The 72,089-nt window shown below is 34.6% G+C and overlaps 4 protein-coding genes, 2 long non-coding RNA genes and 3 other non-coding genes across 9 annotated transcripts in view; 4 read left to right on the top strand and 5 right to left on the bottom strand.

Annotated features, from left to right (window-relative positions):
* The first annotated feature begins 3,064 nt into the window (after window positions 1-3,064).
* LOC143530681 (uncharacterized) lies at window positions 3,065-4,177 on the top strand. Its single transcript, XR_013134906.1, has 3 exons — window positions 3,065-3,234; window positions 3,632-3,744; window positions 3,818-4,177. It is a non-coding gene; the product is annotated as an uncharacterized LOC143530681 (long non-coding RNA).
* Window positions 4,178-9,357: 5,180 nt separating this feature from the next.
* Window positions 9,358-10,515, bottom strand: LOC143530656 (MADS-box transcription factor 6-like). The gene is made up of 5 exons (XM_077026134.1): window positions 10,291-10,515; window positions 10,117-10,195; window positions 9,808-9,869; window positions 9,564-9,663; window positions 9,358-9,432 (listed from the first exon to the last, which is right to left on the bottom strand). The coding sequence occupies exons 1-5, from the start codon at window positions 10,470-10,472 to the stop codon at window positions 9,358-9,360; spliced, it is 498 nt and encodes a 165-aa protein (XP_076882249.1). The 5' UTR covers window positions 10,473-10,515.
* An 8,174-nt stretch (window positions 10,516-18,689) lies between these two features.
* On the top strand, window positions 18,690-24,527 carry LOC143530694 (uncharacterized). Its single transcript, XR_013134907.1, has 2 exons — window positions 18,690-20,138; window positions 24,477-24,527. It is a non-coding gene; the product is annotated as an uncharacterized LOC143530694 (long non-coding RNA).
* An 11,995-nt stretch (window positions 24,528-36,522) lies between these two features.
* Window positions 36,523-36,604, top strand: TRNAS-UGA (transfer RNA serine (anticodon UGA)). The gene has a single exon. It is a non-coding gene; the product is annotated as a tRNA-Ser (tRNA).
* Window positions 36,605-37,161: 557 nt separating this feature from the next.
* On the bottom strand, window positions 37,162-40,715 carry LOC143530696 (non-specific phospholipase C6-like). The gene is made up of 3 exons (XM_077026163.1): window positions 39,492-40,715; window positions 38,131-38,307; window positions 37,162-37,620 (listed from the first exon to the last, which is right to left on the bottom strand). The coding sequence occupies exons 1-3, from the start codon at window positions 40,630-40,632 to the stop codon at window positions 37,322-37,324; spliced, it is 1,617 nt and encodes a 538-aa protein (XP_076882278.1). The 5' UTR covers window positions 40,633-40,715; the 3' UTR covers window positions 37,162-37,321.
* Window positions 40,716-43,824: 3,109 nt separating this feature from the next.
* LOC143530693 (CBS domain-containing protein CBSCBSPB5-like) lies at window positions 43,825-49,949 on the bottom strand. Its single transcript, XM_077026161.1, has 14 exons — window positions 49,813-49,949; window positions 47,465-47,633; window positions 47,245-47,377; window positions 46,988-47,158; window positions 46,835-46,913; window positions 46,639-46,752; window positions 46,500-46,566; window positions 46,318-46,423; window positions 46,149-46,207; window positions 45,283-45,392; window positions 45,082-45,215; window positions 44,910-44,995; window positions 44,749-44,838; window positions 43,825-44,128 (listed from the first exon to the last, which is right to left on the bottom strand). Exons 1-14 carry the CDS (start codon window positions 49,947-49,949, stop codon window positions 43,940-43,942), a joined length of 1,644 nt encoding a protein of 547 aa, XP_076882276.1. The 3' UTR covers window positions 43,825-43,939.
* A 10,887-nt stretch (window positions 49,950-60,836) lies between these two features.
* TRNAS-CGA (transfer RNA serine (anticodon CGA)) lies at window positions 60,837-60,918 on the bottom strand. Its single transcript has one exon. It is a non-coding gene; the product is annotated as a tRNA-Ser (tRNA).
* A 2,662-nt stretch (window positions 60,919-63,580) lies between these two features.
* TRNAS-UGA (transfer RNA serine (anticodon UGA)) lies at window positions 63,581-63,662 on the bottom strand. Its single transcript has one exon. It is a non-coding gene; the product is annotated as a tRNA-Ser (tRNA).
* Window positions 63,663-69,405: 5,743 nt separating this feature from the next.
* LOC143530692 (protein NUCLEAR FUSION DEFECTIVE 4-like) overlaps window positions 69,406-72,089 on the top strand; it is a 3,548-nt gene continuing 864 nt past the window's right edge. Inside the window, exons 1-2 of the mRNA XM_077026160.1 lie at window positions 69,406-69,842; window positions 70,929-71,851. Coding sequence (XP_076882275.1) covers window positions 69,507-69,842; window positions 70,929-71,851 — 1,259 coding nt within the window. The 5' untranslated portion in view covers window positions 69,406-69,506. The remainder of the gene's footprint in view (window positions 69,843-70,928; window positions 71,852-72,089) is intronic.

The following is a 72,089-nucleotide window of genomic DNA, read 5'->3' as shown; positions in this document are numbered from 1 at the left end:
GAATAATCAAGTTAAAACAATCATCATAAACTCGAGTCTCTGCACTAGGTCACCTCAGCAAAACACCGCAGCGTTTATGACATAACTTAGGTACCATAAATATACACATGGCCATTCCCCACTCGGACGTAACTTAGGTTCGGCCCATCGTGGCTGGAGGTCGTGACCAAGCGTGGTGCGATGTGCCCACCGCGTTCCACATATGTAAGGATCCAGACAAACGTATACCATAGCCTGAGGGCTGGCTTATACTCTTATTTATAATGTTTTTAGAGACACGTAGCCTCATGTAAAGTTTTACACATAACACGTTTGTCTGTTTGAAAACAAGTTTGTAAAAGTGGGGCGTATTCACCTTTTCAATGGGATCGGCTTCCAACACCGTCCGTTAGTCTTTCCTTCGCTATCTCGCACCTATAGTACGAGTATAACATTCATTAGTCGGATACACGATCCGGCTTAAGACCTTTAGTCTTATCATCTCGATGAACCTTTAGTTCATTATTTCTTTTACTTAAAAACCTTTAGTTATAAAGTAATCTTTATAGACCTTTAGTTTATATTTAAAAACCCGACGTTTCTTCTTCTTTAAGAAACGTATTTATTTTATTATTTAAGCATATTCATAATACTTAAATAATATATTCTATAACAAAGAATTATTATTTACTTACATATATATACTCATATATATATATTTATTTTCTTTTCTTTCTTTTCTTTGTTATTTATTTTCTCTTTTTATATTCATCGAGTATAATTCCGACTTAGGCATTAAGCCTTTATAATATCTTAATATTATTTTGGTCGGGCATTATGCCTACCTTGCTTGGCAACACCCTAGTCAATTGGGCAGCACTTCGACGCCGCTCAATCGATACTCTTTTCTTTTCAACTCCTTCTCCTCACTTGGCACGCTTTTCGAGACACCAATGGCACGTACTTCGAGGAAATTACCGGGTCATCGGGCAACACTTCTTTCTTGTTCGGGATGTCGGGGAGTGGCACGAAAATCGAGATAACGGGCACGGAAAACGAGGTTTCGGGGCACGTTTATCGAGACGGATCGTTGGCACGAACTTCGAGGTAGTGAGAGAAAGCTAGAGAGAGAGAGTAAGTGTGTGAAACCTTGGTGTGAGTTTGGGAAGAACCCATGGCCGCTATTTATAGGGCTGATTTTGGGTCCCATCGCGGTACGCGATGGGTCCCCTGGCTTGCCCGTCTCGTACCGCGACGTAGGTATAGCCAGTCCTAGACTTGCCACGTGGCAACACGTGGCACGCGCCGAGCCACGTGGCGACACGTGGTGACACGTGGCGGCAGACGCTGCCACCGTGTGCCACGTGGCACACGTGTCACTAGGTGTCAGACACCCCATCGCGGTACGCGATGGGAGTCTTTCTTGACCTGTCGCGTAGCTCGATGGGTCAAGAAAACAGAATTTACAATTTGGTCTATGGAGTTTGGATTTTGGCAGAATTGATCCCCTGACTTTGAAAATTGACATTTTTGGCCCGAAATTTACGTGATGTTACAGTTAAGTATCAAAAGGGTTGCCCTTAAGTGAACAATTGAAAATAAAAGTGTAATTTTAAAAACTTACGGTTAAACCATAACATGATTGTCTTATATCAATATTATACTATATTGCATACAGTACACTGCAATACATTATAATTGTCAATGTATAATTGTATAGTGTAAATTGGGTATTATTTATAATTGTCTAGCTTGTTATTTGTGTGTTAGAAATGGTAATAAAAAACGCATAATGTATTACATGTTTTTCATTGTTTTGAATGGTATCAAAGTGATTAATGTTCTTCTCTGAAGCTAGGTGGAGAACTATTAGGTAGAGTACACTAATTAAAAAAATTCACCGTCTAAATAGTAAATAAGTTTACTATTATTACTATTAACGTTTTAATTATACACTTCTTTTACAAATATTCTTAAAATACAAACTGATCAATATTTTTTTTTAATATTCAATAAAATTATATACGTATATCAACTTTGAGAAAATAAAATAATATAAATACTTATCGCACTCAATTGTTTACTTATTATATTAAAATGCATGGACTAATAAGTTACAAGACTTTTGAGTTGGTACTCCAAACACCATTGCAACATTATTTCCTGGTTGTAATGTTACGTCACATCATACAAGTAAAAACTTATAATATTAAAAAGTTATAAATTGTTAATAACAACTAAATCCTTAACCTTTAATCATATTTCTTAAAATCATGTTAGGAGATGCTATATACATATGAGAGATGTTGGTCAACTTATAACTAGCTTATAAGTTGTAATAAATGCTATGTAATGTTAGGTCCATATGTATTAGACGTGTTAGCTTATATAAATGAAGTACTTTATAGTTAAATGTGTTTGAGTAGAGAAGCATGTGACATATTGGAAAGTTTTCATCCGAACAATTAAAAACATACTTGTTAGATAATCGTAAATAAAACGGACAATATGTTGACTGATACGATAAGCCGAAAGTTATAACCATTAACATGATATTTATGTGTGATGTGTCTATGTACAATCATTATACGTGGTGTAAAATTATTTGTTTTCATTTGTAAATTTTGTAAAATAGTCTCTTTTTAACTTTTATTAATCTAAACCAACTTTCCATTAATTGACATTTAAGCTTTAAACCAATCTCAATAAAAGAACTCTATTATTACCATAAATATAGACTTCCCCACCAACAATAACTTGGAAATTGGAATACTCCCGTCTCTCTCAACCACTCTTCCTATCACAATAATCCCAAAAAATCTATCCACTTGCAAAACATTATTCTTGATCAATCCCATTCTGTATATTCCAAGATCAACCCATGATGTGTTCCATGAAAACACCCTAGAGACTCACCTTCTTGGCACTTTCCTTTTAGTTTGACCACAAACGTTGACTTTGATCATCTCTATGTAAGTCCTTTATACCATCACTTTATGTTCAAATGTTCAATCACATGTTGTTTACTTTGATATCTTTTAATTCTCATGATGGGTTAGTTAAGACTAAAGGGTACAAATACAATTAGCAAGTACAATATGTCTAGTGGATTTACATGTCTAGTGGATGAGTGTGAGGCAGACCTTAGTGAGTGCAGAAAATATTACCAAAGACATAAGTTTGTGAAACTCATTCCAAGAGTCCACAAGTTTCAATTAATGGTCAAAATCTGCGGTTCTGCCAGCAATGTAGCCGGTACCACTTGTTAATATTAATATTATTTATTTCTTTATTTCCCATGTTTTTCTTCTCAATTTGCTGTTATAAATTCTAGGGTCGTTGGATTTTAATAATCTCTGCTTTGCTTTGACATATTGGCCGGGATAAATCCTAACTTAAGTGATATTTCGGAACGTCCCATCTTTAAACTTATTTTCCTCTAGCAATCTCACGCTAACTGAAAAGTAACCTTGTTAGTTTTTTGAACGTAACTTTGGTTAGTGGAATTACTGGAAAAAATACGTTTGAAGTTGGGAATGTCTGAAAACATTCCCTGAGTTGGGATTAATCCCGACAAGTAAGTCAAAGTTGGGATTGTTAAAATCCAATAATCATAATTTTTATTATTGAGTTTGTGACATATTAATCATAGGTTCCATTCGTTAGAGGAATTTGATGAGGGGAAAAGAAGTTGTAGAAAGCGGCTTGACGGGCATAACAAGAGAAGAAGAAAGCCTCGACAACATCTTTTACCTCCAAACCATGGTTTGGGTTTTATAATTTTTATGAAAGTGATTGTTTTCTTATTTTAGTGTCATCGGGTTCTTTTTTATTACAGGAAGCGATATGTTGCAGTTTGCTAGTGAACATGTGTACCCAACCACAAACCCTGTATGGAGTGGGGTTGGTGAGGGCCCGACTTGGGTGAATCACCCAAACTATGCTCCCTCTCTTCTGTCATCTTCGGTTGCACCGCCACATGCGTCTAGTTCAACACCAAATCATGTGGTGCATCCCACGTCTGATTTTGGTTCAACGAGTCAGTTGGATCATGAACCGAGTTATGGTGGTTTGGAAAATGACCGTGATGTGGATTGGGGTTGTGTGACCGATACGGATCTTGAACAAACACTTCCCTTTTATTGGCAATCTTAGTGAATGCAACTTTGTATGCAATTGTGTCTTTTGTTTGTTTAAGAACAATTGGAGTAATAGCTTATTAAAATAAGTTTTTCATTGATCTTAAATTTGGTCTTATGAGTTTAGCATGTTACTACAGTCCCATGAGTCAAGATGCAACATTGCAACCAAAACTTATAATGCAAAATTGTGTTGAAAATTTGAAATAATCAAACAAGCTAGTATGAAGCTTTATCTCAGATCACATCCCCAGTCAACATTAATTAGGACAAATTTGTAAGTTATAACTTCGCAATAGTTAAGCATTCTGCTTTTCTAATTTCCAAAAAGAAATTTGCACAAATGGTCCCTATGGTTTGACCATATTGTAAGTTTGGTCTCTAGGACTCTAGGTTTTAAAAGTTGCAAACTTAGTCTAAACATTTGTAAGATGGTTGCAGGTTTAGTCCACCATGTTAATCCAAGTTAATTTTTAATGGAGAAGTTATTTCGTGTGCGATACATGTGAAGATAATTGTGTTATTAAAAATTCGGAACTCTAAATTTGGGTTACAATTCGTACGTAAGGTATGAATGATAGCGACCCCACCACAATCGCAGACCGACATGGAAAATCAATGAAATGACATATGTTGCGTTGATCGACAAAGAGCAGGACCTATGGAAATCACCTTTTGTTGCTTACAATCTCGATCTTGCTTATAATCCCTAAAAACTAACTAGGATTAACGGTGAAGACTAAACATGCAACCCTCTCACGCAATTATGTTTTTCTAAAACTCAAAAGTAAGTTCAACCCATTACGAGCTTGTACACATACTTGAACGCCAATGAAATGATTACACAAGATTTCATTAATCGTGACATTTGAACTAAATATCTTATATCTAGCCTTCCCAAAAAAAAAGCATTGAGTTCACCACTGTACAACTCAACGATTAAGTATCTTAAACTCCAAATTTTCTTGATTCCCATACATATAATCAACTTCTTCTTTCATTTAGTCGAGCTCGTTGAGGTTTCTAGTGTATATATAAACTCATGATCTTCAAGGCATCACCCATACAAAGATAGGCCCAAATGCCTAATTTCAAGTGAATAGGTAGGAATTTCAAATATTTGACTTTTAACCCCTAACCTTTTGTCTAAATATATATTTTACATCTTCTTTTTCAATCATCATCATGTATCCTATCAGAGGATCAGTATCACATACTTCTAACCGTGATAAACTTGTTTGTTCATCAACCATAGAATATTTGATTTTATACTGTACGTTTATGTGGTCTTATGTTTTACTATTACACTTATATTATAACAATAATATATCGTACAAGAAATGAAAAAAAAAATGGAACAATGTTAACACTTAACACAAATATGATATCATCAATTCATATGTAATTAATCACAGATAATTAAATGGAAATTTCATCTTTAAACTCTTCAACAAACTCTTCAACAAACACTAATATTTTTAGTAAAATATCCAAACATATCAATAAAAAGTAATTAATTACACACCACATTACCAAAGTATTTACATCCCAAAACTTACATTACTTGATACTTAAAGCAACCCAAACCTGCATATATTCTTTTCATATATATTTTCCTTTTGTAATAAAAAAGGGATAATATGGTAATGGTAATTTAATTATACACCGGAAAACCAAAATGTATATATAATAATAATAATAATAATAATAATAATAATCAACTGCTGGGAAAACCAAGTTGGTTCATGTTGAGAGGCTGCCCCTCTGGAATAAACCTGCAAAGTTTTAACACTTTTAATTAAATCCAACAATATCATAAACTTGTTTATATAAGTAATTTAGAAACTAAGACCTACAATTAAGTTAAGTTTAAACAAAATATTAATACCTTTGGGTTACATGATCAGATGAATCCAAACCTGAGTTTTCATCGGCCTCGCTCAGTAGCTCATGCAACTTCATCTCCAGTTATATCACAAGCAGTTTAATATCTTAATACAAATTGAAACAAATATATAAAATTAATTAAAATATAAAATTCAAGAAAATGCTTACTTTTTTCTGAAGAATGTTATTTTCTTCTTGCAAAGATTTATGCTGCAACATTATATACATGCAGAAAATATATAAAAATTGCATACCAAAGATTAAAAAAAATGTAGTTTAAACACTAGACATGCATATAACAATATAGAATGTACATGTATAATTATAAGTGTTAGGATTAAACGCACACACGAAACCGAACACACACACGAAAGCAGTAAACGAACACGAGGATTTAACGTGGTTCGGTCTAAACTGACCTACGTCCACGGGTGGCAACTAGGTATATCTTTATTGAGTGACCAATATTACAAGTACATAATGTTGTTTATATAGAGACTGAACTAGGGTTAGTAAATTATTATGCAAGAAATCTAAACCGGGCCGGGCTTGGGCCCGACCGCCCACACCCGTCTCCTCTTTTGACTTCATATAATAAACCGGGCCAACAAGGCCTACGAACCCAACAATCTCCCACTCGGAGGCCTTGAGTACTCTCGTCTGCACTCCTGATTGTACTTCTGTAATCTGAACATTAAACTTCTTCTAGTTGCCACCGCCTTCTCATCAATTAACCTGAAGGCTCGTTGAAGCTCCCCGGAGCTCCAACACGTCAGTCATGGCTGAAACTGCCCCTGACCCGTTCTCTGTCCCTACCGGCTCCCACTGTAACGAACTACCGAATCCTGAGATAACCTGAGAACAAACACTCTCCATATTCAGCAAGTAATTCATTGGAGAGACTTTTACAGCTGGAATACTGGTTTTCTTAATCCACTGTCGACCTGGAACTGTAACTGAAACACGACCTGTGCTCCCACTGTCACGATGTCCCCCAACTGATTTAACCTTCCTAGCTCGTTCATCCTGAATCTTCACTTTGGCTCTGGGTTTGTTACTTGCAAAACGAACCTTCTTCTGCCCACGAGATTCTGTGAACCGGACTTTGTCTTTCACCAAAACTGGATCCACTCCTTTCGGTGACATATCGACCATATACAACGAACCCATTTTCTTGCCACGAGCAACCACGAGATTCCCTTTGACTACTTTCCACTGCCCATTCCCGAACTTAACATCGTGCCCTTGGTCATCCAACTGCTCAACTGATATCAAACGTTTCTTCAAACTTGGAATAACCCTCACGTCTTTCAAAGTCCAAGAAGTACCGGCTGAAGTTATCAAATCAATGTCTCCCATACCCGTAACCTCTAAAATATCATCATTCGCTAGTCGAACCTTTCCAAAATCCCCAAATTTAAGATTCTTCATCGTTTCACTACAGTGAGTGGCATGAAACGATGCACCAGAATCCATCACCCAAGCATCAACGCTACTCTCAACACTACAAACCAAAGCCTCATCACTACTGACCCCGTCATCTGTGTCGTCTTCTGTAACGTTCACCTCTTTCTTACCATTCGGACACTGATTCCTGAAGTGTCCTTTCTCTTTACAACCACAACATTCAATATCCTTACGAGTCTTAGACTGACTCCTCTTCCTGCTCCCACTGCCTCGCTGTTTTCCCCTACCTCTACCTTCTGTGACTAGCATATTGCCTGATGATTCACCTGAACTTCTGCGTCTTGAATCTTCTCCCAGAATCAGATCTTGAATCCCATCGAAAGTAATATTTGTAGACGAACTACAAACTGCAGTCACTGTTTGCGACCAACTGTCGGGCAAAGAGGATAATAACAAGAGGCCTTGAACTTCATCATCAAACTTAATGTCAACTGACACTAAGCGGGACAAGATCGAATTAAGATTATTGATATGAGTTGTAACTGACCCACCCTCTTTCATTCTTGTTGTCACTAGCTCTCGGATAAGATAGACCTTATTCGCTGCCGAAGGCTTCTCATACATGTTGGATAGTGCGTCCATCATACCACGGGCTGTGGTTTCTTTCATGATGTTAAACGCCACATCTTCCGACAACGACAAAGTAATACAAGCCCTAGCTTTCTTGTCTAACTTCTTCCAATCTGCTTCTGACAACTTTTCTGGTTTTTCATCCTCAAACACTACATCCAAGTCTTTCTGACAAAGTAGTGCCTCAATCTGCATCTTCCACCAACCGAACTTCTGTCCGTCAAACTTCTGTATCGAAACCTTTCCGTCTTCTGCCATGACAATGACTAAAACGAAAAACTAGATAAAACACAGACAAACACGCAATGGCACGAGCCTGAACTTAACGACTGTTCTACTGAACTCTGTTAAACAATCAACCTATTTAACGCAGCGGAATATTGAACAGAAAATCAGAAACTGAAACTTTAAACTGAAACAATAAACCTGACAAACGCGGTTGGCACTGGTTTTGGTTTCTTTAACGCTTCTTCTAATTGACAACGGTTCTTCAACTAAAACAGGATCTTGATATAACTGTTCTTGACTCGTACTTTGGATAATATGATCTCGACCCAAATATTTCGTTGGCAAACTGCCAAAGTCTTTTGTCCCACAAAATTAATTAACTAGGTCAAAAGTGCATATCTTGGTCAGAGTTGTTGTCTCTTGTGTCTTGGCCACGCCACTATTTTTCTTAACAAAAGACAAAACCTTAATATCCAAAATTTGTCTTCTTCCTTGATAACAAGCTTCTGCCCGACTAATAAGACAACTGTCGGCGCTACACGTTGGTGATGCAACAACTAATTGCTTTCAAACAGAACCCAACAACTACAACGAGCGCGACAACGGCTGTTGTAGCGGCGAGAGTCGTACGGCGACGGCGGCGGCGGAACCCTAGCGCAGTAGGGTGGCGGCGGCGGCGTATACCCTAACGACAATCGGAAAACCGTAGCAGCGGCGGAACCCTAGCGCAGTAGGGTGGCGGCGGCTGGATGATTTGGCGGCGACTCGGCTGGTTCAACGTGTTCTTCGCGTGATCCGAACCTAAGCTCTAGATACCACTTGTTAGGATTAAACGCACACACGAAAGCAGTAAACGAACACGAGGATTTAACGTGGTTCGGTCTAAACTGACCTACGTCCACGGGTGGCAACTAGGTATATCTTTATTGAGTGACCAATATTACAAGTACATAATGTTGTTTATATAGAGACTGAACTAGGGTTAGTAAATTATTATGCAAGATATCTAAATCGGGCCGGGCTTGGGCCCGACCGCCCACACCCGTCTCCTCTTTTTTCTTCATATAATAAACCGGGCCAACAAGGCCTACGAACCCAACAATAAGCTCTTAAGACTCACAATTCTCTTCAATAAACTTACGTGCTCCGATAAAAGGCGCCACTGCCCAAATTCATTTATTAAATCTTATTAGGATACTCCAATAAAAACTATTACTAGCCTTAAACATAATATAAATATATACTTAGTAAATTAATTATAGTAAAATTGGCCGGTAGAATAACAGTACATACCTTTCTAGCGCGTACACGATCGACCCCAATCCTCAGCTGGCGTTCGAGTTGTTTGAGTTCTTTCATTCCTAATGTGGAAAGATCTTCCGCAGCCAAATGTCTAAAAAACAAAAAACAAAACACTACAATTAATATTGTTATAAACTTATAATATTAACTATTTATTAATAGTGTAACAATAGTAATTACATAAGTAATCAATATAAAAAAATAATTAACTTAGTTATTGTCAAATAATTCATACTTGTGTTTTGTTTCCAGTGTCTCAATTGCTTTCTTCAACTCATCCATTTCATTCTTCCACACCTACACCAAGTCAAATTATTTTCTTTTAAAAAAATTAAAATGGATAAAATAACATTTGAACATACATATATATTATCATCCAGGACTATTTCAATCGAACCGGTTAGCCGAGAATATAACATAGTTGATCAAAATGTTAGTAAGAGCGAACCAGTTTCAGCCGGTCTGTTAATTAATTAATCAGATTTATTTCATTGTTTAGTAAACATTTAGTGTGACAAATATTAATCAAAAGTGTATATAATACCTCCATAGTTCTAACTCCATGGTTATTTATTTTTTGTAGACCCTTTTCATTTCTGTACCTCCTGATTGTTCTATCCATGCTGAAACAATATATATATGCCATCAACTAACTTTGATCATACACACACACACACATATATATAGATATAAATATATAGAGAGAGAAATAACATACTCATGGCTAGAGAACTGATAGGCTTTGCCAGAAGAAGAGAAAACAAGAAGTGCAACCTCAGCATCACAAAGAATAGAGAGTTCAATGGCTTTCTTGAAGAGACCATCTCTTCTCTTAGAGAAGGTGACTTGTCGGTTTGTAGGGTTTTCGATTCGCTTGACCTCTACTTTCCCTCTTCCCATTTTGCTTAATTTTGTCTTTCTTCAATCTTCTATATATATATATATATAACTAAATCTAAATAGTGAAGTGCAAACATCACTTGTATATATCTAGATATATAATCAGATACTTATCTAGATAATCTGATACAATGGAGAGAGAAAGATAAGATATTTGCTTACATAAAATTGTCATACGTGTTACAATTAAAACAACTAACATATGTGTAAAATTATGTATTAAACAATTAATACTTATGGCAGACCTATTGGTCTAGTGGTATGGTGTTCTCTCCTACAAATGTGAGTTTGGGGTTTAAACCCTTGCAAACAAAAGGTAAAAGTGGAATCTTGTTGTTTAAAAAAAAATTAAGCAATAATCTAAATCCTCACCGAGTATAAGGTAAAAAATTTTAGTAAACCTTAGGAACCGAGCACAACATAAATCGAAGTAATATAAGATGAAATCATAAGTTTTATCCATGTCGAAAAAATCACATATGCATGCATATCATCATCATCATATCGTACTCGGTAAACCCCACCAATAGCAAAGGTATGGTAATGTCTGAGGAGGTTAAGATGTAGACAGTCTTACCTCTATCCCGTAGGAACAGAAAAGCTGCTTCCGGTGAAACCCCCGACTCGATAGTAGTTTTGCATCAAGCCTAGGACATAAATCACATAACACTCAACCATCGGTCGATTGGTGCATGTACCATTGTTTTCCGGCTATCAACGCCACCACATGATGCCTAATTAACATTCCGCAACTTTTAACGTTATTTTCACAAGATTAGTAAAATGACGTCAAAATTAGTTCAATTTTACTTTAGTCCACCAGGAGGGTTCACACATATATACATTATATGCGCACATAGCAGCAGGGCGTAACATATACATGCATATTTTAACTTTATGAAGTTATAAATATTTTTTGATGACAAATGTTTTAAAAACTTATTGTGTCAACTTGTATAATCCAAATTTAAAATTTAGTCAGTTTGTTAAGTTACTAAAATATTATGTTATATATACCCACTTGATGTTGTAAACTTGTAATTGATTATGTAAGTTAGGAGTTAGGACAATGTTATTTATCTCAGGTTAAACATTGACATGACACCAGTGTTTCTTTTTCTTGTGCCATCCTGACATGATTTAGTTTGGCACTAGATAAGTGGTTTCAGGTGTTTCATTTTACAGAACCGTACGATTGATTCTAACCAGAATGTCTGACTTGTCATTATTGCTATATGTGTATACATGTGTTTTCATAACTTCATATTATTTGTGAATATTTATGTGATGTAATACATAAATAGGATAAGATAACATCACTTTGAAATAGGATAAGATAACAAATGAATTTCATGTAATCATATCTCGATCGTGATGCTTCATGACGTTAAGATAAATCAATGATAAATCTTATGTATTTTGAGTGCTGTGAGGGGGGGGGGGGGGGTGTTTAACCGAACTGAAACAAAATGTAACCAATAAAATTGAATTTCGATTATGCCTTGTATGAATGTTTGCTATTGAATTTGGGGCTAGCTCAAATTCATTATTTTGGGCCTAAATTCAGTTAGTAAGTATTACAAATACTTTAGGTCAGATATTTTGGTTTGTGTTTACTAATTTAGGCCCAAACATTCAAACGCAAGTATAAAACCAAAAATCCGTTGATAACCAAACCTATAGTAAAACTGCGAAACCAAAATTTCATTTTTGAATCGCTTTGAGCCTAAAACAAGTTAAACAACCCATGAATCGATCTCCTGATTTTCATGTCGCTAAAATGAATATATAAACGTACATACACAAGATACTTGATATCTCTACGGGTGGTTTGTTGTATTGATGTGTTATGGTTTCATACACAACATATAATTTGGCGAGTCAATCTTGAATCATATAATAATTTGGCGAGTCAATCTTGAATCATAATAGTTTCATTGAACACTTCCATAAGATATATCTTATTTTACTAAATTAATTAATGAAAATGTATAAATGCATATATTCTCATACCCACATATTTATTATGCTGTGCCATGCATGCATCTAAGATAATAAAATGATAATGGAAAACAAATAGATGTTAATTGTTTTGTAGTTGTATAGATTAAGGGGACATAATTGTAGTTTTATCTTGGAGCATAAGATGCTTATGTGGGCCATAAATAAATAGTAACATGACAGGTGTCATCCAAAGAGAGGTAACCTCAAACTTAACCTAGGAATATCCGAAGGAGGGTGTACAATACATCCTGCTACACAGGAACACCTCCACCCATGATCAAGAATATCTCTAGTACTAGGTTGATTTCACTCTCTTTAAATGTACAAACGCGTCCAATTTTGTCTTGTTGGGTGGGACCCTATGTCTGACACGTGTCAATCTTTTTATATGTTCTCTTTAATATTGCCAATGTATAGCAGACGTCACCATGTTTAGTAAAACACTAAAACTAGCTCCCACCCACCACGTACTATTGGCCATAAATGTTAATTGATCCAATTGGAATTTAGAGGTGATTCTATTTTTCTTTGTTTGACAAATGAGTGAATGACCACCACTACCAAGTTGTCACTCTTACCTCATATATTATGTGGTTGAACCACAATTTTAAACAGGATGTATTTATGATCACGAATATTTTCCTAAAATTATTTTTATAAGAGATTCTTGTTATTGGAATCTTGGGTTAGTTTTAGACTTTTAGTCCTTAATTATGTGATTGTTTAGATTCAGTCACAATTTAGTCACAATTATGTGATTGATCACGAATAATTATGTGATTATTATAGGTTATAAATTTCTCGTTTTCTATATTTAACTAATTGCCATTTATAAAAAAATGTACCACTACTTAAAAACACATGTACAAATGAAATTATATACATAAAAAATCATTAAACAAGTTTGTTCATGTATATCTTTATATTATAACGTATGCCAACACACTAACGGTAAAAAAGATAAATGTTATATGGTTTATAATTTCAAAATTTCATATATCTTGAAAAGAGATAAATGATTCAGAGATAAATGTGATTTGTTTTATGTATGTCTAATAAAGTGTTACATATGTCTGATAAATAAAGTGTTACTTTATCTCGTAATAAAGTGTTACATATGTCTGATAAATAAATAATTATTCACTGTCATTTGTTTTAACTTTGTGAGTCTAACCTGCTTATTTATGTTCCTTTTATTTCATCTTTCACTCATTTGTAATATATATATCTTCAACTTGCAAAACTAATGAAAATTGATTTCAGTTTGAAACAAATTAGCAGGGTCAGCGCAACGAATGTGGAAGCCTGAATCGAAATAAGATTTCATGGCACTTTCACGACAATTGTTAATAAAAATTTGTATGCTTACTACAAGTTTGGAACTCATGACCTATACTTTACTAACAACCAAGCCTACCACAACATCAATATTTTACTTTGAGTTTACTTCATCCATTATATTATATCTACAAATAATGTTTTTTGGACTAGAGGCCTTAATTACATGTGACCTAAAGCCCTAACTTGTAACAACCAACACCACCCACCCATCGTTCGCCAAACCACATGACAACGCTGCCGCACTCTATGCGTGTAGGATGCAAGGCTTCATCGTTAGAAATTACAATTGAAGTAATAATAAATTAATCCGCATTATGTATAACATAGTAATAAAATATAGGAGGAAAAAAAGTCAAAAAGGTAAGCGTAAATGCTTGTAAATAATGATAAAAACAGGGTGAAGATAAGCGGATAAAATATATTACCAAACAAGACGAAGACACGTTAAGCATAACTTTATGAAAAAAGATAAAAGAGATAGTGAAAGTGGGCCACTTATGTAAGAATAGATTACTGATTACATTAGCATGAAAGGGGCAAGTAACGTTATATCGGACATAATTAACTTAGTGGGTGGACCTTAATGCTAATGGTGGGCCTCCTGAGTTTGACGGCCCAATAGTGCCTCCATATATATTTCGTTTCTGTAGGCCGAGCTATGACTATCACCCATCTAGACATTGTTTTTTGGAAAATATTCATCACCTTTATGGATGAGATTTTTATTTCCAAAATATCGAAATTATATTCATACAGTATCGCTAACAGAGTGGCGGATCTTGAACACATAATATGGGTGGCTAAAGGATTTTGAATAATAATTTGGATGGGCTGGACTCAATGCATATAAGTTTTTATTTTTGAAAAAAATACACTATTGAACGTAGGTGGGCAACGAATCGCCTTGACCCATACTAAGATCCGCTAGTGAACCGTATCGATTTTAACATATTTGAGATTGGTATTTTTTTGGTACTTGGGTATTAAGTACCCATTAGAAAATTTTGAAAGTTTCTTGAGTGTTAGATATCGGTACTCGAATTTTATGTTCTTGTTTTTCTACAAAAACTGAGAATGCGATAAACGAACAATTGAGAAAAGAAAAAGGGAAATACAAAGGGATTAGCGAGGATTAAACTAGTTTTTAACTTTATTGTTTTTAAAACAATTTTGATGCGTTTTTTTACATATGTATGTATTAGTTTTTAAATTATGATTTATTGATTACCTATGGTTATAGATGATTTTGATATGATCAATAAGTATTAGAAAAAAAACAGTGGTATCAAAGCAGGTGTCATAACGAATACCGGCATTGATAGTGATACCATACATGTACCGAATTAATGCATTTGATACGCTATTCAATACCAAGTTTTATTCAAATTTGGTATCGGTATTTTACCGGTTGCTATCTCATTCCTCCTTTACTTAACTTTATTTATTTATTTATTTTATAATATGCTAAACAAACGATCGTATTTAATCTTCATTTTCAAATTTATCTACGTTATTTTAAATCTATTATATGTTTGTTTCTTTTATAATTTATAAATAATGCCGGGATAATGATCTATGTCTGGATATAACTTTTGTTTGATATAGATGGTAAATAAATAGTTATGCCGGGTAATTTTCAGTGACAACTGTAAATGGATAACTTGATGTGGTCTTCTAAACAAACATAAAGTTAATGTGATATGTAAGTTTGAAGTCGAGCAAAATGTTTGAAAGTTAATGTTAGAATATGTGTCGATAACTTCGTTTTTAATTAATACCTTATTACATAGAATATTACATTATTAGTTATTTAACTGCATATTAACCTATTCGAGATCCAAATACACTAATCACATATACTATATTTAATAATGTTGTTACAAATATAGTTGATATAGTTGTTACAAATCACATGTAAACCCAAAGGGTAGCTAAAAGGTTTTTAATGAATTGTTCATGGAAAAATATTATGAGGATTAACTCTTTACTTTCTTGGCAATTAAACCATACATATCAATTTGAATAATTAGACATCACCACATCATCAAGGATATTGAGTAATAGACTAATAGGGTAAGTCTATGAGACATTTTTTACAATCAAGTATGAAACTGAGATTATCAATAATCTACCATAAATGCGAAAAACTTATAACCTCATTTAATAAAACATGTAACTTCATTATTGTTTTGAACATATGAATGTCAACTTTCCATTACTAATGTCAAATTTAATATATCATACTTTATTCTTATATATCTACTAATAAATTTACTAGCGAACAATGCCTTCAAATATATAAACATATACGTTTATATGACGATTTACTAATTCCACCCTTGTGGTACACCGTACACGGGTTATTAACCTAGTTTCTTAAAATATATAATTCCTTTATTTAGTACAAGTAATTATCTAGCAGGATTACAGAAAATTGATGAAATTGTTTTGGTCCAAATGCAATAATCAAACCAGTTTACATTAATTTTTTTTCCGGTTTTACCATGTTTAATTTTCCAGCTTCAGCCCCATTCAATTTTGAAATTTCAACTAGGGCTGTAAACGAGCCGAGTCGAGTCGAGCCAGAGTGTGCTCGAGCTCGGCTCGTTTTTTTATCGAGCTGAAAAATCAAGCTCGAGCTCGTCGAGCCGGACTTCTTTAATTTTTTTAAATTTTTTTATTTTTATTTATTATTTTTTATTTTATATTTTACAAATTTTGATATATAAAATACAAAAAATATAATTTTAGCATACATATTATATAAAATTTATAAACTAGAGAATTTATAAATTTATTTGTTTTATTTTCCTTATTTTTTTATAAGGTTTTAGGTATCGAGTGACATAATATATGTATAATTATTATTTATTTATTTTTTGGTATGATATTATTATATATAGACACTAAAATTTAGGGTTTTTTCTAAACGAGCCAACGAGCCGAGCTAACGAGTCGAGCCAAGACCGAGCCACGAGCCGAGCTGACCCTGGCTCGAGCTCGGCTCGTTTAGAAATCGAGCCGAGTCGAGTCGAGCTCAATTAGAATCGAGCTTTTTCGAGCCGAGCTTTTTTCGAGCTATTTTCGAACGAGTTTCGAGCAAGCCGCGAGCTTTTTGAACAGCCCTAATTTCAACCCAATACCTAAAATAACCGAAGCCCAACAATCACGATTCTCAAATCCATAATCCTTAATATGAAATAATCTACCATTTCTGCTCATTCTAAATTCAATCAATAATATGATGCTTAAGCTGAATTTAATTCATATAAAACGAGTTTAGGCAATAGCTTGTGGTGTGTCCAATAAAACTTTTTTTACATACTTATTTCTCTTTCATTTCCCATGCCATTGCAAGTTATATAATTTATCAATTAATATTTTTAACGTAAACCCGAATCATAACTCATTAAAAACTTGGTTCTATTAATTTACTTTGAATAGAATGTGACACCCGGTAATTTCTAGTTAACACTGTTAATACAAGCTCCGTTATCTCAGACACTCATTCATGCATTTCACTTATTAGGGTTAATTAAGTGTGTCGGTTATTGAACAAACATTCACGTACCAGTAATTAGGGAATTACTAAATCACGCGGGTCTAACCCCAAACGTTGGTGAAAATATTAAAATAATATCTCGAGCATATGTTTATAATATTATCTATGTGAAATTACATGCTAAATGATTATGTGTTTAGTTCATAGCTTGTTTCATGAAATTACGATCGATTGCGCGTGATTTGTATGTTTTCACCTTTTAAATGGTAATATTTATGATAAAACAACGAGACTTTAGTTTTATGAACTTGGGTTAGAATTTTATTTGTAATGATTCGTTATAATCCAGTTGTGGTGTTATAAAGTTCGTTTAAAGCCAAAACTGATTCTGGAAGGACCATTCTTGTAAATATAATTTAATATAATATTAAAATAAATAATTCAACCCTAATACCCACCCCAAACCATCGACTCTTCCTCCCTGCTCCCTCTCATCGATCGCAACTCACAAACCATCTCCACCATTTTCAATTCAACCTTGGGTCTTCAATTCAACCTTGGGTCCTTACGTTACCTTGAACCGATGGGATGGGATCGCGGGGTTATATTGAGTAGTACTACTGGGTTTGACAAACCCCACTCGGGCTAGTCGCGCTAGCACGGCTGTGATATCGTAAAACGAGTGTTACATTTACCTAACTTTTATACGCCAGTGTTGGTGATAGACCTGGTAAGAAGGCATACATACAGTCAGCTTCGGTTCAAACGTCTAGTAGCTTATGAATGGGTTAGATACCCTGGTATATTTGAAATGGGCTAAATCTACTTACATTACTCTTTACTATAACTTATGAACTCACCAACCTTGTGTTGAACCTTGAGTATTTATACTTGCCAGGTTACTAGGTATGCTAAGGAGCACGTGCATGCATTTGTTTGGAGTTTCATTATAGCATGGATATTTACCTTACATTGTTTTACACTTGGATGGGTTGTACATGTTTGGGCATGTAACTACTTTGTTTTTAAATTGTTTACATTTACGCTTCCGAAAACGCAATTACACTGTAACTGGATTTTCTCATATTAATGAGTGATAATAAATGGTATCTTTCATATTAAATGATTGTTTAGTATAACAAGTGGCTAGATCCTGGTATGTCACGCGCCTCGCGGTAAAACCCCGTTAGTTGAAATTTGAGGGTGTGACAGACTGGTATCAGAGTCATTGGTTATAGTGAATTAGGTTTGTTTTCAAAACCAATCTATAACTGTTTTCAAATCTCAATAACTGTTTTTCAAACATGTCAGCCCAGACACACATTTCATTCATGCATGCATTGCATACGTACAAACGGAGTATTCACATAGTATTAGTTTTGCATTTGCATAGGCGTTTGTATGTGACATAAATAGGTACATGAGATAGATAGATACATACATAGCATCCAAACATTTCAACACACTGTAAGCTAGTAAACATCATCCACCCCACTTTCCTCGCGTGAGGTGTACGTTAATCTCGTTTTCACATCAGCATCTACACCCCTTTCACACCACTGGATTTGAGGAAGACACTGGTATGAATCTATTAATGGCATCGTCAGACATGATGAGCCTTTTCAGATCCTCGTTGTGGTGACCCCAAGAACTAGCATGTTCTATGCGACAATTGGTTTCGCTGAGAACGAATCCATCCTTCACCTACCAACGACAGTACCCCAATCCCAGTAGCTTTACTCCACTTCGAGCCGGAACTCGTAGGTCTCAGATGAGACACAACACGTTGAGCCTAATCCTTGGAGGCAGCTTCACAAAAATTGATTTTGCATGGAGATGCCATTAGTTCCCCGAGCCCTATACTCAAACTCCATCTTGACTCGGATCAAATGGTTCTCAACTACTCTTTCTGATTTAACTCATAATTAATCGGCATATGATCGACGACCAAACTTTTGACGATCCCTCAGTTTTGGTAACGCTCTAAACTAGACAATCCAATTTAAGGGACAGTTTGACACATGGTAAGAAGAATTAGGGTGAACATGCAAACCAAATCATTATTACGGGTGCACACGGAATAATAATTTGAGGTGCATGTGAATCCTAGTGACTCATAGCGTGTGGATAAATGGTCAAAATCTTTAATTTACAAACCTAAGTTTTCACTTTCAGTAAAAGTCCCCGTAACCTGTTTAACAACTAGTTAGTATTGTTAAATCTGTTCAACGCCGATAAGCACGACTATCCGGTTGAAGACGACTATGGACACACTGGCCATTGTTGATGAATTTTGCCACTTAACTTTAATCCTTTAAGTGTTTCACTAAACTTAAGACCTTCATCCAAATTTCATTACCAAAACCATCTTGATTCAAAACTTCTCTAGAATCTCTTGGCCGAACCTTCAACTTTGTCTTGTGCGCGGAAATTGAAGAATACCTCGTAAACTTACACCATGTCCCTCACACTTCGTCTATGAATCTCTTTTGACTATGTTATTCTGACCGGTGGTCAACTTTCCTTCTAACTTGATTTATGCCCCGCCATAACGAACTATGTAACCGGATTCTCTCACAAGATAAATATGTAGCCTCAGGGACATTAGAAAACAGTAATTCAAACCACCAAACCCCTCAACTGAACATGATGACTTACAATATTATTTGACCCCTTGTGTGGCTGGAATCATCAATCCATGAGAAATCGTTCCGGGTGAAATCTCCTTCTGAGACCTCACATTGACCAAGTTTACTTATAAATGCACCTTTCATTATCCCTCATAACATGACCCTGCAATTTTTTTTTTGCTCGTGTTAGTTGTATTTAGTTATAATTAGGGTTTTAGCCCATGTAGTTGGTTAAAGCCCATGGGCCTTTTATGGGTTGAAAGCTAGGGTTTGTTTGTGTATAAATAGATGTGGTTGTCTTTGTATTATTCACACATTCAAGTAATAAACATTACTTTCACTACAACCATCTTCTTCTTTACATGGTATCAGAGCTACGGCTCTCGATCCAAACCCTAGCCGCGATCTGACCCGAACCCGAGTCTGACCAGCCGTCACCAGCAGTCTTCAGATCTGAAACAAGCTCCTGCCTTGTTGTTCTGTCCTGTCACGAAATCCTTTTTTTCGACCGTGAAAGTAATGTTCACTGACGAGCACTGTTCACGTTGGAATCACTGTTCACGCCGGAATCACTGTTTACCGGAATACTGTTCACGCGCGGAATCACTGTTCACCGGAATACTGTTCATCGCCGGAATTACTGTTCACGCTGGAAATCACTGTTCCCGCCGGAAGTTACTGTTCAGACCGGAAATTACTGTTCACGCCGGAAGTCAATGTTCACTGCCGGAAGTTACTGTTCGTGCCGGAATTTCTGTTCACTGCCGGAAAGTTACTGTTCGCTGCCGGAATTACTGTTCGCTGCCGGGATTTACTGTTCACGACGAGTAACTGTTTACGCCGGAATCTGTTCCCGCCCTCCACCCGCACTTGTTATTGTTCACAGTCAATTTTCAGTTTCGTGTATCACTATGGGCGAAAATAAATACATGTATACATTTACTAAAGAGGAGCATGATCTTATTCAACGGTTTCTTACCTCCCAGTTGCCTCATCCTCAAACCTGCTCGGCACATTCAGGTAAACCTTCTAGCCTTGACTTATCATGGGTGTTGGATTCTGGAGCCACACATCACATGACTGGGAATCGGGGTATTTTTTCTAGTCTTCAAAATGTTTCCCATGCACCAGTACGTCTTGCCGATGGATCTTCATGTCCCGTTCTCGGCATAGGATCCATCAGTAACTCGGAAAACCTAAAACTGTCTTCTATCCTATTTGTTCCTAAATTTCCTACCAGTCTTTGTTCAGTGAGTCAGATTACCAAACAAAACAACTGTTCTGTGACCTTTACCCAACTAACTGCGTTTCTCATGAACTAGGAACAAACCGGGTAATTGGTACTGGTTTTGAATCAGGAGGTCTCTATCGTATATCCCCGTTTTGGCATCCAGTAGCAAACTTATGTGATTCCGCTGTCAGGGAGGCTCACTGTCGGTTAGGTCATCCCTCTACAGCGGTTCTGAGGCAAATGCGACCAAATTTACCACTTTCGTCTTTTAATTTTCATTGTGAGTCGTGTCAACTTGGTAAACATACCAGGCGTCCCTATCCCCCTAGGGTGCCCAATCGAGTCAGTTCTTGTTTTAAACTGTTGCATTCTGATGTATGGGGTCCTTGCCTTATCAAATCTACGTTGGGTTTTGAATATTTTATTACCTTTATTGATGACTATTCTCGCACTACTTGGGTTTATTTGTTGAAATCTCGTAGTGAGGTATTTTCCATATTTCGAGAATTTAATGCTTATGTTCAAAATCAATTTAACACCACCATTAAAACTTTACGATCTGATAATGCTAAAGAATATTTTTCCACCGACTTTTCTTCATACTTAAAAACCAACGGCATTATTCATGAATCATCGTGTGCTTATACATCTCAACAAAATGGTGTGTCCGAACGCAAAAATCGTCACATATTGGATGTTGCTCGCACAATCATGATCCAATCACGTGTTCCTCATCGTTTTTGGGGAGATGTCGTTCTCACTGCCACATATTTGATTAAGCGCATGCCCTCAACCGTTCTTCATGGTAAAACACTGTTTTCTGTACTATTTCCCAACGATGATCCATTTCCTCTCACACCTAAAGTATTTTGTTGCGTCGCCTATGTTCATGACCATCGTCCGAAAACCATCAAACTAGATCCCCGAGCCATTCGTTGTGTCTTTATTGGTTACTCACGGGTTCAAAAGGGTATCGATGCTATAGCCCATCACTTCACCAATACTTTACTAGTGCCGATGTCACTTTTCATGAGTCTCCTTACTTTCTCGAGTGTTCCGCTCCTGTTTCTGACCCGTTTCCCGACCTCGATATACCCACATCTCCCTTCCTCCCCACCATTCCTGTGTCGATTCCCTCTACCGATCCAATCTCTGCTGATTCTGACCCACCGACAGAACCTCCGCCACTTCTTTTCACATATGCTAGGCGAGGTAAGGGTCAAATATCAGAGACACTTGATTCAAATTCAGGCCACAACCCCGAAATACCCTCAGATCCTCCGCCTGCATCCGAACAATCTACACCTCTCACTGATACATCCTTACCCGATCCGACACCTTTACCAGAAGCTACCCCTAATACACCCATTTATGATCCTCCTGGTGCACCACCACCCGATATACCTATTTCTTTTCGCAAAGAACCCCGGAAATGCACTCGTTACCCAATTCAGGACTATGTTGCCTACACCCACCTATCTCCTGAATCTCATGCGTACACCACTACTCTTGATTCCTACCCGATTCCCAAAAATGTGACGAGCGCTCTCGCTCACCCAGGATGGCGAAAGGCTATGGAAGACGAAATTGGGGCTCTAAAGTCCAATCATACATGGGATCTTGAAACACTTCCTAAAGGGAAGCGTATTGTTGGTTGTCGTTGGGTGTTTACAGTTAAACTACACCCGGACGGCTCCTTACACCGCTTGAAGGCTCGGTTGGTCGCAAAAGGGTATTCTCAGGCATATGGCATTGATTATGATGAAACCTTCTCGCCAGTTGCTAAAATGCCATCTGTCCGTATTTGTATTGCTCTTGCTACCATTAATCATTGGCCGCTCCACCAGCTTGATGTCAAGAACGCCTTTCTTAATGGTGTTCTTGAGGAGGAGGTATATATGGAGCAGCCACCAGGGTTTGTTGTTGAGGAGGAGGCCTCGAAAGTTTGCAGACTACGTCGTTCTCTATATGGTCTTAAACAGTCTCCCAGGGCATGGTTTGGTCGATTCTCTAGTGTTATGGGACAGTTTGGGATGACTCGGAGTGCCTACGATCACTCTGTCTTCTTTAGACACCAGAAAGGAAAGAGGATTATCGTAGTTGTTTATGTGGATGACATTATAATCACAGGTGATAACGAGGTCGGGATCACCGAACTCAAGCAGTTTCTTCAGTCTCAGTTTCAGGTCAGCGACTTAGGTCGATTGAGGTATTTCCTTGGCATAGAAGTTTCTCGCTCTCCACAAGGAATACTTCTCTCCCAACGAAAGTATGTCCTTGATATGTTGACTGAATGTGGCTTACTGGGTTGTAAACCTGTTGATACCCCAATGCTTCCTACAAAGAAACTCCTCCCAAAGGAAGGAGATCCAATGAAAGATCCTGAGCGATACAGACGGTTGGTTGGTAAACTTAATTATTTAACCCTCACACGACCGGATATCTCCTTTACATTAGTGTTCTGAGCCAATTTATGGCTGCGCCATACCCCGGTCACTGGGATGCTGCCATTCGTTTCTTAAGATATCTTAAGACCTCACCTGGTTTGGGTATATTATACTCTGATCAGGGTCATTGTCGTGTGGGTGCCTTCACGGAAGAAGGAGATGGTCGGATATCAGGGTTCTCAGATGCAGATTGGGCAGGTTGTCCGATTTCTCGACGATCTACCACCGGATATTGTGTGTTTGTTGGAGGAAATCTTGTATCATGGAAGAGTAAGAAGCAACACACGGTTTCCCGGTCGAGTGCCGAATCGGAGTATAGAGCCATGGCAGATGTAACATCAGAGATGACATGGGTACGTCGTCTTCTCATAGAACTCGGGGTTGTTTCTAATGACTTGATGCGGTTATACTGTGATAGTCAATCAACCATTCACATAGCCAAGAATCAAGTACTTAATGAGAGGACAAAACATATTGAGGTCGACTGCCACCTTATCAGAGATCGAGTAGTAGGCACACAAACTAATCCTCTATCCATTCAACCAGTTCATGTGAAGACAAATTTTCAGCTAGCAAACATTCTAACTAAACCGCTCCGGAAAGCTCAGATAGATTTTATTTGTAACAAGTTGGGCATGATTAACATCTATGCTCCAACTTGAGGACGAGTGTTAGTTGTATTTATTTATAATTAGGTTTTTAGCCCATGTAGTTGGTTAAAGCCCATGGGCCTTTTATGGGTTGAAAGCTAGGGTTTGTTTGTGTATAAAAAGATGTAGTTGTCTTTGTATTATTCACACATTCAAGTAATAAACATTACTTTCACTACAACCATCTTCTTCTTTACAGCTCGTATGGTTATACTCTTTATTTAGGAAAATCTCTAATCATCAAAAACAACTCCATGGCTGACATGGTAACCCAACACAGATTCACCCTGGTTTGCTTTCAAACCTATTTGCTTATGTACTTGTTAACTTCCTTGTGGAGAAGATGACCTGAGTCACCTAGTTGTTGCCTATACAAGCTCAAACTCACTATTAACTTTTATTTTCTCTATTGGTAAACCTCAACTCTAAACCCCGATTGAGTTGCAAGACTGACCTAACAAGACGGATAATTGGACCCTTCCTTTCCATTAAACAACAAGAAAGGTGGTAATCGCACTCCTGAATAATCGATCAAACTTCTGTCATGACGTTACTCGTTATGAAACTTGATTTGAATGAAGCCCAAATAATTGTGTTCTTCTTGTTCCTTTTGTATCTCCCTACTCTAGACCCCTAACTCGAGAATATTTTCTCATAAGAAGCTATTTCTAAAACTCATAGCATATTTTATTGCACATCGGAGGATCAAATCTGTAATGCGAACCACCCCTGCCAGTCTACGTAAGGCTTTTTTTTCAAGGACACTTCTTTACCCAACAGACCAAATTGTAAACCTGAAACTCTCGAGGTACGACGAATTGGCCAACAAGCTGATTATTCCCATGGATACACTATGAACCATTTCAGACAGGATACCTAAACTCAAATCTTTTTGGACTAACGCTGAGAAAGAATTCGGTTATTCTTTTCTCTGTTTATCACGGTTGAATAGCAAAGTAATTGTTGCTTATGGTTGGCAACTAGAATCACAGGCGATGTGCGGTTAGTGTGGTGGGTTAGCTACAGTATCCTTATATGTAAACATTAATGGTACGTTGAAGGTGGAGATTAGAGACAAATCATTAACCAAACCTTAGCACCTTAAGCATCTACGCTTCTGCTTTGACTTTGAGGAATCGGCCCTCGCATCAAAGTGGTAGGAGACAAAGGCCACTTTACAACCCTTAATCGACCCACTGGAATTAAGTAAGAAACCTTCTTACGATGTTAGACGCGAACCCTAATTCCCGCTAGAGTGGTGGAACAGATTCATCGATTGTTTCCATATGATGATTCAATGTCTTGCTCCGTATGCCCATCCGACTTAACGACTAAACTACTAGAGTGAGTTAGTTTATACCATCCTTTGTTTCTAATACTCGGACCTTGATACGGTCAATTATGTTATTAAAACCATCCCTAGGATATGTGTTCCCTTTCTCGCTAAAAGCTACAACATTGAACCGCGCCTCTTATTCTCAGACATCGCGACTAGTTCTCAGACTAAAGTCGTATCATGCTCGCTGGGGCAAGGCGAAGTTGAATATCAAAAACTTTCTGGCTTATTTCAATGACAGGAAAATCCCGTTGGGAACGAGAGCAAACTTCCATGGACTTCATCATCAAGTATCTCGAACTATTAGCGTATGCGATACCATTTAAGTAAATCGTAGTTTAATTGACTGATTCACGCACTTTCTTGTGATCACGACGACTAATAAGAGAAAATAGATCGAACCTTGGACATATTTCATACAGTTTCAAGTACGAAAAGCCGTTGATATTTCCAGAATAAGCGACACGAAACCTGACTTGGATCTTCAATCAAGTTACTTATTAATTTACCTGACCAGTTGATTTCAATTAAAGTTTATTTCTTTTCGGAAACCTTGGGTACAATGAATTCACTCATGTCATTTGGGGGCGATGCAATTACGGATCTCTATACTTGCATCGCATATCAGCAAAATTCATGACACTCGTTTTGATTACCCTTCCCCTGATGTCACTAACTCGCGTAATCCTACAAATTGGAAGATTTAGACTCTAACAAATTACCGTGACAGCGCATTTTCATCATCCTCTCGTTATAAAAAAAACATATCCTTCGTGACCACACGCGAAACCTGAAAACACGTGTTGAATACAATTGCTTCATGAAGTTTTAATTTCTTAATGCTTAGATCATTCCAAGATAGCTAATTGTCACATTTCCATTTCATGCAAATTCGTAGTGGGTGGAATTTACCTTAGATGTGTATGGTGCAACAACCTCCCCCAACACGTTATATACGTCTGTCATGCTTCTATGATCGTAGGAACGCGGGTGGTCATGGCCTGAAAGAAAATTTAAGACTTCCAGCTTACTATTCTATTGGCCATATGTTTTTTTTAATGTTGTTCCGACTCTTGTGAGTAACACATGTGACTACCATAACCTGTTACAAGAATTCTCATGCTTGAGCTTCCATGAATTCAATTTATACTTTGGACCAAGTACAAAATGACTCGTATCGGTATTAAAATTCTAATTTCGCGGATTCATCTCGATGTACCGCATTATCATGAGCCAGAGTGGCTTAGCTCACTAGATCTTAAACGTTAATGCCAATTCAGCAACGATAACTATACTTAATTACTAGGCATGTAATGAACTCAATCTTACCCATGAAAAGAAATTGGACTATCGAGATTTAACCTCGTAGTGCTTTATTTTTTAAATTGTGCTATTTCCTTACTTGCGTTTATGCATAATGTCACAGCCAAGTGCAACAACTTTTACAAACATCGACTCGTATCTTTTACAATAAACCTCTCGGTTATGCTCTTTTAAGTCCATTTTTGAATGGATACTTGAACCTCCGGAATTCTCAAGCATAGTCAAAATCATTTATGCTAGACACTTTTCGCCTCTTTGTAACGATATATGTTATGATGCTTCTATTGTCAATAAACTATGGTTGTAGTTTCGAAATATCTTAATTAAAAATTCCGGGACGAAATTTCTTTCAACAAGGGGATGATGTGACAAACGGAAAAACTTTTTTTTTTACTTAACATTTGCAACACTGCCAAAACATTAACGACACTAGTCTATAGACGGAAAGTCTACTTAGTTCACTTTGATCATACATTTAGACACGAAGTCTACTTATTTGCTTAACAGCTGATATCAATTTTCGGGACGAAAATTCTTTCAACAAGGGGATAATGTGACACCCGGTAATTTCTAGTTAACACCGTTAATACAAGCTCCGTTATCTCAGACACTCATTCATGCATTTCACTTATTATGGTTAATTAAGTGTGTCGGTTATTGAACAAACATTCACGTACTAGTAATTAGGGAATTACTAAATCACGCGGGTCTAACCCCAAACGTTGGTGAAAATATTAAAATAATATCTCGAGCATATGTTTATAATATTATCTATGTGAAATTACATGCTAAATGATTATGTGTTTAGTTCATAGCTTGTTTCATGAAATTACGATCGATTGCGCGTGATTTGTATGTTTTCACCTTTTAAAAGGTAATATTTATGATAAAACAACGAGGCTTTAGTTTTATGAACTTGGGTTAGAATTTTATTTGTAATGATTCGTTATAATCCAGTTGTGGTGTTATAAAGTTCGTTTAAAGCCAAAACTGATTCTGGAAGGACCATTCTTGTAAATATAATTTAATATAATATTAAAATAAATAATCCAACCCTAATACCCACCCCAAACCATCGACTCTTCCTCCCTGCTCCCTCTCACCGATCTCAACTCACAAACCATCTCCACCATTTTCAATTCAACCTTGGGTCTTGCAATTAGTGATGTATTTGAGTGATTCTCAGCATTCCTAACACTAGTTGGTAAGTTTTTATGCATTAATTTCATGTTTTAATGAGTTATAATGAAACCCTATATGTTCAATGTCTGTATTATTGATGATTATGATGCTAATTGATGATTAGAACCCTAGGGATGTCATAAACATGTTAGCAATTGAGTTTTGATGACAACAGTTTGCTGAAAGATTCGTTATTGTTTATTGACTGGTCTGTAACTTGATTTTAAATGATGATTTTTGATCGATTCTTGATTCCATGATGTTCTACTTTGAGTCTAGTTTCCATAACGATATAGTTTGTAATTTTTGGACGGGTTTTAAATAGTTTTTATGATTTTACAAAACTATGTGTCAAGGCTGACGTGAGGAGTCAAATTCTGGTCTGTATTCCCGATATCATAACTCTTTTATGGCAAAGTCAAATGGGTCGGTTTTACTTCTGAAACTTCAAATTTTTAGTTAGGATTCCAACCCAATTGGTCTTGATTAATTTGGTTAAGTATTTATTTTTAACCAAATAAAAACTTAGTGTTGCGCACTGAAATAGCTGCACGTGCCTTTCTGGTTTGGGTGAATTTTTGTGATTTTTGTGTGCATTGGAAAAATATAAAATAAATATATTTAGAAATATAAGACATTTATTCTACTGTGGTAAATATTTTATAATTTATTTCTATTATCTGCCTATGTAATAAAATACACCTTTGCATGCTAAAATCTGTCTTATAAATCCAGAATTTGTTCATGTGTTATTTGATGAGATGCATGTTTATTTGGCTAATACTAGATATATGAATTGTGTTAGAACATGTTTTCACTCATCAAAGTAATATAATCACCAACGGGTCATCGGGTCAAACTTGTTGCATTGTGAGTCATTACGTGAACCATATGACTATATGTTGTTATACACTTGAGTTGTCTAGTTGCATGATCGCACTCTCATAACTTAAACACTTGTACTAGGTAACATTTAGCAAGTCAAGTGCATTCTTTTGTTTTTGAGGAAAGTCTATTACACGCGTCAACAGGTGAGTTCATACTTTTTTTATACTTGTTTTTGGGGAGAAAACACGAACTTACTTACATACTGGTTTTCTGGAGGAAAACGCAGTGACTCATTTTAGATTTTTTGTAATTTCTTATATATCACAAGTTTATACTAGATGCCCTTATATCACTTAAAGTCCTTACGTTACCTTGAACCGATAGGATGGGATCGCGGGGTTATATTGAGTAGTACTACTGGGTTTGACAAACCCCACTCGGGCTAGTCGCGCTAGCACGGCTGTGATGTCTTAAAACGAGTGTTATATTTACCTAACTTTTATACGCCAGTGTTGGTGATAGACCTGGTAAGAAGGCATACATACAATCAGCTTCGGTTCAAACGTCTAGTAGCTTGTGAATGGGTTAGCTACCCTAGTATATTTGAAATGAGCTAAATCTACTTACATTGCTCTTTACTATAACTTTTGAACTCACCAACCTTATGTTGACCCTTGAGTATTTATACTTGTCAGGTTTCTAGTTATGCTATGGAGCACGTGCATGCATTTGTTTGGAGTTTCATTATAGCATGGATATTTACCTTACATTGTTTTACACTTGGATGGGTTGTACATGTTTGGGCATGTAACTACTTTGTTTTTAAATTGTTTACATTTGCGCTTCCGCAAACGCAATTACACTGTAACTGGATTTTCTCATTTTAATGAGTGATAATAAATGGTATCTTTCATATTAAATGATTGTTTAGTATAACAAGTGGCTAGATTCTGGTATGTCACGCGCCTCGCGGTAAAACCCCGTTAGTTGAAATTTGAGGATGTGACATAGAAATTATATTTAAACCAACTTAATTTCTATAAAAACCTAATACATTCATCGTTTCAAAACCGATTACATAATTGTTGCATTTCGAAATGGTTTTTAAACCAAATGTTTTATCATAAACTAGAAAAAATTTTCTTACACAATTATTTGTTTTTCCACATCTTTTCGTTGATCAAAACAAACCCAAATCTTATCGAATCTCTAGAATTCCTTGTCCTCCGATCAACTCGTTTAAGCATGTTACCAATCACACTCCCATGTTCATACCCTTCTTTTCATTTTTAATATATATATTATTTGTTTTTTTTTTCTTTTCTTGGGGGGGGGGGGGGGGGGGGGTGTTGTAGCATGCTTACTTTATTATCAATTCCTCAAGTTTTATCACAATATACAATTCAAACTTCATGTTATTATGTCTTTAGATTACATTCTTTATGTTTATGTCATTATGTGTTTATTTGGTGTATATCTCAACCTCATGTGTATATCTCAAACTCGAGTATGATCATACACCTACCCATATATATTTGGAATTTACGTCAAATGACAATGACAATGGATCCACATCTATTTACGATCAAGTATGAGACTGAGATTAACAATAATCTACGATAAGTGTGAAAAACTTAACTTCGATTAAATAAACATGTAACTTCATTATTGTTTTCAACATTATGAATGTCAATTTTCCATTACTAATGTCAAATTTATTATACACCTATATACAATATATATCATACTTTTATTCTTATATATCTACTAATAAATTTACTAGCAAACAATACCTTCAAAGTTCATATATATAAACACTTAGAAATGATGCAATACAATAATTGTTTAACGTACAAGAATACTTATATTTTATGAAATCGATCCATGAAATCACATCACAAGATCTCGAAATCGTCAATATATATCCAATTAATCATGGGTTCATCGAAATAAACAGTTTTGGATCGTTAATCGATCATTTTTTTACTTTTATTCACGAAAATCGTTTTGAGCGTTTTAGTTTTTTGCTGAGAGTTTTAGGTTTTCGGCTGTGCGTTTTAAACGTTTTAGTATTTTTGCCTTTGAGCGTCTCGCATACCTATCGTACATTAAGACGTTATTGTATAGTATCTCGACCCTATAAACATATATATTTACATGACGATTTTACTAATTCAACATGTGTGGTACACCATTCAGGAGTCATCAACCTAGTATTTTTAAATATATAATTCTTTTATTTAGTACAAGTAATTACCTAACAGGATTACAGAAAATTGATGAAATTGTTTTGGTCCGAATCCAATAATCAAACCAATTTACATTATTATTTTTTTCCAGTTTTACCATGTTTAATTTTCCAGCTTCAGGCCCCATTCAAATTTCAACCCAATACCTAAAATAACCGAAGCCCAACAATCACGATTTTCAAATCCATAATCCCTTATGAAATAATCTACCATTTGTCCATTTCTGCTCAGTCTAAATTCAATCAATAAATTGATGCTTAAGCTGAATTTAATTAATATAAAACGAGTTTAGGCACTAGCTTATGTCTCTTTCATTCTCATACCATTGCAAATTGTATAATTTATCAACTAATATTTTTAACGTAAACCCGAATCATAATTCATTAAAATCTTGTTTCTATTAATTCACTTTGAAGATAAAAAATATATTTAAACCAACTTAATTTTTATAAAAACCTAATACATACATCGTTTTAAAACCGATTACATAATTGTCGCATTCCGAAATGGTTATTTAAAACGAATGTTTTATCATAAGCTAATAAGTATTTTTGACACAATTATTTGTTTTTCCACATCTTTTCGTTATCAATTCCCCAAGTTTTATCACAATATGCAATTCAAACTTCATGTTATTACGTGTTCAGATTACATTCTTTATGTTTATATCTCATGATTATGTGTTTATTTGGTATATATCTCAACCTCATGTGTATATCTCAAACTCGAGTATGATCATACACCTACCCATATACATTTGGACTTTACGTCAACGATAATGGCAATGGGTCCACATCTATTTATTTAACATTTTCATATATGCTTGTATTTACACAACGACATGTGAATTAGTATTTTATTATTACATATTTTGCAAACTTATGTTTACTCACCAGCTACTTGTTTCTTGATCCATTATTTTTATACATGCTACATATACACATGTTTCAGAAAGTGCTCAGGTGAAGATCACCTACTTTACATTATTTTAATAAAAAGACATTTATTTTTGTTTATTTGTTCATATTTCAAACTTGTTTGATGTGTGAAAATATTGAATTATATGAATATAAATACTTTCACTTTAACAGTGACATATGTGATGAACAATATACGTTACGCCTCAATGTAGATAATCCATCGTCAGTTGAGTGTGACATAAGTAACGATAAATAACTGTTCCTAATAAATTAAAAAAAACAATTACCGTCATGTATTGTTAATAACTAATCAATTACGATAAATAATTGGTATAAACAATGTTTCGATGATTAAGTAATGCTCCAACTTTCAGTTAATACTTTCAATTTTAACAAAGAAATAAAACAAAAAACAGTTCCACAAAACATAAATAATATTTGTTTACAAATATTCAGTTGATAATATATGTTGGGTTACTTGAGTATATAATCAGGTAAAAGGGGCCATGTTATTAGTAATTACGTAGGGTAGTTGGGCATATTACAAATCTCATACCCGTAACAAACCCACGCAAAATTTCAAAAGCAACCCCAACCCCGTCTCTACCATATGGAACGGGTGTTACGTGTCCCAAAAGTTATGAGTTTTGAGTTCCATGGGATGCGATGCGAATTTCATTGTCATCCGTATATATTAGTTTTTATTTAAAATATCAATGTATATTGTTTGAATTTTAAATTGTAGTCGTTAGGTTAATGTAATGGTATATGCTTATTTAAATGTTGTTAATTTTAATTTGACTATACAAATCATATTTTTATTTAATCTTTCTTTGTAACATCCTAAAATTTATAATTTTGAATAAAGAAAGTTACGTTTAGTGATTTCGCGTTATTAATTAATTAATATCGAGTAAAGAACGGATCATGGACTTAGATTAATCGAGATGGGTTAAATGAGAATGGGCCTTAGGTCCATGGGCTTTAAGGGATATAAATATCCCCTAAACCAAGCTAAAACCCTAAACCCTCATTTCATTTCCATCATAATCTCTACACACTCCAAACACACACACACACCATAAACGAGCAAGACCCGAGAGAGAGTAAACGTTAGTTGGTATTAGATCTTATTACACGAGATCTAAAGTGCATAAACAAGCTAACCAAGATCGAACGAGCGCTAAAGGTATGTTCTTGACCTTTAAAGTACTATTGAACGTTTTTACTTAAAGGTCCAAGCTTTATAGTATATACGGGATATATATACGACCGAAATCGGTTAGGGAACGTAGTGGGTGATGTCGAACCATAACAAGAGTATTAAAATCGCCAAAATGCTTGATAAAAAACTAAACCCGTAGCTGAACTGGGTAACTTCGCCTTCAAACCATAACTTAGCCTTCAAACCATAACTTCGCCTTCAAAGCTTAACTTCGCCTACGGCCAAGTTCGCCTAACTGGTAACTTCGCCTAAGGCCAAGTTCGCCTAATTGGTAACTTCGCCTAAGGCCAAGTTCGCCTAATTGACAACTTCGCCTAAGGCCAAGTTCGCCTAACTGATAACTTCGCCTAAAGCTAAGTTCGCTTAAGGTTTAACTTCGCCTAAAGTTAAGTTCGCTTAGAAAATAAATTAAAAACCTAATGGAAAATGTGTTAAGACAGTTAATGTAAATAAAATTTTTCCAAGCTGACCTGGCAGCTCGACCCCAGCCAGGGGCTCTGCCCCTTGGACCCTGCTAGGGGCTGCCGCCCCTAGACCCCGCTGCCAGGGGCGCTGCCCCCGGACCCCCGTTCATTGTGGGTCATAAAAGATAGAAATACAACATGAGTAGTAGTAGTTAATTGATACGTGTAAATATTATACAGTTAGCCGTGCACAGCTCAAGAAGGGAATAACTATTAACGGAGAGCGTAACAGGATTCAGGTGAGTTTCTAGCCCCATTTATGTGTTATGTTTTCGGGGCTGTGTGCATACTCAATATGTTTGTTAATACGCTTATCCTAAGAGATAAGTGTATGCCTTATGTGGATAATGTGAAATGTATGAATGATTGCTTGATGGTACGTGAACGATCTTCGGATATTGCACGTACTGTCAGGTTGTAACGCTATGTATAAGGTAAGTATGATATGTATGCTTATGTGTATGAACGTGATAAAGTTAATAAAAGAAGGAAATGATGGTTGTATGGTTGTATGGTTACGAAAAGGGTACCGAGCCCTAATAATACTCGAGGTATGATGTATGGTTGTATGGTAACGAAGAGGGAATCGAACCCTACTAATATTCGAGAACTAGGGAACCGAACCCTACTAATATTCGAGGAAAGAGGGTACCGAGCCCTAATAATACTCGAGGAAGGAGGGTACCGAGCCCTAATAATACTCGAGGAATGTAGGGCGTAATGCTCTTTATAACGTAAGATATGAAAGCAAGTTAATACAAAAAAGGAAAGTAAGAAAGTATGAAATTATGAATGAAAGAATATAAGTTTATGTGTATTGTATAATGTATGATTAACTAGAACTCACTCAGCGTAGCTGACTTTTAGTATGCACGCAGGTGAGTAGGATGAGGCAGCTCGCTTGAGGAGACACGTGGCACTGAATAAGAGGCTGGTATCCGAAGACTCAAGACGTTTAAGTCTAATGTTTGTTTATTTTGAAAGACAAAATGATGTTTTAAGACAAGATGTGTTTTGTTATGAAATGTTTTATGAAAGCTTTTATATTCCGCGAATGTTTTAATTAACTCTGATATTTAGAACTGCGTTTATGAGTAAATCCAACACGAAAGTAGGGCTACCGGTAACGGGGCCTTACATTCTTTGAATCTCTAGCATATACTTTCTTTTTAATCTTGAAAACTTAGCCGTTAGGTTAACGTGATGATGTCGACTTATTTAAAGGTCATTAATATTGAATTTTGAAAATTTAGCCGTTATATATCCGTACTAGTCTTTTTTTTTAAACATATGCTATTTTGAATTTTGAAATTTTAGCCATTATATTAACATAATGATAACAACTTTATTGAATGTCATTAACTTTATCCCCTGACTTAAATCGTTATATTTTTATTAGTTTTTATTTGAAACAACAACGGATACTTTTTGAATTTTAAAAAATTAGCCGTTGGTTAACGTTAATGATATCAACTTATATAAATACCATTAACTTCATCATTCGACTTTACCACAACTAGTATATCTTTCGCTCTCCGTTCTAACGCTACCGTTGCAAAAGTTATTTGCCTCATTTTCACTCCCTTTGTACAAAGTTTCTTGATTTTTTTTCTTTTTCATCCTCTTTCGTCTTTGTTAAATTCATATATCCACCGTGTTCAAGTGACATTTACGGCTCTAGAATCTAATTCCTCCTCCAAATGCATGTTGTATGAAGAAACTTGCTAATAGAAATCAATCAATGGCCAACAAAGTCTTTAAAGAAAAACTCAATATTCATCCGAATATTAGTCACAAACCGGAGTAATACGTATGGACATATTAATGGACGATCATTGGAGTTCGGCTGCATGCTTCAAAGGCGCATTGATTAACCTTCGGGATCTACTATCTGAGCCGGGCCTTAGTAACACACTAGAAGAAAATATAATGAGTCGTCAGTATCGCTCTCTCTAGCATTTAATTCATCTTTTATTTTTAAGGTTTCATCACAATTGATGAAACTTAGTTTATAGAAGTTTCACATGATTCTTAAGTTGTATCTTTATATCAGTAGTAGTAGTAATAGTAGTAGTAACAGTAGCAGTAGTGGTAGTGGTAACAGTGGTAGCAATAGCAGCAGTAGTAGCAGCAGCAGCGGGAGCAGCAACAACAATAGTATGTAGTCATTTTTGTTCTAAATTTGTATTTGACTATTTCAAATCTTGCCACATTGGTGAAGATTGGGTTTTAGGTATTATTCACAAATGTATGTTGTTCACGATTTTAATTATTTGTGTATTTATTTTCATTTGATGGATCTAGAGTGTTTTGAGTGGGTGTAATACTAGTCTACAAGAGGTGCATTTAACTAGTGAATTACAGGCTGTTGTAACAATAATAATTATAGTTATAAGATGTTTGTGAAACTCTTTGTTTACGCATTTTCATACCATATAAGTTAAGGCAAACAAACGTTATAATCTAATTATATATATTTACCAGTTGATGGTCTATATAGACATATTAGATACTGGTGTATTCGCAAACGACATCATAAACGTTACTGAGCAAAAGTAAATATGTGACACTAAGGTGGCATAATGCGTATCACATCACACATCAGTATAAACGTTATTTTGATGTCTTTTAACTAAGTATGTGTAACAAACAGAACAAATTATTAAAAACCAATATAACTAACACATGTATTATCTAAATCTATTAAAAAGCAATACTGTCGATATGTCCGAGTGGTTAAGGAGACAGACTTGAAATCTGTTGGGTTTCGCCCGCGCAGGTTCGAACCCTGCTGTCGACGATTTCATATATTTTTTATTTTAATATCAGTTGGTCCTTATTGTTTCAGCTGACTTAATTTTGTTATTCAAAAAGAGCTAGCGTGCAGCTTGTCCGCTTGCAGTGGCGATGCTTGGACATACGCGTCAAGGGGGTCGGACTCAATATGTATTAAAAATTCATAAACTAGAGGGGCCGGGCTCAAAATTGATGTCGGAAACGTGCAAATCGACACTATGTATAAAAATTTTCGGCTGAAAAAGGATAAATTTACCCTACTGAGCAAAAAACGGAGGGGGTCGGGCTCAAAATTTCAGTTGAAAACAGGTAAATTTACATTATGTATAAAATTTTTTAGCACCACCGAGTGAAAAAACGGAAGGGGCCGAGGTGATCCCTGGCCCCAACTAAGCCGCACCACTATCCGCTTGCCTTCCATTTTGATGTAAACACTACTCTTTAATGAACAAAAGTACTCATTAAAAAAATAATAATAAATAATGAAGTCTAATAGATGTTTAATATTTATAGCAAAACTTTGGTTTCTTATAGCTTATATTCATTCAACTCTAGATTCATATAAATATGTAATGATACAAAAGTTGTAGCCAAATGGTGCAAAAGTTTACATACAAGCAACCATTTTGGTTTACTTCATATTAATCTGGATCCAACCTTTTAGCTTACAACCAGTAAAAAAAACAATAGCACACAAAATATGTTCTATATCCTTAACACATTAATTACGAACCACGGTTCGGGTTGTAAGAGACGATCTCATATCAACGATGGCCGATTCATCCGCACCCAACTTGATAGCTTCTTTACTAGCCGTTATGAACCGTGACACTGCACCTTTCACATACGTGTGCGCTTCTTTCACACTCATTTTCTTCCCCATTTCGTCCGGAAAACTACTCAAGAAATGGTCACCATTTAGAACCGCGGCTAGTTGAACCACTTCACTTTGGAATTCAGACAAGCCCTTTGTTTCATCCGGCTCGGTTCTTCTTAAAGGCGCAGCCTCGGGCAAGACCTCTGCAAAAAAAAATTTATAAAAATTATAAAACAAAAAAAACAAAAATTTTTAAAAAGTAAAAAAAAACGTTTATCTAGCATCCTGTTTTTAAAAAAAATAAAATAAATAAATAAAATAAAAACTCGGTTTTGCTAAATTAGACATATATGTATGTTATCAATTAGACTTCAGTTACATAATATACACATATGTACATAATCATGTATCTTTTTGTACATGTCTATAAAAATAACATGTATATACGTGTTTATAAGTATTATAAATACATGTATAATTTAGCAAAACCGAGAAATTTGTTTTTTATGAAACCAACATGCTAGATAAACGTTTTAGTTTTTTTACTTTTTTTATTTTCACATTTGTTTTGGTTTTATAGTTTTTTTTATTTTTTCTTGAAGGGTTTTTTTTCTGTTCCAAAATGGTTCTCAAAGTTCTCAATTTCCAGATGGTTCTTACACGATCCCAATCCATAAATTATAATAATAAATACTTATATTAATGAAATTTACCTGGGCAGTCGGTTCGTGGAGCGCTTAGTTGGCTAACAATATGTTCAAAGGTTCCAGCCCATGCATCTCTATGAGTTAAAAAGTTTGATGACAAGTTGAACATCTTTTTAATGGTAGCAGGGATTGAAGAATGTTCGTATTCCGAATTCGGTGTTGGTCCTTTTGGGCTACTTATCACTGCATAACACATATAACACACCAAAACATTAGAAGATTCATTTTTATTAAATATTTTTACATTACAGATGTTCAAATTGATAGTTTATTTTGCAGTAATATAACTTACGTATGAAGGTAATTGTTATATTCCTTACATATTTTGTTTAATATTACGTTTATTTGTTATGTTTCTCAAACTGCAGAGATGCCTTTGAAAAGCGAATATACAAACTTCTTGTTGTTTATACCCTGTTGATTGTTTTTGGGAACATATGGTTAACTATACGCTAGCGAGTAGCGCAAACTTCTTGTTGCCGGTAGCTATGGCTATCCTTGGTAATGGATTCTTCATGTGGGAGGTACTTTCGTCATATTCAAAATTGGAGACTAAAAATGGTGTGCTGGCTTATCCTCGATTCCATGGCCTCATTAATTATCATGGTGGGGATCACCTTCGTGATGATTATGGACAAGTCCAGTCATATATTTGCTTGAGTTGGTTTAGATTATTAAGAACGTAAAACTTACATAAAGGTTAAGAATCGAATGTAAAGGTTGACGGTTGGTATAGTGTGATACTGTGATGGTGTGGGGAATGTGATATTCAAAAGTTTGAAAGAAAAAACACTACATTCCTCACACTATCACACTATACCAACCGTCAACCTTCACATTCGAATCTTCAGTTCTTCACCAATATATAAGTATTATATTCTTAATAATCTGAACCAAAAAAGTCAAGCAAATATATGACTGGCCTTGTCCATAATCATTCCGCTCACAAACGTGTACCATGTTAATCAGTGAGACAATCACACCAAGGATAAATCAGCACTCCGTTTTTTTGTCTCCATTTCTTTAATCCGACGAAAGTACCTCCCACATAAAAAATAATAATCCAAGGACCACCATAACTACTATCACTAAGAAGGTTGCGCTACACGCTAGCGCATATCCATGGTAGTTCCAAAAACAGTTAACCAGACATACACAACAAAAAGTTTTATATACTTTTCAAATGTAGCTCTGTAATTTAAAAAGTATCAAAACAAAATATGAAAGGAATATAACAATTAAATAACAACTACCTCCTCGCAAAAAATTCTCTCATCCTTTTCTTCATACGCACGTTATATTATTGCAAAATAAATTATGAAATTAAACATGTGTAATGTAAAAATATTTATAAATTTTTTTTTTACCTGTGCCTTTCTTGATCCAAGGAGAGACCATAATAGTGGGAACCCGAACACCTAACCGATCAAACTTAAAAAACGAAGGCGCAGGGCCCGTGTTCCCATCCGGGATAGGAACATTAACATAAGGAGTCTTGACATGATCAAAGAATCCACCATGTTCATCATAAGTAATAACCAAAAGACTCTCATTCCATTGAGGACTACCTCTCAATGTCTCATATATTTCCTTAACCAACTTTTGTCCATTCGCCACATCGTGTGACGGATGATCATCATTCGCCGGAAAGCCTTTAATATCAAAGTACCTAGGCTCAATAACACTTAAGTTTGGCAACTTACCATCTTTAGCATGTTGCTTAATTGTGCTATATTGATGGAACTTAAATACATATTTAAGTTTTCTCATGTTCCTATAAAATAAAGTTGTGGGTATATTTTGAAAATACACCCCCCAAGTTTTACCATTTTCATAAAGTGAGTCAAATATTGTTTTTTGTGGGTAACCTTTTGCTAGTTGTTTTTTAACATGACTTGTTGAACCATGAGAAGTGGCGGAATACACGAATAACCGGTTCGGTTGTGTCGGTCCAGGGATCGATGAAAACCATCGGTCGAAAACCGCAAACTCTTGAACTAGTTTGGCGAAAACTGGCACATTTTCTGGCTTAAAACCTTTCATAACAGTTTTGGAAAGACTTTGTGATAAAGTTAATGCTTGTTCTACAAAACCACTCATTGATGGTATTAATGGGCTTGACCCATTTGACCCAAATACCTGTTTTTCAACTTCTTCAAATGAATGACCCGGATCCGGATCCACATACTTTGCATCATCAGTGAAGCAAATGGATTCTTGGGTTTTTTGGGTTTCTTGGTTTTCTTGGTTTTTGACCCGGGTCGGGTCGGTTGAAACCGGGTTGCATTCTTGACCCGTGACACCATTGATGGATGGGTTGATGGTTTTCTTCATCCAACCAATCATGTGATCAAAAGATCTGTTTTCAAGAACCAACACTACAATGTTATTGATGGGTTGTTGTTGGATATTTTGGGCTGATGCGAAATGGGTCGGGTCAAGAAAGTATGAAAGTGTGAGGAAGATGAAGAAAATGGATGAAAGTTGAGTTCTTTGGGGTGTTTTCATGGTGGGTTTTTGATAAAGATTGAAGCTTTTTTGTGTTTCTTGATGGAAGCTAAAGAAGTGGAAATGGACAAATGGTGATTGGAAGCTTTGTGTTTTTTGATGGAGGGAGAGATTTAAATAATGATGTTTCTTAATTTGTTAATAGTTTAGTTTAAATGGTAGCCCGGTTGTTTTTTCTAGGGAGAGGTTGTTGGTTTGAACCTTGGCGTCTGTGTTGGGGATGATTTTACTCGGTTGTTGGGGTTTTCGAAGATTCTGCCAACGAGGGGTTTTCGATTCGGATATGAAATGTTAAATAGCTGGGAACGGTTGAAATCTCGTCAGAAGTAGACTTGGAAAGAAAGTTGTTGGGGTTTCCAAAAAATCTGCCAACGAGGGGTTTTCGATTCGGATCTGAAATGTCAAGAAGCTGGGAACGGTTGAAATCTAGTCAGAAGTAGACTTTGGAAAGAAACGTTGTTGGGGGTTTCCAAAAATTCTGCCAACGAGTGGTTTTCGATTCGGATCTGAAATTTCAAATAGCTGGAATGACTGAAATTCCGTTGGAAGTAGACGTGGAAAGAATCGTTTTTGGGGTTTCCAAAAATTTTCGATTCAGATCTGAAACCTCAAATAGCTAGGAATGGTTGAAATCCTGTTACAAATAGGCTTGAAAAAGAAAAGTGGTGTTAATAAAGTATGAGACAATGTTTAATGATTTAAACATAATTTTTTTTGCTTTTGACAAAATTACCCTTGGATTGGCACAAGCCCACAATTATGGTCTTTAAATTTTTAACTTTTTTAAAGCAATAAAAGACATGAAATGGGGCCAAAGATGATCACAAGTGCAAATTGATGAAAATGGATGTATGTGTGCATGTGAGTGTGAAATGAAATCTTGATAAATAAACAAATGACTTTTTTTTTATCCCTCACTTTAACACAGCATTTGCAGACAACAATGTTGCCGTATGCACACAAAACCTACACATGGTTAAGGTAACTTTTGACTTTTTGCACTCACAAATAACCATTGGCCACAAAACCGGACATTTATGTTTTTCTGTATTATGCGTTTTGTGTGTTTAATATTAATATTAATTAACCAGTTATACATAATAAGAAACAGTCTTCTTAGAAATAATGACTTTAAAATATTTAATATTTAATATTTAATAAATATTATAACAATCAAGTCATTAGAAACATGTATTTAAGTAAATTTTTATAAAAACTTAATAGTTAAAATATTTTACTTACTTTTTGGGAATGGGTGATGGATGGACAAAGTCATATTGTTGTGTCCAAAGTATGGTAGGTATAAATCAAGTAATATTTTGGATTCAATGTGACAGAAAGAATTTGGCAACATTCCATCTCAACAACTTAAGTTACACAAAATAATATATATACTTTTGCTATGCCTATATCATATAAAATATGTTGCATTCATGAATAATAACAAACTTGAATAAAAAACTATTATCTAAGAGACGATATTTAACCATCTATAGTGATTTTAATGCTTCATGTCTAACTCACTTAGGAACATCATCAAATAGCAATATCACTATTGTGAAGAACCTGAGACCATGAAAATCCCAAGGTTCAACCATCACCCACATGTCATTGATCTAGAAATTTTATTTTTATATTTTAGTACGGCTTTTAATAAATCATGTATAAAAATTATCTATATTTTTATACCTTTAGGGTTGCTTGGTTGAGCTTCTAAAAGTTGCTAATTTGATTTTGAAAAATCAAAAGCTTTTAAAAATCAAAAGCAACTTTGAAAAGCTTCGGTTTGAAGTTTTAAAGCTTTAAAATAAAGCTTACCAAACAGCTTTTCCTTTTCAAAAAAACAAATAAGTAATTTATAAAAGCTCGATCAAACACCCCCTTAATTTACATCCTTAAGATCTTAACCAACTTTAATTTATTATATGGGTCATGCTATGCATACACCAGCCCCATGGTGTGGGAATAAGGCTATACGGCTCGTATAGCCCCTATACGAGTCGTATAGCCCTACCTTATTGACATGCGTACGAACGTGTCAGTGTGTCAGCTTTTTGCAGTCTATACGAGCCGTATAGACCTTATATGAGCCGTATAGATTTTCCAGCTCGTATAGCCTGTGTAACTCGTCTGACCTATACGACCCGTATAGGCCCCACCACAGTAGTCGTTATTTTATCATCGGGTGTTTAGATGTTGATGTATTTTGAACTTGTAGTCGTAATTTTATCATCGGGTGTTTAGATGATGTATTTTGAGCTTTATGTTGTTATGTATATTTTTATTTTGTAACCAACTCGGGTGTTATGTTTAATTTTTTGTACTTTTTAAATTGAAAAAAAAAACTATACGAGTCATATAGACCATATACGAGTCATATAGCCCTATACGAGCCGTATAGGGGCTATACGATACAAAAGAATAAAACCTGACACTTCTGCTTGAAAATGACTTGACTATGCACCTATACGAGTCGTGTAGAGCCTATACGACTCGTATAGGCTAGACGTGCACAAAATAACCGGTTCCGGAACCGAACCGGTGGAACCGACCCGGAACCGGTTCTAACCCATACCCGGAACCGGTTCCTGACCGGGTATAGGATTTCTCCTCGGAGCCGGTTCCGGAACCGGAACCGACCCGGAACCGGTGGAAAAAACCCGGAGGAACTAGTCAAAAACCCGAAAAAAACCCGGAGGAACCAGTCAAAACCCGACCCGGAACAGGTCAAAACCCGGTCAAATACCCGACTATACCCGGAACCGGTTCCGGAACCGAACCGGGTTTGACTTTTGTTGACCATACCCGGAACCGGTTCCTACCCGGTTCCGGGTTTTTTAAATACCCGATTTGTGCATCTCTAGTATAGGCTACCCTGGTGTGTGAATAACCAACACGATGTATGTATAACCCAGGCCTTATTATATATATAGACTACTAAATTTAAACTAAAATTAATAGAGAAACAATGTCACATGGTGACATTTAAACAAAAGTTAGGTCCAGTAGATCTTCACCGACACAACACCGACATCGACACCTCATCATTGGGCCCACATCACATCCAGAGTCCAACCAACGTGTGGTCTTCAATGTAACAAATAATTTGATATATAATTTATATATCTAGAGAATACATTATTAAATGTTACATGTGTGTAGAAAATAATATTACAATAATTAAAACCCAAAATGAATGCAATCACCAACACAAACAACATTCTTGTTTGTTCATATAAATAATATTTTTCGACATTATCAATAATTTACCTCAAATTCTCACTGGGACACGTGTCACCAAATAGTATCAATTGGCACCTCTTCTTAAGAAGGCTAATACACCTAAACCAGCCACTAATGCAGCTCCGGCTGCAACCGAACTGTACGCGGAAGCCCATGCGTCTGCGTGAGCATGCTCCAAACCGCCACTGCCGCCACGTGATGAACCTTTTCGAGTTCTAGGCATACCGGAGTAATCGAGTTGCAACTTTAATCCCTGTTGATGTTAATTAACATGTTATATATACAAGTTAAACATCATTTTATTAAATGATATTATCTCATATTTTGAAAATATATTTTTGGTAATCATATATAATACATTATTATTTACAAAATACAAAAAAAACAAACAAAAAGTGTAGGTGCGTTGACCCAACCCAGCTCATTTAACAAAATGTATAGGTGGGTGGGCCTAACCCAGCCTGTTTCACAAAAAGTGTAGGTGTGTCGGCCCAACCCAGCCCGTTTGATAAAAAAAGTGTAGGCAGGTTGGCACAACCAAGCTCATTTGACAAAGAGTGTAAATAGGTGGGCCCAACGCAGCCCGTTTGACAAAAAGTGTCAATGGGTGGGCCTAACCCAGCCCCTTACAAAACTGTAGTTGGGTCTGCCCAACCCAGCCTTTTTGACAAAAAGTGTAAGTGGGCCGGCCCAACTCAGCCCGTTTGAGAAAAATTGTAGTTGGATCGGCCCAGCTCATCCTGTTGGACAAAAAGTGTAAGTGGGTCGGTCCAACTCAGCACGTTTGACAAAATTTGTAGTTGGGGCCGACTCAACCAGGCCGTTTGACAAAAAGTGTAGATGGTCCGGCCCAGCCCAAAGTAGCACACACACCTTCCACCCAGCTGATTTTGCATGTTCCACGGCTGCAGCAAGATCGCTATCTGTTTCAAGTATCACCATATCCTTATCTTCATCTTCATACTACAAAACATACAGTCAATGTCAACCCAAAAGTCAACAATCATGAACATTCAGTCTTAGATGAGAAATACCAGAATCTGTGGGAGGTTGTTGCGGTCAATCTCACCGCCTACTCTTTGAAGTATTGCAGTTATAAGCTCGGTCAAACTATGAGTTTCTAACCGCAACAATATAAAAAAATCAATCAAATTACTATAAGATAATATTTTATCACGACCGTAATTAAAAAACAAAAAGACATACCACACATGAATCTATGCATTCGACCCTTTCGATCTTGAATCTTGAAAGCAAATGTATTTGGTAGTGTAGGTGAAGGAAAAAAGGCTCTTCCAATATCTGCACCGCCTTCAGAAGTTAATCTGAAAGAACTCTCGCTGCAATATCACCGGTTATGTTTAGGTTGATCAACAATATATATCAAAATCAGAATAATCTAGTTACCTTCTGGTTTCACTATCATCATCTGCAGGTGGTGCTGCCATTGCAGAATCCCAAAAGTTTTGCATCATTGAACTTGCAGCCTCGTTATCAATTCCTGCAGTACTTCCAACCTAACCCAAGCATTAAAAAGTAAATAACATAATTACATATGCTTTGAACTACTAAACACTTATGATCTCGAGGAGCACATAATCGACTCTGCTTATGTACATCCCTAACTAATCATTTATCTACTTGCGAAGCCGAGCTCGATCTCTCTTAAGTTAAATGAGCTGAAATCGAACTTAGACAAAGTCGGGCTCGGCTCGTGTAAACCCTTAGAATGATTAATTAATTTGTTTGAATAATAATAATAATAATAATAATAATAATAATAATAATAATAATAATAAAGAGAAAAGTAAATAACTTACTCAAACAAATAAAAATAAATATATTATGAAAAATAAGTAAGTTGATTAATTAATAAAATTTTATAAAGTGATAAAAAATGGAGAAATACAAAGAAGAAAAGAAATAAAGTAAAGTAAAGAAAGAAACAAACAAAAGAGAAAACAGAAAAGAAGAGAAACTGTGAAAATCACATATTTTGGCATGCATTTTTAAGGGAATATAGTCAATTTGTAAGAAGTTAACAGAATATTTAACACCAGTTAGTGGAAAGGACGAAAAGTGTGACAGCTTCAATGATGTGTGATGGCTATTTAATGCGTACAACATCCTAAATAAGTAATAATATTCAGATTTAGAATACTATTTTAACACTTTTGTTTTTCTAACAAAGTTTTGCAAAAAGTGAACGCGACCCGACCCAACCCAACCCAACCCATTTCGATATGAACCCACCCAGAGAAAATTTAACTTACTGAGGCCACAGCTGCATGAGTGATTTGAAGTACATCAGTAATAGCAAGAACAACACCATCTAACCAAACAAATAAGCCACTTTTACATATGAATTGTACAAAATAAGACTTAAGAATGGAAGTAGCCATATGAAAATAAGAAAAAAAAATGATAAGATGTAACATTTACCTGTATCAATAACAGGAAGATGTAAAAACTTTCCTTTATTCATAATATGCAAGGCCTCAACGGTTGGTGTATCAACCGGAGCACATTCAGGATTTGGAGTCATCACCTAAGTATAAATGAAGCATCATAAAATACTCAAAAAAACAGTATAAACTATTAAAAGAGAGAGAAATGTAGTTCACCTTTTCCACTTCAGTTGACTCAGAAGAAAGACCAACTGCTATAACTCTCATCAAGATATCCTTTGACCTATTATTATACATAAAAATCACATTTTTATAATAGCTATATACAAAGATCATATATAATTAAGATACTAACGTTAAAATCCCGCGTGGTTTGTTATCAATTGTTATGATGGCAGAGCTCGTGTGAGATTCGAGCATCGCTTTTGTTGCCATTAGCACCGTGTCTGAGGGTGAAACGGTCACAAGCCTGAAACATTAATAATTTTTGGAATAACCAATTTAAAAGAGCTACTAAACCATGTTTATATATAAGTAAAGATATTACCTACTTTGGATTTCCTGATATTATGGTCGATAATGAAGGCTTAAACAATCGCTCTCGCAGTGTTTCAATAAATGTGTTGGAACCTGTTATAATGACAAGTAAATAAGATAGAAATGAGACATTAAAAAAAAGAGAAAATAATAAAATGTCAACGAACCAGAAGCTGAAGATCCCCAATGCTTCTCGACACCTTCAACAGCAGCTGCAATGGCTTTCCCCTTTTCAGCTGCTCGTTCCATACGTGCAATCGCATCATATAAACATTTTGCAATATCAAGAATAGCAACAACCCCTCCGTTTTCTACAACGGGCAAGTGTCTGAATTTTCCTGCAAACCAAATTTTATATTTCCAAAACTAAAAAAACAAAAAAAGGAAACAACTTTGTTGCAGTGACTGATAATTTGATACAAACCTTGAACCATTTTATGCAAGGCCTCGACTGCAAGAGTATCTGAAATTACAAAAACAGGATTCCGTGTCATAACAGCTGAGACGGGAGTGGTCTCAAGATCAAGCTCACGGGCAACGACTCTCGTTACAATATCCTTCAATTTTTCCAAAAAGATAGTTAGTGATTATATGATATAATCAGAATTAACATTATACGCCCAATACATTAAAAGAATAACAACCCTGTCAGTTAATATGCCACAAAGTAATGCATTTGAATCGGTAAGCAAAAGAGCATCAGCTTTGCGAGCAGCCATGCGACGACACACTTCGATAATAGTTGTAGATTCGGGTGCGGTTAAGGCTTTTGAGAGGCGCAGTCGTTTCACCGTTCGTTCTCCCGTTAACGCCCTGTTTAATTAAAATTTAAAAAACATACAAATAAAAACTCACTTTATTAGTGTAAACCCTAAAATAGGTACACAAATATATGATTGAAAGGTCTTAATTGCGTTTGTTAGAGACTCAAACAAAATATGTGTAAGGAACTAACTGATTACAATAAAATAGATCAATTGTGTTGTAACTTTTTGGAAATCATATAGAAAATTTGTAACAGAAAGATCAAGGAACCAACTGATTACAATTTTTTTAATAACTGGAGTGTTACAATTCGGATCACAACAAGTGTTTGAGTTATGGGTGCCAACAAGCCGAGCCGCTCACAAGCTACTCGAGCTAGGATCAACAAAAACATTGAAACAAGCCGGGTTAGTTGAGCTCGAACCTCAAATAAAGCTCGTTCAGTTATCAATCCCAAGCTTGAGCCTTGTATGGGAAGCTCGTTGAGCCTTAACGAGCCTTGTGTATTTTATTAGTTTTACCTCTTTTGGACTTCTACTAATTTTACACTATACAATCAAACTCACCCCTGCTCGATTAAGCTACTACACAGGCTCGAGCCAAGCTAAGACTTGTTTAAGGTTTTTCTTAAAATACATAAAATTATTTAAAAACGTATATGAATAAATAAATAAATAAATAACAAAAGAGCCAAGCCCGGGCTTGAAAATACGACTCACGAGCCGAGCTCAACCTTTAGGAAAAAGAGCTTGAAACAAACCGTGTTTTGGCTTGGATGTACTACACAAGCTCGAGCTAAGCTTAGGCTCGTTTAATGTTTTTCTCAAAATACATAAAATTACTAAAAAAACGTATATAAATTATATAATAAATAACAAACGAGCCGAACCCGGGCTTGAAAAAACAGCTCAAAGTCACAAGCCCGGCTCGAGCTTTAAAAAAAGCGCTCTACAAGAGCCTCGCCTCAGCTCATTTACATCCCTTGTTTGAGTGAATTAGGTTTTGTGCATGATGTAAGCAACGAGGGGACACTAATCAAAGTTAATGATAAAAAAATTAATATTATAAATGGTCAAGGTAACGAAGTAGAGTGATAATAATAATTACTCGAGCTAAAAAAACTGTAGAGAAACAATAATTACTCTAGTTATTTGTATGTTTCTCAGTTCTCACATTAACTCATTACTTTGTACTTGATGTTTATACATGTAAGCAATAAGGGGACATTAATCAAAGTTAATGATAAAAAAAATGGCCAACGTAATGAAGTAGAGTAATAATAATTACTAATCACTCTAGCTTAAAAAATTGTAGAGAAATAATAATTAAGTTTCTCTAGTTATTTGTACGTTTTTTAGTTCTCATGTAACTCGTTAAGAACTGTTTGTACTTGTTCCTTCCACATGTAAGCAATAAGTGGACACTAACCAAAGTTAATGATAAAAAAAATGGTCAACGTAACGAAGTGGAGTAATAATAATTACTAATCACTCTAGCTTAAAAAACTGTGAAGAAATAATAATTAATTACTCTAGTTATTTGTACACTTCTCAATTCTCACGTTAACTCATTAAGTATTGTTTGTACTTTATCCTTACACATGTAAGCAATAAGTGAACACTAGTCAAAGTTAATGATAATAAATAAAAATAAAAATGATCAAATAAACGAAGTAGAGTAATAATAATTAATTACTTGAGCCCATAAATCTGTGGAGAAATAATAATTAATTACTCTAGTTATTTGTATGTTTCTCAATTCTCATTCTCAGGTAATGAAGTATAATAATAATTAGGTTTCTCTAGTTATTTATACGCTTCTCAATTCTCACGTTAATTCGTTGAGAACTGTTTGTACTTGTTCCTTCCACATGTAAGCAATAAGTGGACAATAATCAAAGTTAATGACAAAAAATAAATAAAAATGGTCAAGGTAACGAAGTAGAAAAATAAAAATAATTACTCTAATTATTTACACGTTTCTCACATTAACTGTACTTGCTCCTTCCACATGTAAGCAATAAGTGGAGAATAATAATAAAACTTAATAATGAAAAATAGTCAACGCAACGAAGGAAGCAAAGGTTGTGTTCAACAGTTCATCATTACTGGTCAAAATTGGCACACAAGCATAAATGATAACTAACCGAACAATAATAATTAAAGTCATGCAACCATAACTGGAATCAATTACGGTTATAACTTATAATTTATAAAAAAAAACGTACAGAGGACGCGGAGTGGATGAAATGGATCGTCGAAGAATAGAGTCACCGGTGGCTCCGTTATCCGACGGTTTGTTCCTGGAAGAAGCAGGTAGAACCATACTTCTTCGTGCAGAGCCTCCTGATTGACTAGTCGTCATACTGTATTGTATTGTATTGTATTATATTGTATTGTATTGTATTGATCAATCAAATAATATATGAGTTCCGAGAATATTGGAGTAATTGATAATTGGTAACTAATTACCAGATGAGAACAGGAAGAACGAACCCTAGGTGGTGGTTGATTGGGCGGAATTGGTTGTTAATGGTGGACTTGTTTTTGATTGGATTGGACACCCACGCACGGATTCTCTGGGTTTACATATTTTTTTTAAAAATTATTCATAAATATCCCAAAAGCCACCGGCCTAGTCAACTCTCCCCGTATGTAAACGAACTAAACGTTCAACTAACGGCAGGGGTATAAATGAGCCGAGCTGTAGCTCGTTAAAAAGCTCGATTGAGTCGAGCTTAATCGAGCCCGAACCCGAGCTTCACTTATCAAGCCGGCTCGTGAGCCCAAAACGAGCATGTCATTTATATAATTTTTTAAAATATATTTAATAATTATATATATATATATAACAAATAATTGACAAATAGTAACGAGCTCGAGCTTGAAAATCTACACACGAGCCGAGCTCGAGCTTTGAAAATAGAACTCGAAACGAGCCGAGCTCGATCTCTGTGCAAGTTAACGAGCCGAGTTCGGGCTCGGCTCGGCTCGTTTACACCCCTAGCGAACAGTTTTTAAACTGTTTGGTAGGAAGTTCGATTATGTTCATTTGTCTAATAAATAAATGGACATGAACAACAAGTGTCGTTCAAGTAGTTAAACGGACGAACATGAACAGAGTTCCCATTCATTTGTGCTCGTTTGTATATGTTGTTCATGAAAGTTTTTTGTGCATTTATTTATTTATTTTATCTAAACATTTTGTATTATTTAGTTTATTAATTCTAACATAAAATAGGAAGTCGTATTCTTACATTGTGTTTGCATTGTTTCTATTTTTTTTCATTATCCACATTGATGAATGTATCGATCTAAATCTTGAGTCTCCGCCAATTTTATGTGTGTTTGTGAGCACATTCATTTTTCTTAATGAATGAATGAGCATAAAATCTCATTCAGTGAGTGTTCGTGAACCATGCATGAATACATTATTTTCTTAACAAACGAACATGAACAAGGTCTTGTTCGTGTTCGTTCAGTTTGTTTATAGTCCTATATGTCTATTAAAAATGAGCAGTTGGATTGGATCATGGGTGTTGATCAGTTCTTCATGTAAGTAATATAAAACATGATAAATATTAAACCTATGAACCTGTTACAGCATGAAGAGTAGTAACTGCAGCAGGGTATGATGTAGTCGACATGCTTGTCATCTTGATCCAGTTCCCCTTTAGGATGTATAGTTAAGGATGGTTAGGGTTCTTGAGAGGAACCCGGTTTAAAAGAGAGAGGAGACACATGATTTACTTATGTGTGTGAGATTTGGTTATGATGTTAATTTATTCTCTCTATATATACACCCAAGGGGAAACCCTTTATTAGCTATTAAAAGTAATATGGCCCATCAACAATTACCAAGCCAATATATAATAAGGTATAATTAATTATTTTGATCTATTATTATATAAATGATAATGATGGCAATATAAATAAATATATAAAATATATTTATTCTTACATTCTCCCACTTGGCCGAGTAATCATTTATTATGAGTATTAGATAAGCCTGATCAGGAGTTAACACTCATTTTAGTTTTAAACTCAAACTGGAGCAGAGAAAGACAGTCATTGAATTGAACATCAGCTCAAGACCCTCATTAATCATACTGCAGTCCTTATTTAAAACCTAAGTAGTTATGATCAAAATTTTCAAGTAAGCCCTTCAGAACGTTTGATTTGTATTTTTAATTCGTCTATATGTCATTATGCATGCAGAACATATTAAGAGACGTACAAAATCAAAACTGATGAGGAAATTTTATAATTAATCATTCATAGTATGCAGTTGTACGAGGTCATTAATAAACCCCTCATGATTATAAGCGCTTTCATAATACTTATGGGTAACAGACCTTTAGTTATAGGATCCTTAAGCATATCATGAATGTATTCGATATGAAAATTTAGATTCCTCAATTCGTTCATAAACGAATAATTAATTTCATATCAAAATTTAATGCAACACCTATCAAACTGTTACTGTTTGAGAAAACATGGTAGCTGACATTATCACAATTAGTCTTCAATATATAAGTTATTTGGAGTTTAATAAAACTTATGGTCCACTAATAAATATTCAACAACATTTATTGACAACAACGTTGTAATTAATCAACATATTATGTTGTTATGACTTAGGTTGTTGTTATCAGTTCATTATGACTCCTCCATGAGATAGATTTATCTACTGACATAAGAATATATCCCGAAAATTACATTTCTTATCTCTTAATATGACAAAGTTTAGAGTAATATACCGGTTTGAATTCTCACTTCTTCTTTTATTTTAAATTATAGTCTTTCGTTTCTTTTAAGGATATTTTAATATTCTTTTAGATGTTTCACATTAATCTAAGCATATCTAGTGTGTTACAATTTTGAGTAATATCTGAACGAGTATAGACTTGAACCTACATAAGGCTTCTACTTAATGAAGCATAAGGTAATAATCTCAATGATCCTATTATCCTCTAAATAGAGCAATATTGTTTGTTACATGTGTAAGGACTCATTTAAGATAAAACTTATAGAACAAAACTAATGTCCCTTTGGGTCTATCTCAGAATGTTATGATATCTATTATGTAAGGGATATCTTTGAGATATTTCATATCAAAGTGTGTGAACAATGCTTTGACTTATGTAACATATACTTGTTAGAAGAATGTCATCTATATAAGGACAAGTTTGTTTTTAGTTGCTCCCACACATCTTGAGGTATGTACATTAATCCACTTGGTTTTTGATTAAAATAATTGTATAAAAATTTTGATGTTTACATTAACCCATATATGGATTTTATTGACTTATAGACTAAATGTTCATTAACCTTCAGTTTATAACATTTAGGTTGTTTTATGAGCATGTAGATATGTAAGTCAGTTATTAGGGAAAGTTGTTTTAATGTTCTTCTACCGTAGCTCTTTAACTATTATAAGCTACTTGAACAGTGATGATCCTCAAAGAAATGTTTTATAATATAGGTTATAAGATTCTTTGATGATTTATATCCTTTTGAATCTAACCTTTAATAATAAATTAGGCTTCTTAGTGTCTTAACGTTTGTATTAGGATTTAGTTTAGTTATGAACACCTTTAGGTGATTCAACCAAATCTCAAAACGTTAGCGACTTATGGAGTCAATTATGATTGATGATAATGGTTTAATTATAAGGGGTATGATCATTAAACTTTCCAACATCCAATTCAACTTTAGTTAGGGAGGTTACATAAGCATAAAATTTAGAAGGTTTTAAAACCTAGATGGCCTCCTAAGTTGATTATTGGGTAATTTTAAAAGTCTCAGTTTTATGGATTAGCTCTTAGTTAGGTTGCTATCATTTTCAGGATTCTAAGTGTGTAAGATTTGGCGCAGTATGGTGTACAAGAGGTGTAATTGGAGTAAAATTTAATGACTCTCTTCCCCCCACCTCTTGTACTTCTAACAAGTCATTATAAGGACTTTTACTTCTCCCACTGACCTTAGAAACCTTTAGGAAATTTACATGCTTATGGTCAATATTTAAAGACCAATAGATTCTAATAGAGAAACAAGCTAATAATATAAGTTGTTGTAGTTTCTCTTGGCGAGGAATAGTTTATTAAGAAATCTGAATATGCCCACGAATAAGCAACAATGAAACTTTTGTAAGAGTAGTGGTAGTAGTAGTAAATTATAAAGAGATAAGTTTTGATAAAATAGTGTTGTGATGGAGCAGTGTCTTGTACAAGAGGTGCAATTGAGATAATATCAAGTTTTTACTCCCCCACCTCTTGCAAATCTTGTAAGTTATGATTGAGACACTTAAGGCTCCCACTAACCTTTAATATCTCTAGAAAAACTACATAAGGAGTTTCAGTGATGTACGTGATGTGGGAATTTCTCATATATATGTTAGACTTGATTTGATTTCATTAACGTGCAGATGTCATAATAAACTTAAAGGACATATTTAGAAGAAATCGTATTAAGTATATATGAACGGATCTCTTTAAGACCGCATACCATAGAATACTGATTAGATACAAGTAAATAGCATTTTAAATGATAAAAGAATTATGTCTGAATATTCCGTTTGAATAAGTTTCACGAATGTCAGTGAAATATAACTTATGGTGGACCCATACTTATTCCTTAAGCCAAGTAATGTTTAGGGCATTTAACACATGATTTAAAATCACTAAGAATGAGATTATATGAAAAATAACCCCCGTCAACCATGTCACGATTTCTCATGAAATTTGGTGTTAATAGATGAATATTATAGGTCTCATTTGTCTTTCGTTAAATTTGTATTTGCATTATAACAAAAGTTGTGAAAGTATGCATTGTCATCTAGTTCTATTTTATAAATGTTTCAATCCAGATATTGATAACAAATAATATAAGAGTTTAAGGTAAGAGTGACTTTATGTTGGCTATACAAACCTTATAACTGTCATAATGTAACTTAAGTATTGATACTAAATTCTAATTAATATTCAGAATAATTAAGGTATCATAAAGTGTAATTAAAAGACAGTTTATTATGGTTCTAATAACATTAACATTTAAATTTGTCACTAACACTCATGTTAGTTATTTGTTGACTTCGGGTAAACATATAGAACTAGACTCAACAAATCACGTGTTAATGGAAATATTAGGATTAGCAGACTTATATATCATTATTATACAACTATCAATTTTAGCAGTTGTTCTTTTGAATTATGGATAGTCTTGTAATGTCTATGCCTAATCTAATGGCATATATTTGCAATGGGACTTCTCCTTAAGAAACCTAAAGCTGAAAGTAATACTTGTATTTTGTCTATGAACCTTAGAATTATCCTCTTTTAGGTTTTAGTGGTAGTGAGTTGAATAAAATCTTATTTCTAGCACCAGACATTTCTTTTCGTGTACATATGTTACTGATCAACACACTCATTTTCCTTTGATACTTCTGAGTGTTATAGTTGATTCGTAAGGCACCAAATTGTACTGCTGAAAATTTTAGTATGTAATGTACTAAAAAAATGTATTTATTTTCATGTGTAAGCCCTTAATTTTATGGGTCATGGTATTTTATATTATAATGTATTCGGTAATGCCATTTAACCTTATAGTTAGAATTTTCAAGAAAGAATGCATGCATCTTATGAGTTATTTTGATTTGTCTTATGAAAAACTAAATCAATAATAACTCTAGTGATAGCATTTATTTAAATAAATTATTGATTATCATTATTATAAGAGACATTATGATTGACGCATCCCATTTGTTATGCTCTAGTTTTTAATATAATGATTGTTATTAGAAGAGCAGTGAAATAGCCATATCATGTCTTAATGAATAATTAAAATTGAGAAGAGCTAAATGTTATTAAAACTCTTTATGAGACAAAATTCAATTGTATTTTAAGATTAGAGTGGATGATTTGGATGAGATCGTTATTTATGGAAGAAAATTGTCACACCCCTATCTAAGGCCTAGGAGTATGATGAATAGTTGGTACCACAAGTGTAAATAAATCAGAGTTGCATTCATTTAGCAGAAGACTTGTAAAACTTGTGGATTTAAGTTGTAAATATTTACAATACAAAAGTTGGGATTATAAAAGATTCCCAAAATATTCCAAAAGATTATTTGTAATACATTACAAAACCACCAGTGTTTATAAGTTTAAGTTTAGCAAAAGATCCGAGCCATCGGATATTCAAAGCAATTCGTCAATCTAAGTGCTAAACTTGTTCACCTGCAAAATGTAAGAAAATACGTCAGCAACGAATGTTGGTGAACACGCTGACGCAAAATAACTTCTTTTTTACTTTATTACCCCTCGAGACTACGCCTGCCTCGGCCCATCGTGGCTCAGGAATAACAAAGTCAAATAACACATTATAAACTTGAGCCTCTACACTAGGTCACCTCACAAACACCGCAGCGTTCGACTTAGTTAAGTACCCGTAAATATACACAACAGTCGTACTCCCTGCAGGAGAGCGTCCTACGACCAAGGGTGGTGCGATCATGCCCATACATCGCATAGTACCACCTATGTAAGGATCCAGACATATGTATACCACAGCCTGAGGGCTAGGTTCATACCCATAGTTATAATGGTTTTAGGAACACATAGTCCCTTGTAATCAATTTCATATAACAAGTTGACTCATTTGAAAATAAGTTTAAATGTTTGGGGGCGTATTCACCTTATCTCTTTAGGATCGGCTTCACTCACCGTCCAAGGGTCTTTCCCTTTTCTTTATCTCGAACCTATAGTTACGAGTATAAATATTTGTTAGTCGGATACACGATCCGGCTTAAGACCTTTAGTCTTATATCTCAATCCTCGATTGAACCTTTAGTTCAATTCTTATTACTTAAAAACCTCTTGTTTAAAAGTAAATTATAAACCTTTAGTTTATATAAAAACCCGACGTTTCTTCTTCTCTAAGAAACGTAATCTTTTCTTTTATTATTTAAGAATCCTCTTTATTCATTAAATAATATTTTCATAACAAAGAATATATATACATATATACTTACACACATATATATGTTATCACATATTCAACATTCAATCTTTCATTCATTTCTTTGTTATGTTTTCTTTTCTTTTCTTTTATCGAGGTATCGAGTATAACCTCGACTTAAGGCTAAAGCCTTGAATATAATATTTAATTATATTGAATTCGATATTACGCCTAACCTTAATGGCGTACCGAAATCCTAGGGACTCGAGCAGCACTCCAACGAGGCTTGATCTCTTTGGTCGTCAACCGATAACGCCAGACTTCAATTCTCGACAACACGCTTATCGAGATTCATTGCCATTATAACAACACCTTTTTGGTGAATGAGGGTGGAGGGTGGTCAAGGAAACGTTGGTACACAAACAAGGAAACCGGGACACGTTTATCGAGGAAATAAGGCACAGACTTCGAGGTAAATTATAAAAGCTAGAGAGATGTTAGAGAGAGAAAAGGAAACTGATTTTGGTGTGCAACAAATGAGATCCCGACCTTGCTATTTATAGGCATTTTCTGGGGTCCCATCGCGTACCGCGCCCGCTCCCTGGGCACCCGTCGCGTACCGCGACATAGCCCAGGTGAGTCACCCAGTAGGTCTGCCATGTGGCGACACGTGGCAGCCGTTGCGCCACGTGGCGACACGTGGTGGCAGTGTTGCCACGTGGTGACACGTGGCAGCATGTAGTGCCACCGTGTGCCACGTGGCACACGTGTCAGACATCCCATCGCGTACCGCGATGGGTGTCTCTTTTGACCCGGCGCGTACCGCTATAGATCAAGAAAACAGAATTTTTAATTTAAACTCTCAAGTTTGGAATTTGGCAATTTTAGTTCCTAAACTCTGGAAAGTTTATACTTTGAACTCGAAATTTTCACGATGTTACAAAAATATAGTGAGTAATATTATGGGATATTAAAATAATATAGATTAAAGTTTATGTTTATTAAATTAATGAATTATCATTAATATGAGGATCACTATATTTTATTGAAGATGTGATATGTCTATTATTAACATCAAACTAATAGACTATAATTAATAGTTCTACTTAAACAAAAAATAAATCACCTTTGGGCAGAATTAAAATTTATTTAAGTATATGTGCAAAACAATTGTAACACATTACCTTTTGGCAGAAGTGAGACAATTATTTTAATTATGCACGGGCTAGTTTTGCTAAATAAAAATGTAACAAATCACCTTTGGGCAGAAGTGAGACATTTGTATCATGTTAGGCAAAACTAACAAAAGCTTTTCAGTTATACTTGAATGATAGGGTAAATGCAACTCATCACCTTTGGGCAGAAGTGTTACATCAAAAGTTCATTCAAGTTAAGCCTTTATGTTTTGTAAAATTTTATAATATTTAAGGTTTACAAAACATTTAATTAGTTAATAGCGGGAAATGTTTAAAGTAAATATTTTTAAGTTTCCGGTATGACCTTATTTTGCAGAATTAGTTCTCGGAAATTTTGGGTTCCCGAGAATTGCCAGTTTCCGGCTTTTAGTGGGTTTTTCAGTATTTGGGTGTTTACATGATTTTATGGAGTTTTATGGAAAATGTTGATTCCGGTATTAGTGAGTTTTCGGGTTTATTGGTTATGACCCCAAACAATTTTAGAAACTCATAAACTCTTAGAACACATAAGCTATTTTAAACCCATAATACATGATTTTTAAATAGTCCGTGAACCCGTAAACTGGTTTAAGCCCTTAACTCATGATCTTTATTAACTAAATTAATAATGATAAGATTTGGTTCAAATCTTTTTAATGATTAACAATTATATTTGTTTCCTATTTTAAGGGGATTCAAATCTTTTAAGAAATATTAAAACTTCTAAGTTATCCAAGATTTGAAAAAATATTTCCCTAAATAATTATTAACAAATTTAATCTATATTTGAACCAACATATGTATAATTTTCGATAATAATGATGAACACGAAGAAAATCATCGAAAATTTTAACAATTAAACATAAAAAAAAAACTTGGAATCGAAATCTTTAAACATGAAATTAACAGATTTCGAAAATATTAGAGTTTACTAAATATGAATTTTAGCGATTTTAAACAGTTTCATGTATTGTTTTCGTAATAGAACATGAAAAAAAAAGAAACCTAAAAAATTAGGGTTTATCAAGTTTTAGTCCATGTATTCTGATTCAATTCCAGATTTACGGAAAACATGAAGAACTGATTAATCAACATCGCTCTGATACTACATGTTAATCAGTTCTTCATGTAAGTAATATAAAACATGATAAATATTAAACCTATGAACCTGTTACAACATGAAGAGTAGTAACTGTAGCAGGGTATGATGTAGTCGACATGCTTGTCATCTTGATCGAGTTCCCCTTTAGGATGTATAGTTAAGGATGGTTAGGGTTCTTAAGAGGAACCCGGTTTAGAAGAGAGAGGAGACACATGATTTACTTATGTGTGTGAGATTTGGTTATGATGTTAATTTATTCTCTCTATATGTACACCTAAGGGGAAACCCTTTATTAGATATTAAGAGTAATATGGCCCATCAATAATTACCAAGCCAATATATAATAAGGTATAATTAATTATTTTGATCTATTATTATATAAATGATAATGATGGCCATATAAATAAATATATAAAATATATTTATTCTTACAATGGGCCCGGAAGAAAAGGTTATGAGCTTCGGGCAATGTGGTGGTGGTTGTGTTAGTGGCGGCGGTGGTGGTGGTGGTGACGGTGGCCAATGTTAGGAGGTGGGGGCGATGCCCCGTAAGTGGCAATGACTCACAACAAAAAGTGCAATGCGTATTAATTGTCTATTTAAGCGTGGTTTAAGTTATCAAGTGTTTAGGTGCGGCGCATACTAGCCGGTTGTTTAATTTGAGTTGACCCATTATGACTTCTTAACTTTGAGTCAATTCATTATGACCCATTGTTTAATTTAAGTAGACTCATATGAACCCGAATGCAATTTCGCATTACCAAATCAAATCACCTACTAATTAATGATTACTGATTAGCAAGTCATGATTACCCGGCGTACTCAAGTTAGTAATGAGAATTCAACCATAATTTTATATACCATGTAATCACAAAATTATTTATAAGGTAAACTAAATTTTAATAATCAAAACTATAGCAACTAAAAAGTCTCGCCTTCAAAAACATATTCATGTGTAAACGTTTAGAGTATGACAAAACATAGCGTCGTCGCAAAAGTAGATGTCTTTTACGATTTGCGCCCACCCTTTATCACCCACCGATCTTTGGTTAATTTAACTATTCATATCATATATATAATTTACTATAAAAACGATTACAATAAAGTGGCAGGCAAACGGGCAACAAGCTGCGTCCAGCCGTCCTCAATCACATTTGAGTGTATAGGTGGTATGACACCTTCTCAAATTTGTCCTTATAGTCGAACATAGGCTCTTAATGGTAATCATCACCCGCCTCTCAAATAAATTGAACTTCAAAATCTCACATTGTGTAACCAAGTTATTTGATAAAAGACACATATCAAATACCTATTTCTTTTATTTGAGCAATATATGGAACAATATGCATTAATGTCACAAAGTGTGGCATGCGAGCTAAGTAAATACTCGATACCAGTGTTACGTATCACATGACTATGAATTCGGTGCAGATTTTTATGCTACACGAGTGAAAAGATAATAGAGGATAAAATGAAAAAACTTAGTTCTAATTATTTTGTGCTTCCTTGAAACTTGAAAATTATGTTTGTTTATGTGTGCGTGACCAATCTTGTTTAAAATGGGTGGTCTTTTATCTAGGTCGTAAATCATACCGTCTGGTGCGGCTTTAAAGACCATAAACAACCTTGTGGAAAACTATTTAAAAAAAAAACTGATTCGGGAAAAAACTTATTAAGCGGAATATCCCATTGGATTTTATACTATGCACACTTTGCGGTGATGAGGTTGAGTCGGCTGAACACTTATTAGTGTCGTGTGGTTTTGTTCAATCGGTGTGGAGTGTTATCACAAATTGGTGCAAGCTATATACTGACTTTCGTTGCGTTCTCAACCCGTGATCTTTTGGAATTGTATAAGTTTTCTCTTTTGTCAAAACGAAAAGCTAAGGTGTTTCTCAACCGAGCATCTGTAGTAAAACTAATTGAAGGAAATATTATTTGTGAGTTCTAGTAGGGATGAATAATTAAATTATACTTTCATAGCTTCTTAAAAAAATACTTTACAAAAAAAACAAAGCGTTAACAGCAGGATTCGAACCTGCGCAGGCAAAGCCCAACAGATTTCGAGTCTGTCTCCTTAACCACTCGGACATATCGACTTGTTCTTTTAAATCTTAAAATAGCTTTATAAATCATGGTCTAGATAATGCTAAACTGTTGGTGGATTTTTATGGCCAAATTAACTATGAATTAGTATTATTTTCGTACCATATTAAACCGGTTTGAGTTTTGGTTTTCTCGTAACAAATTAAATCGAAGTTGGATTAAATGGTTTGAATCGGTTAAAGGTCTTCGAAAGTACATACTTTTATTGCCTGCGACCTTTTAAACCATTCAACGCTACAAAGTTAGATTATGACTATTTGTTCCAGTGGCGTAGCCACACTTTGAGGTCGGGGGTCCTCCGTCCCCTGTGAAATTTTTTTTTCTAGTATATATGTGTTAAAATCCCGACCGACCCCTGTATAATTTTGACCCCGACCCCTGTGTGATTTCAAGGACGGCACAATGACCCTGTTGGGATTTCGAGAACAACCTTATGAAATTTGAGACCAACCCCAATATTTTTTATTTGACATATTTACAAGTTTAATTATATAAATGTATATAAATAATATACCAACTAAATTTGAGTTTAGTAGGAAATAATTAAAATACAAGTTTAAGCTCAAATGCTCAATTTATAAGCACAAGTCTCAAACTCCCAACTTAATCTGCATTTAAGCTAATTAAAAAAAAGGAGTATGATGGCGGAAGTAATAGATCATGTAAATTTAATGGATTAAGTGTTTTAATCTAAAAAAATGTTTCAGCTATACATTATTTTGCTCACTTCATTTGTATTGGTGTATTGTTTATTCGTTAATTGAAGTTACCTCTCATATTATTATTACTCATTGCAACCGTATGCGTTGAAATTTGCTTTTCGGCGATGGAGTACGTGAAGTCCAATTTGCGTAATCATATGGTGATGAGAGTTTGAACGATGAGTTTATTTATTTCATTAATAAACAACATGCTTATAAATGTCAAACTAGATGATGTTTTGGTTATATTTCAGATAATGAAAGCCCGCGTATAACAAAGCTAGATATATTGTTCAATAATTATGCATTTATAATAAAGTTTCTCGTACTTTTCTTTTGTTATATAATTCTTTGTTTGATTATCATTTTTTTCTATATATATGACCTACGCAATTCGGCCCGACCCGATGGTCCAACCGGACAAAAAAAAATTATATAGCGATGATTAATTATGTACAGATAAAAAAAATTTCCGACTCCTGTGAGAAAATTTTCTGGATCCGCCACTGATATGTTCTACTCACGATTACCGTGTTAGTTATATATTAAAACATTGGACAATAACGTTTACGGGTTTAAATGCTTATATTTATTTAAAAACGCTTACAACTTACACTACATGCATTGCCAGGAAGAAAGAGAATTGCAGGATAAGATAATAAATTATGAAGGTTTTGCAACATGGATTTTAAAAAGGAGTTGCTATTGATTTGAGACAATTAATATTTGTTAATTTGGTACTGCCAAGTGATGCTGGTGTTTAGGCCTGTAAAAAAAACGAACCAACATGAACGTATAACTGAACAATTTTTTTTTGTTCATCTTCGTTCATTAAGAAAATAGATATGTTCGTGTTCGTTTGTTTAAAAGCAAAACAAACAGTTCACGAACGTAGACGAACACGGAAACATAAACATAAACAAACTTAAATGAACATAATGAACAAACATAAACGAACATAATTTAGCATTAATGAACACAAACGAATAAGTAGAATACATCGCAAATTATCTAAAAACAACTGATCCAAGTCTATAGCATGGTTATTCACCTTGTTATATATAACTAACACGTTAATCGTGAGTAGTTATATTTAAATAATATACTAGTTTTTATTCTCGTATTACGGGGGTTGTTTTATATTGTTTGTTCTAATAGTTATTTATTTTTTGAATTTATATTTTTTTTATTGTATGAAAGTTAATAATATACTTATGGTTTGAAATTGTTTCACAAGTAAATGAGATGTTATAACCCAGTTTAAAAGCTATATGGTTTTGATGAGACGCAAGACTCGTTTATTTTTTTTATTATAAAATTAGTTTTTTTAATTATAAATAATATTTCTGAAAGTTAATAATATACTTATGGTTTGATGAGACCTAAGACCCGTTTATTTTTTTACTATAAAATTGTTTTTTTAATTTAAATAATATATATCTTTTTTAAAGATATTGATTTTTAGTATATCCTATTTTATAAGATTTTTACATCAATAACTTGGTGAGAATAATTTTTTATTTAATGAGATGTTATAACCCGTTTAAGGAATATCTGGGTTTGGTAAGACCCATACCCATGAATTCGGGTCAAATGCATGAGAAGCCTCCATTTAAAAATCAAGCAAATCTGATGACTCCAAAAAAAGGGAACGACCACATCGCAACACGTAGGATTTTTATGTTTTCGTTTATATATATTATAGATAACTACTTATATAAATGTTCATATTTTTATAAATATAACTACTTATATATTTATTAAAATTTTAACAAACAAACATAAACGAACTTGAAAGGAACCAAACGACCAAACATAAATGGACGTTCACGAACATAAATGAACGAACAAAAGTGTGTCGTGTTCATGTTAATTCATTAAATAAATGAATAAGTTCACAAACAGTTAATAAAGGTTCGTTTACAAGCGTGCTGTTGAAAAAAAAATAGTAAACCGTCGACAGCAGGGTTCGAACCTGCGCGGGCGAAGCCCAACAGATTTCAAGTCTGTCTCCTTAACCACTCGGACATATCGACCTTGATGTCGATTCTTATGTATTATTTTCTTAAAGTATGCTCCGGACTCCTCTTTTAAAGGCTGCAATCGCGAGTAATTGTGAGTTCAAGTCTCATGGTTGTAAAAAATGTGTAATTTATGAGTATAGTTAAAGAGTCTGAATAATCATTCAAAACTTTTTTTTGTGACCGCGAGTAGGTTGGATCCAAAGAAAAAAAATTCTTCGGTCCATCATTGTTTACATACAGTTAATTTTGTTTAATTGTTAGATGAATAATGCAAATACGAATTGAGTTGATTTATTTGTTTTATAAGTGATTGAATACATAAAAAGGTTTCAGTTATGTTAATATTAGGGGGTGTTTGGCCTAGCTTTTTTAACCAAGCTTATAGCTTTTTTTTACAAAATAAGCTTTACTTGGTATTTGGCTTAGCTTTTTTAAGCTTATGCTTATAAGCTTATATAAGCTCATTTGAAGAAGCTTATTTGAAGATGGGTTTTTAGCTATTTGATAGAAGCTTATTTGTTTAAGGGTTTAAATTACTCATTTGTCCTCATATTACATATTTAATGAATAATTAAGCATCTTAACATTTGGATTGTGTTAGCTTTACGCCTTTGATCCTGTTATTCTGTTAATATGCAAGCCCAAACTAAATCAGTTTCGTAAGGAACAGAAACAAATTTAAATATTATGATTTTTAAATTTTTTCGTGTGTTTATGTTAGTTTATTTATTTGCATAACTAAAACGAAGGGGAAGACACATGCTAGCATAAAAAAATCTTTTTGATATACAAATTTTTATATTTAGGTTTAAGTGTGTATAAGGTTAAATATTTTCTTTTGTGTTAGTTACATCTTTTCATAAAAAAACACTTGTCAACAACCAACATGTCGATTGTTGACTGTGATTAGGGACGTAAACGAGCCGAGCCGCGCCGCTAGTGAGCTACTCAGGCTCCAATTGATAAAAAGCTCGAAACAAGCCGAGTTTTTTTGAGCTTGAGCCGTGTATGGGAAACTTGTTTAGGCTTGTCAAGACTTGTGTATTTTTAAAGTTTTAAGCTCTTTTGGACTTCTATGCATTAGTTGTACACGACACAACATAATTTGAGCAAAGCTTTGGCTCGTTTAAAGTACAACACTAGTTCTAGCCGAGCTTAAGCTCGTTTAAGGGACTTCTCAAAATATATAAAAACAATTAAAAACGTATAAATAATAAAAGAGCCGAGCCCAGACTTGAATAAACAAGTCACGAGCTGAGCTCGATCTTTAGAAAAGGAGCTCGAAGCCAATGGTGGGCCTACACTATGAGTAGCGTGGCTAGGCAACCCATGTGAAAAAAACTAGTAGTATATATGTGTTAAAAATTTTGATCGACCTCTGTGAAATTTTGACACCGACCTACATGAAATTTCAAGACCGGCTATAATAAAAATAAATTTACATATTTACATTTAGAATTATATAAATGTATATCGATCATTCATACTAAATTTGAGTTTAATAGAAACAAATTTAAGCTCAAATGCACGAATTTATACTCATTTTTTAAGTCCAGACCCAAAACTATCAACTTAATCTACGTTAACCTATTAAGAAAGGTTATAATAATGCAAGTAATATGCCGGGCGAGTCTAACGAGTTAAGAGCTTTAATCTTAACATATTGTTTCAACTTTATATATACATTTTTGTTGCTAACCAACTTCATTTGCATTGATGTATCCTTTATTGAATTTAGCTCTCGTATAACCCACCGCAACCACATGCGTTGAAAATGTTTTCCGGTGATGAAGTACGTGAAGTAAGATTTGCGTAATCAAATGGGTTATTAGAATTTAAACAATAGTTGTATTTGTTTTATTGATAAACACTTGCGTATGAGTGTCAGACTAAATGATATATTTGTTAGATTTCAAAAAATGAAAACCCATAGAGAACAATTTTAGATAAATGACATTTTAGTTATGCATTTCTAATGAAGTTTCATGTACTTTTTTTATATTATTTTGTTTGATTTTTTTTTTCAATATGACCGACCCGACTGGAACGAGTTAAGAGCTTTAATCTTAACATATTGTTTCAACTTTATATATACATTTTTGTTGCTAACCAACTTCATTTGCATTGATGTATCCTTTATTGAATTTAGCTCTCGTATAACCCACCGCAACCACATGCGTTGAAAATGTTTTCCGGTGATGAAGTACGTGAAGTAAGATTTGCGTAATCAAATGGGTTATTAGAATTTAAACAATAGTTGTATTTGTTTTATTGATAAACACTTGCGTATGAGTGTCAGACTAAATGATATATTTGTTAGATTTCAAAAAATGAAAACCCATAGAGAACAATTTTAGATAAATGACATTTTAGTTATGCATTTCTAATGAAGTTTCATGTACTTTTTTTATATTATTTTGTTTGATTTTTTTTTTCAATATGACCGACCCGACTGGAACGACCCAACCGGATTAAAAATAATTATATACTGATTACGCGACCCGAATGGCAGAACCAGAATCAGAAAAAAGCTTATATAGCGATATTCAACTGAATACTGACCAAATTTTCCGACACCTATGAGAAAAAGTTATATAAGTCCGTCACTGCTCAAAACGAGCCAAGCCAATTAAGCTCATGCTTAGTCACGCACGGGCTTGGCTCGACTTGCTTACACCCCTATAGTTGTGATCATAGTGACCAATTTATTTAATTTATTTACAAGTTTGTTTTATACAAAACCTAAGAAATTGAAGTATGTGTTCAAAGTCCAAACTTGACGTTACATGAAGCTTATGAAGTGATATAACTTAATTTGACACGTTATGGGTCCTTATGAAGTGATATAAGTCTATAACTTAATTTGACACGTTATGGGTCCATTTGGGCCATTGCTTATAAATGGGCTGAACAAACCTTGACCCATACCTGTAAATCTGTAATTAACAGTTTTACACATAATTAATATTGTAAAAAGAAAGCTGTTTCTATAACAATAATACACAACTACCAACTAATGGTTTAATTAAAAAAATTGCATCCTCTCAAATTTGATAACAACTTAAATATCATGTATCTATTAACGTCATACTGCTACAAGATTTTGCAAACTTGCCAAGTTAAAACGTCGATTGGGCTTTTAGTGTGGAAGTCGAAAGAAAATCATATTTTGTTTTTAGTGGAAGCATCGAAATGTTGAGGAACGAATAAAGACAAGGAATCCTAAGTGGAGTCTTCGGATGAGAATCAAGAATCCTGCATGGTACTTGATTGAATCAGTGCATAGTAAACAATTTACCCTTCTAAAACAAAAAAGCCTTGTACAAACTCTCTCGAAAATTAAACGGGATTCCAAACAAACTAATTTACTTGTCTCACTACAACAAGAACACACAACGTACAAGAAAGTCTATAGAAATCCCATCTCATAACACCAAAATTACTGACAGACTACATTTTTCATAAAAGTTATGTAACACGCACATCATGCTTATGACCCGAGATGTCTTCCCGTCACCTCAATAGTACTAGCATAAAAGCCCTTGGTCCACTACACTACTAGTGGCCTCAATATTAGTCCCATGCACCATTAATATATATTTCACGTGTTCAATACTTGTTAGGTACGATTTAACGAGGTAGGTTGTGTTGAATGTTGATGATTTAGATATTTGGTTATGAATGAATGTGCATGGTATGGTAATCTAGCTACATGATAACGTATAAACTACTAGCCCTAGTATAAGCTCAATAAATCAAAGTCGTTATAGTACGTTTATTAATCGTTAAAATTACATATATAATCAACAACAAACAATTTTTTTTTATTTTATAATCAATCGGTGTTTCAACTTTAATTTTAATTTAGAAAACTAATTTAACACGTTAAACCGATTTTTTTATTTTGTCATCAGAAGCTATTTCAACGTTAGTTTAGAAAACTAATTTAACACGACAAACCGAAACTTTTAAATAGATAATTAAGCAAACCAAAAAATTGTTCCTCTTCTTACATAAATTTGGTCATGTGTCAATTGTCAAGCAATGACATAATTGACATTAAAAGCTAGACACCAAACTTTCTAAACATAAAGATAAAAAGATTTATTTTTTTAGAAACAATTTAATTTAATTCAATATTTTATTTTAACTTATGCATTTTGTACCTACCACCTCGCATTTCGTACCTACTCAAGATCAACTTTGAGACCAAGTGTTAGGTAAGCCTTGAGAGACTCATGGAGGATCATGGCTGCTGATATATTTTTGGAAGTTTAATAATTAATATAAATAGTATATGAAGAATATAATTAATAATAATTATATAATGACCCAATAGATGTAGGCTTTCAATAAAATATAATCTGTCACATGGGCATTCGATTAAAGAAGTCATCATACAAGAACACCCGCAATTATAGATGTAAAGAAAAATTAATATTATTTTTAGCAATGGCAAACACGTTAAAGGTTAACATATACTAGTATAGTTTGATCATAAATGGGTTTAGTTAATTCGATTATTTAAAAAGACTGTTTAATTAACTCGGTTAATCAAGACTTTAGAGTTTAGACTAATGCTAATTTCAATCATTTTTTTATATTCAGTTAGAAAGAAGTGTTTATAAACCAAAAAAACATATTCAAACCGAAATAACTTAACCGGACCCGGATTTATTCATTTTAGAATTTTAAATAATTTATATTGGTCTAAAATATAGTCTAACTGAAATATTTAACATAGTTGTATAGTAATTAGTTAGTTATTAACTAACTAAAAGATTTAGGCCTAATTTTATTATTTTTGGTCAACTTATATTCTTCATCCTAAAAATCACGTTTAAATGGTAAAGCTGAAAAACAAAAACCAAACCAAAAACTGAACAAACAGAATCAAACTGTTTTAAAAAACTCGAAAACTAGCATTTCGGTTTTTAGTTCTAGCCCAAAACGGAACCAAAACCGATTCTTCCATAGCCCTTTGATGAAATAAAATAAAAACAATCTTCTTTAATTTATAATAGAATTAGTAAATTACACCAGTTAAGAATTTGTAAAAAATATTTTAAAAATTTTATGACATGTAGTACATTACATTAAAAGACAACTTTTCTATTTTAATGTGGATCACATGTACTATATTATTTTAACATGGGTTTTAAAATATTAGCTTTCACTTAAGCAACTACCAAACGATCACAATAAAGTGTTAGGCAAACGGGCAATAAATTGCGTCACAACTTCCTTTTGAATAGCAATGTCAATTCTATCAAAAACGAAGCTTTGAGACCTAGGAGCCGAAGATGTCCCGTGTACGACATGATGAACCCTATTCAAAAAATTCAGTCTCTGGGCCAGAAAACCAAATGTATCAAAATCAAATAGGAGAAAGGCATGTTGATTCTCTAAACAAGCTTTCTCGTGTTTAACAACTTTGTCCGATTCAGCCTTCAACGCAGCCTGATCTACAACAAACCCACGGTCCTGAGCCCAACACGAGGAGACACTTCTGTAAGATCCATACAGGCGTGTTCCCTCTGCCCATCCGAATACAAGAATATCAGCTGGTCGTAAAGTAGACCTTCTCCAAAAGGATCCTTGAGAAAGTTATCATGAGTTAAATTTTGTTTTTCTTCAAAATCCAGGATAATATAAATCAAAAAAATATAATAATAAATAATAGTCAAATAAATACTAGTCAACCTATTTCCTATACCATCTTTTTCAAACACCACAAATTGCATAAACAAGACAACCCAACACAACTTCTTACATTCAACTCAAAGATCCATTAAAGCTTCAACCTTGATGCAACCTTGATCACATCTTTTAGTTTTAAAACTTAAACATACAAACATGATCACAATACCAGAAAAAGCTAAGGCTTTTGTGAACAACAGATGGCTAGTGTTTGTAGCATCTATGTGGGTCCAGTCTTGTTCTGGTATTGGGTACATGTATGGCAGCATATCACCAGTGATCAAGAGTACCATGGGTTATAACCAAAGGCAGATAGCAATATTAGGTGTGGCTAAAGATATTGGTGATGCTATTGGGTTCATTGCTGGTAGTTTGTGTGAAGTGGCTCCCATTTGGGTGGTCTTGTTTATTGGTGTGGCTCAAAACTTTTTTGGTTATGGTCTTGTTTGGTTAACTGTTAATCAAACTTTGCCTCAGTTGCCTTTGTGGGTGGTTAGTTTTTTATTATTATTATTATTATTATTATTATTATTATTTCACACACACAGAAAGTCAAATGGTCAAAGGGTCAAATTCAAATGTTTTGAACTTTTGATTGATGAGATTTGTTGGATGCTATTTGATTAACATACTTATGTTTTGTATTTTTGTTATTTGGTTTCCTAGGATCATTTTATTGGACAACATATGACCACTTTTGACTTTTATATGACAAATAATGTTGGTTTGGTTCGGTTTGGGGCTAAAACTGAATTAAAAGCCGAAATTTCTGTTTTTAAGTTTTTGAAAACCGTTCGGCGTTGGTTTTGATTTGGATTCGGTTTTGGCTGTTAGGCTTGAAAATTTTGGGTCGAAAATTTAAGTTGGCTAATAAAATGAACTTGAGTCTACATCTCTTTGTTGGTTAATAATTGCAAACAAATTTTACCAAAAATATATTTACTAGATATAAATCTTGAACTTTGAAAGTACCAAATAATTAACTAGATAAAGTCCCAGGTTTGACTATATGAAAATCAAAAAGTTCTAACTCTTTTTGTAGGGGGTGTGTATGGGTTGGTTCAGTTTAGTTTTGGGCTAAAACATAACTAAAAACCGAAATGTCGGTTTTGACTTTTTAAAAACCGTTCGGTTCCAATTTTGTCATTTGTGGTAAAATTTATTGGGTCGAAAAAAAAAGTTGTGCAAAAATAATGAATTAGAGCTTTTTTTTTTTTTTAAATGTTAATTAATACTTGATTGTTATACAATTGAGCTAAACCATTTGGGTTAAACTACATACAAAACTGTTATAAGTTACATGAAATTGAAACAAAAAATGAAAATCTGTAAGTTCTGTTTGGTTTTTCACTTTTAGTTACCAGAAAAACCGAAACCACACCGCAGTTTTTACAAAAACATAACACTAAACTGTCAGTTTTTTTATATTAGTTAGGTTATTTCAGTTTCGGATCGGTTTATTCGGTTTCGGCTTCGTTTTTCAGTTTAATGCACACTAAAATCCATGTACATTTCCTATGTTTACCATGTTATATGTTCCAATGTTTACCATGTTATATGTTCCAATGTTAATTGCAGCTATGTGTTTGCATATTTGTGGGAACAAATGGAGAAACCTACTTCAACACCGGAGCACTAGTCTCCGGTGTCCAAAACTTCCCAAAAAGCCGCGGTCCAGTAGTCGGAATCCTCAAAGGCTTCGCAGGCTTAAGCGGAGCGATAATAACCCAAATCTACACCATGTTCAACTTCCCAGATGAAGCCTCCATAATATTCGTAGTAGCCGTGGGCCCCACGATCGTGATCACCGCGGTCATGTTCCTCATTCGACCCGTTGGTGGCCACAAACAAGCCAGACAATCCGATAACACGAGCTTCTTAGCTCTTTACGGCGTTTGCCTCATTCTTGCAGCGTATCTTTTAGCAGTATTGATACTACAAGACTTGGTAAAGTTAAACCAAACTGTACTTACTACACTAACCATCGGGCTTGTGATCCTCGTGTTATTACCCGTTGTAATACCCGTGACATTAGTGTTTTTTACCCATGAGCACGAAAGCCTGCTTAGTAATAATAATAATAATAACGAACAAGGGTTTGTTGAGCATCTTAAAACCGAGGTTATATTAAGTGAAGTGGAGGATGAGACGTCGGCTTTGGTTGATTCGCTTTCGGGTGAAGAGCGTGAGAAACGGATAGCGCATTTGCAAGCAAGGCTCGTGCAGGCTGCAGCGGACGGGGCGGTGAAAGTTAAGAAGAAAAGGGGGCCGAGGAGAGGGGAGGATTTTACTTTGATGCAAGTGTTGGTGAAGGCGGATTTTTTGCTTATGTTTTTTTCGCTTGTGTTGGCTTCGGGTTCGGGTTTGACGATTATTGATAATCTGGGTCAGATGTGTCAATCTTTGGGGTATGACAAGCCGCATATTTTCGTGTCGATGATTAGCATATGGAACTTTCTTGGTCGTGTTGCTGGCGGGTACTTCTCCGAGCTTGTTGTAAGGTGCGTTTGTGGGCACGTTTGGGTTGTGCGTGGGTCGTTTTTGGGCTTAAACCGAACCAAAACCAAAATTTCGGATCTTGGGTTTTGAAAACTGTAAATTTCTTGGTTTTCGATTTGGGTTTGGGTTCGGTTTTTTTTTTTTACTGTTTGGGCTTGAAATATTTGGGTAAAATGAAAATATTGATTTTGGGCTAAATCTTTTTTATTAATTAATGGTTATTTTGTGACACATTTGGGT

The sequence above is a fragment of the Bidens hawaiensis genome, unplaced genomic scaffold, assembly GCF_021521415.1.
Source record: "Bidens hawaiensis isolate Kalapana, Puna unplaced genomic scaffold, B.hawaiensis_p1.1 tig00008970_1, whole genome shotgun sequence".
NCBI classification, from domain to species: domain Eukaryota; kingdom Viridiplantae; phylum Streptophyta; class Magnoliopsida; order Asterales; family Asteraceae; genus Bidens; species Bidens hawaiensis.
This window is presented reverse-complemented; position numbering and strand designations above follow the sequence as displayed.

Coding starts and splice junctions, on each gene's coding strand:
- LOC143530693 (XM_077026161.1), bottom strand. CDS start 49,949: ATGACGACTAGTCAATCAGGAGGCTCTGCACGAAGAAGTATGGTTCTA. Junction 46,567..46,638: donor AAACCACGCGGGATTTTAAC/GTTAGTATCTTA, acceptor GTATAATAATAG/GTCAAAGGATATCTTGATGA. Junction 46,424..46,499: donor AGTCAACTGAAGTGGAAAAG/GTGAACTACATT, acceptor ATTTATACTTAG/GTGATGACTCCAAATCCTGA.
- LOC143530656 (XM_077026134.1), bottom strand. CDS start 10,472: ATGGGAAGAGGGAAAGTAGAGGTCAAGCGAATCGAAAACCCTACAAAC. Junction 9,664..9,807: donor ACACTGGAAACAAAACACAA/GTATGAATTATT, acceptor TTTGTTTTTTAG/ACATTTGGCTGCGGAAGATC. Junction 9,433..9,563: donor ATCGTGTACGCGCTAGAAAG/GTATGTACTGTT, acceptor GAATTTGGGCAG/TGGCGCCTTTTATCGGAGCA.
- LOC143530696 (XM_077026163.1), bottom strand. CDS start 40,632: ATGAAAACACCCCAAAGAACTCAACTTTCATCCATTTTCTTCATCTTC. Junction 38,308..39,491: donor TTGGATCAAGAAAGGCACAG/GTAAAAAAAAAA, acceptor TGTGTTATGCAG/TGATAAGTAGCCCAAAAGGA. Junction 37,621..38,130: donor TCCACGAACCGACTGCCCAG/GTAAATTTCATT, acceptor TTTTTTTTGCAG/AGGTCTTGCCCGAGGCTGCG.